Source organism: Xenopus laevis, chromosome 4L (assembly GCF_017654675.1).
Source record: "Xenopus laevis strain J_2021 chromosome 4L, Xenopus_laevis_v10.1, whole genome shotgun sequence".
In the NCBI taxonomy this organism is placed as follows: Eukaryota; Metazoa; Chordata; class Amphibia; order Anura; family Pipidae; genus Xenopus; species Xenopus laevis.
Genome location: NC_054377.1, coordinates 53,873,389 through 53,934,112, shown reverse-complemented (window position 1 = coordinate 53,934,112; position 60,724 = coordinate 53,873,389). Strand labels below are relative to the sequence as shown.

At 38.5% G+C, this 60,724-nt stretch overlaps 3 protein-coding genes across 7 annotated transcripts; all 3 read right to left on the bottom strand.

Moving 5' to 3' along the window:
• Positions 1-11,725: 11,725 nt before the first annotated feature.
• atxn1l.L (ataxin 1-like L homeolog) lies at positions 11,726-18,363 on the bottom strand. Of its 3 annotated transcripts, none has more exons than XM_018257900.2 (2): positions 18,229-18,363; positions 11,726-15,028 (listed from the first exon to the last, which is right to left on the bottom strand). In XM_018257900.2, exon 2 carries the CDS (start codon positions 14,912-14,914, stop codon positions 12,821-12,823), a length of 2,094 nt encoding a protein of 697 aa, XP_018113389.1. In that variant the 5' UTR covers positions 14,915-15,028; positions 18,229-18,363; the 3' UTR covers positions 11,726-12,820. The 3 variants fall into 3 exon arrangements, with proteins under 3 accessions (XP_018113389.1, XP_018113393.1, XP_018113390.1); XM_018257904.2 differs by lacking the exon at positions 18,229-18,363 and adding an exon at positions 18,141-18,159; XM_018257901.2 differs by lacking the exon at positions 18,229-18,363 and adding an exon at positions 17,942-18,130.
• Positions 18,364-22,140: 3,777 nt separating this feature from the next.
• On the bottom strand, positions 22,141-34,236 carry alg13l.L (ALG13, UDP-N-acetylglucosaminyltransferase subunit-like L homeolog). Of its 2 annotated transcripts, NM_001091408.1 has the most exon segments (4): positions 22,141-22,352; positions 30,046-30,184; positions 32,142-32,304; positions 34,125-34,236. In NM_001091408.1, coding segments are annotated over 4 exon segments (498 nt in total). In that variant the 5' UTR covers positions 34,209-34,236; the 3' UTR covers positions 22,141-22,240.
• A 5,632-nt stretch (positions 34,237-39,868) lies between these two features.
• On the bottom strand, positions 39,869-53,851 carry chst5.L (carbohydrate (N-acetylglucosamine 6-O) sulfotransferase 5 L homeolog). 2 transcript variants are annotated; one of them, XM_041590173.1, is made up of 2 exons: positions 53,664-53,851; positions 39,869-42,558 (listed from the first exon to the last, which is right to left on the bottom strand). In XM_041590173.1, the coding sequence occupies exon 2, from the start codon at positions 42,547-42,549 to the stop codon at positions 41,380-41,382; it is 1,170 nt and encodes a 389-aa protein (XP_041446107.1). In that variant the 5' UTR covers positions 42,550-42,558; positions 53,664-53,851; the 3' UTR covers positions 39,869-41,379. The 2 variants fall into 2 exon arrangements, with proteins under 2 accessions (XP_041446107.1, XP_041446108.1); XM_041590174.1 differs by lacking the exon at positions 53,664-53,851 and adding an exon at positions 43,656-43,820.
• Positions 53,852-60,724: the final 6,873 nt, after the last annotated feature.

Genomic DNA, 60,724 nt, shown 5'->3' with positions numbered 1-60,724 from the left:
TTATTGACTTAGAATCTCTGCCTTACAGTGACATATATCTTATCTGTAGTCTGTTGCCTGAAGACTTTTGGATTAATCTGTCACATATGATTGCTCTTGGTAATTTCCAAGATTTATCATAGTCAATTTAATTTATAAATCCAAGGTAATGGTACAGATGATTCTCTGTGGCTTTACCCTTACACCTATTTATAAATGGTTGGAAACGTCCGAAAAAACAAAAGCCTAGATTTATTTACAAGTAATATTCACTTTACCTGTACTATGAAGGGAAGGTCACCTTTTGCTAAAGGAACCCTTTTCCCAGTATAATGGTTTAGCATAACTGTCTCATTTATATGCTATTAATTAAAGGAGAACTGTGTTGCAAAAATGTAATATAAACTCAATCTCATGGAAATAAGAAACTTTCTAAATTGAACCAATTAAACATTATGTACCCTATCTGAAAGTATCAAGATACTCTTCACTATCCTCCCTCTTAGCAAGCTGCTCTATTCATACAGGAGACAGTTGGATTTTGATTAGGTCAAATGCATTAGAATGTATTCTCTTTGCCAAACATTGTTAATTAGAGCTAAGGGACCTTTGAAATTGCCAACTCCGATACAGAGCTGCATGTTAAGAGACCGCTTGCACGGATCAACAACACAATTCTTGATTGATTATATTTAGATTCCTATTTCCTGAGATAAAGATTATAGTAGTTCCATGTTAAACTATGTGCTTACCTGATCTTGTTTTTGGGCTACCCCCTCTTGCTGACCCCCTTTTCCACACACACATTGGTAGCAAAGGGTAAGAATCAGAGCAACATGGCTTCCAGTTCGTCTGTGTATGTCCAATTTCTTCCTCAATCATTTGCATATTTAAAATAAGATGCAAATAAATAATGACAGCTGACACGTGCATAAGATCTTAAAGCTGAATTACCCTCAAAATTTCTCTCTACCTGCTGCCAGTTACTGCATTCACACTGAACTAAAGATCTAGTAAATAATACATGAACGTGGGGTAAGTTTCTTTTGAAAAATCTTACTTTGGAAAGTGGGACATTCGTTTAATTTAAAAATAATCCTTTTTTTTTTTTTTTTGCTGTTCGGCATCATAAACTTCTGCAGTTACACTAAACACATGGGGCCCATTTAACATGCTATGTAAAAAGTGGAGTGAAGCATTACCGATTGTGTTGCCCAGAGCAAACAATCAGTAATTCGATTTCAAGTTAGAAAACAAAAGCAAAGATCTGATTGGTTGCTATGAGCAACATCACCAGTAATGTTTTATGACACTTTTTACACATCATGATAAATAGACCCCATATGTGGATTTCTGACCACCTCAAAAATTATTTTCTAGGTGCAAGATAGCTTTGTCAGTTCACAAAAAAATAGATTCAGTTATCACTGACCCCTTACTAGTCATCAGTAAGATTGCATGAGCTTTCGAGCACAAGAAATCACACTTGATTTACTGAATTCACGATGGACTTTGGGGCTGATAAGCTTGTCAATCTTCATTTTTTTCTGAGGGTGTTTTTTTTTTAAAGTTTGTCAGTTTTAAGCTGCCGAACATTTCCCCATGCTGAAAAAACGAAGATTGACAAAATGATTGGGCCCGAAACTCAGCGTGAGTTGATTACCTCACAGGATTTCCTTAAAGATAAAAATATATACCGTATATACTCGAGTATAAGCCGTCCCGAGTATAAGCCGAGGTACCTAATTTTACCTCCAAAAACTGAGAAAGCTTATTGACTCGAGTATAAGCCGAGGGTGAGAAATGCAACAGCTTCTGGTAAGTTTCAATGAAAAAATTGAGGGTTTCTGCTCCCATTGGAGGTGCCGGCGTCTTGTTTTTGGATGCCGGCGACTATTCTTGGACGCCGGCGAATATTCTTGGAGACTATTCTTGGACGCCGGCGACTATTCTTAGACGCTGGCGACCGTTTTTGTGCTTGACCCGAGTATAAGCCGAGGGAGAGTTTTTCAGCATATTTTGGGGGCTGAAAAACTCGGCTTATACTCGAGTATATACGGTATATGTAATATATATTTGTATGCCTTAGCCATAGTTAAATGTTATGTAGAATAATGGAAATCCTCTATTTATTTGTATACAAGTGTATGCAATACATGATTATTAGCTTAATGTCATTGACATTAGCCTAAATCTTAATATCTTCAGGCAAAAGTTATTTTTACAGTTTTAGGTGTATTTATATATAAATATATATGTGTATTCGAAGCGCATACTGATATGAATGTGGTTACTAATGTCACTGATCTTAGCAACCTAAATATAGGCTTTAAAATATTTAGCTCAATCGTTTTCCTATTGCTTTTTTAGGCAGTACAAATCAGGGCCGGAACTAGGGGTAGGCAGAGTAGGCACTAGTGCCTAGGGCGCAAAGCTGGGGGGGCGCCAGGCACGTACCTGCTCTGTCGCCTACCTGGTGTCCGGTCCCGTCTCTCCCCGACGGTCGGTGTCATCTCTCGCGTAAATGCGCGCATGCGCGATGAATCCAATCCAAGAAGTACTGAGCCGGCGCCGTGGCCCGACAGGTTGCCTAGGGCGCCTGGCTGGGTTGGCCCTGCTCTGGTACAAATTACTATCTAGATGCATACGATCATTAGTCATAGTAACATGATAGCACTGACAAACTGGAGAACAATTTCAGATGCTTTAGGAATGCCACAATTACATTATACTTGTACTAAAACTGAATGCCACCTTTGGGCTCTGTATGACCTGGATCAGTTTTGTCAGGCAGGAGGTATGGGGGTCTAAAGTATCAAGGGATTGGTATAGCACTTTGTGTGGGGAGAATTTTGGCAATTAGTAAGATTATGCCATAACATTTAGAGGATTATTTATTAAAATCCGAATGTTAAAATCTCTATTTTTTTCACTAGAAAACTCAAATTTTTAGAGGAATAAAAACCTAAAATTTTTCGAGATTTCAATGCAGCAAAAAGCCAGAATACAAAGATCTGCCATCTCAGACCTGTCAAGGTCCTGTCTAACCTTATTCCACAGTTTCATGACAGAACACTTTTTTGTGAAACTTTTATTCTTTGCATTATTCTAAATCAGGGGTGTCCAAACTGCGGCCCGAGGGCCACATGCGGCCCAGGATGCATATGAGAATGTGGCCCATCTTGAAACTCTTGGTTCCCAAGGAAATAGGAGGAGGGGGGACTCTGCCCATTGCCCAGTTAGTAATAATAATATAATAATAAGTCTATTTAATATCCAGGTGTCCCATATTCCAGTGTATAGCTCCATCTGGTTATCCAACTGGCATTGTAGTTCTTTTCTGTGTATTTGCTTTACTTTTACAAATCAAACGTGTTTGTGTATTTCATGTGTGGCCCCAGACAATTTTATCTTTTTCCAATGTGGCCCGACGAGCTAAAAGTTTGGACACCCCTGTTCTAAATGTTTCACATCAAATACATAATGTGGTTATAACTACCACAAGTTCTGACTATATTTCACAGGTATGGGAGCCGTTATCCAGAAAGTTCCGAATTATGGAAAGGCAGTCTCCCATAGGGGTATATTTATCAAAGAGTAAAGTTAATAGTGAAGTTCCGCCACTAGAGTGAAATTCCGCCACTCTCCATTCATTTCTATGGGATTTTTATAGGCGTATTTATCAAAGGGTGAACTTTCACTTCACCCATTGATACGCCTTTCAAAATCCCATAGAAATGAATTGAGAGCTGCGGAATTTCACTCTAGTAGCGGAACTTCACTCTTTGATAAATTTACCCCATAGACTCTATTGTTAATTATCTCAATTTTGAGACATTATTTCCTTTTTCTCTGTAATAATAAAACAGTACCTTGAACTTGATCCAAACTAATTATTATTATTGGAAGCAAACCCAGCCTGTTAGATTTATTTAATGTTCACGTGATTTTCTAGTAGACATAAGTTATGAAGATCCAAATTACAGAAAGATCAATTATCCGGAAAGCCCCAGGTACCAAGCATTCTGGCTAACAGATCCCATACCTGTATATATAAATCATGTATTTGCATGCTTTTATAAGTTCTGCCTGCAACATTTACTAAGCATATCGATGTAGGGGCATCTTTAGCCATTTCTGTGATAATTCTCTGGAATAAGTACATTTTACATAATGGTAACTAAGCTAACATCCATTCCTGTTGGTAGCCAAATATATATATTTTTTATAGTCTTAAAGTGGACCTGTCACCCAGACACAAAAATCTGTATAATAAAAGTCCTTTTCAAATTAAACATGAAATCCAATTTCTATTTTTTATTAAAGCATTCATAGCTGTTGTAAGCTCATTTAAAAATCTCAGCTGTCAATCAAATATTGTTTGCCCCTCCTCTATGTCTAGGCATAGAGGCGGGGCAGATAATTACTTTCACTTTCCATTCAGCACTTCCTAGATGTCAGTGCTCTCCCCAAATTCCCCAGTTCTCTCTTTACCATTTAATTGTGTAACCAGTACATGGGGATGGACATCAGGTCCCCCATTCTGGTGCACAAACAAGATTCTGAGATGATACAAGACTTGCCTTAATAACAGTGTCCACAAAATGGCTCCTGCCTGCTTGTTAGAATTATGAATTCGCAGACCGAAGGAAACAAGATTCAAATAATTTATATTGTGTAATTAAAGTTAATTTCGCTTGACTAATGTGATAAAATAGGGGTTTGAAACATTTTTTCTAGTGACGGGTCCCCTTTAAGGCATGCTACTCGAAATAATGACCCCTTATGCAGAAAAATCCAAGTCCCAAGCATTTTGGATAAAAGAAACCATAACCAATATTCTTATGAAGTAAGCAGTGCACCAGACGGTAGTAAAGTGCAATGGTGATGAGGCCAAGTAGCAAAGAGTGATGTAATGTGGGATGGGAAATAATAATAACTTCCTGGCTAGTCCGGAAGGAGCTGTATTAATTATATGCTATGCAAAGCCATGTATAATCAAGACAAGTACATTTCCTCTTAATTTATGTTTGTGTGACAACTGTGTATCTAACTACATCATTACAAGAAATGTAAATGTGCAGACAATAAATTATTTTATTACAGTGTAACAACTCCTTGGCTTTTTGTGTTTGAGTTGTTTTCCTGCAGACAGATGATGGGGGTAATCCTCCTAATAGCCTTGTATTGCTATTAATTTATGTACCATTGTATCAATTCATACTCTCTCCTGTCAGAGTCCAGTGTACTACTTCTAGCAGAGAACCTTGCAGCCACAACTCTGTTTAAACGACAGCCACAGATCAAGAAAGTTGAATTAGCAAATATACACAGCAGAATATAGACGGCCTGTTGGAAACCGTCTATGAATAACACTTTCAACAATATTTCTATAGCACCAACATATTCTGCAGCAATTTACAGAGATTATACATCATCCACATTTACCCCATTGGAGCTTATGGTCTAAGGTCCCTATGACTTTTACACTCACTATGGCAATTTTTATCAGAACCAATTAAAGGAGAAGGAAAGGTGAGAATGAACAATGATTGGGTATTATTGCCATTATAAATAGATGATACTCACAGTGCAACCCTGCACTGTACTCTTTGTTTGGAACCTATCTGTAATTTTTCATAAAACATAGCAGTTACTTCATTTCTGTGGCCTAAGCTCCAGGCCCTGGACCGACTTGTGCATATTCCACCCCAATCACGGACAGATTTTTCCCGTTCTTTTTGCAATGATGTGCTGGTCACATCGGGGCAGATTCACTAACCAGCGAAAATTCGCCAGCGATAGCTTCGCACCCATTGCTACACTTTGCCCAAAATTCGCTCAGACAATGCTAATTTACTAAAATGCGAAGTTGTGCCCAGGGCGTCGAACACTGGCAAATTTTCGCTAGCGTTACTTCGGCATTTAAAGCGAAGATGCGCTAGCATTCAATTATGCCTAGTGCCACTTCGTTAGAGGTCTACGCTCAGGCTAGTTTGCATACGGCGGGGAATTGGAAAGTTTAAAGTGGACCCGTCACCCAGACATAAAATTCTGTATAATAAAAGTCCTTTTTAAATTAAATATGAAATCCAATTTCTTTTTTTTATTAAAGCATTCATAGCTGTTGTAAACGCATTTAAAAATATCAGCTGTCAATCAAATATTGTCTGCCCCTCCTCTATGCCAGTGGCATAGAGGCGGGGCAGACAATTACTTTCACTTTCCATTCAGCACTTTCTAGATGTCACTGCTCTCCCTGCATTCCCCCAGCTCTCTTAACGATTTAATTGTGTAACCAGGGCATGGGGATGGACATTGGTTCCCTGTCCCCTGGTGCACAAACAAGATTCTGAGATGATACAAGGCTTCTCTTAATAACAAGTTCCACAAAATGGCTCCTTCCTGGTTGCTATAATTATGAGTTCCCAGACTGATGGAAACAATATTCAAATAATTTATACAGTGTAATTAAAGTTCATTTTGCTTGACTAACATGATAAAATAGGATTTGGAATAATTTTGTTTGGGTGACGGGTCCCCTTTAATGGACGTATATGTTGCAGGAAGTACATTACATTACACAAGTCCAGGGAACCTTAATAAAATAGAGTTGTTATAATGCCCTACAAATGCAACCACTGTATAGTTTATGTTCCATATGTTAGGCAATGTATGGGGGAACCCGGTTACCCAAAAATAAATTTTAAGGACTTTTGCTGGCTATAACTCTGAAAAAAGGAAAAGACGCCAGCATTTTCTGGGACTAACGTCCATTTGCCAGAGCGAAAATTCACCTGGCGATACGAGTGCGAATGAGCGCCAGCATCCGTCTTTTTCGCTAGCGAAGTTACACCTGCACCCGTTACATCGGCGAAGTGCCTTTAGTAAATCTGCCCCATCATTGGTTTACAAGTCTTGTAGTGTGAGATGAAGCCTGTGCAAGAATAAGAACATACAAACTCTTTGCAGACAATGACACGACTAGAATAAAAACCAGTAAAAGCAGTAAAACCCGACACTACCTTACTAAAATTAATTGAGATGTAATTATATAAGTGCTTAGTGCTATTATAATCATATGCTTAGTTCTCAATCAATTTAGCACCAACATACAATTAATGGTATTTCAATCGATTGTGTTATATACAAATAATTAAAATGATTTAAGTGCTATAAATTAGGTGCTGAGACTTTCAATAAAATGTATGCACTTTAATCATTTTAATTATTTGTATATAACACAATCGATTGAAATACCATTAATTGTATGTTGGTGCTAAATTGATTGAGAACTAAGCATATGATTATAATAGCACTAAGCACTTATATAATTACATCTCAATTAATTTTAGTAAGGTAGTGTGGGGGTTTTACTGCTTTTTCTTGTTTTTAATATCCCTATTCTGGTTTATATACCTCTACACAGCCTGAAATTGGGTAATACAAGTGAGTGAACATTAATTACAAGTGAACTATATTTTTGTTTTAGAATAAAAACCAGGACAATAAATGACAGCATTTGTTCTAGTGTAAAAATTATTTAAAAAAAAAGAATGAAACCCTCTATGGATAGTTAATAACGGTAGATCATTAAATAACGCATCTGCTGCGTGGTGCATTTGCTAACATTATTACAGCCAGGGTAATTTATCACTGAGTTCTCCCCAGGAAATACAGTATATGCACTGGTAAATCACGTGAAATCACTGCTTCCTGAAAAATACAGGCAGGTTAATTGTATAATGACTGCAAAGTGCTGCCTAAATAACAGAATACTAGCACAGAATACTAACAGAGTATTAAGTTGGAGCTAAGAATTCCTGCAGCCACTAGGATAGGTGAGTGACATGGCAGAGAGATAGGCAGAGCTGTGTAATTTACAACAAAAACTGGTCAAAGCATCCTACTAAATGCGCCAGAGAAGAACATTTTAGTTCGCCATAGACGCACAGAATATTCTTTGTGCGATGAACGAGTGATCGTTTCAGTCTGACGCGCTACCGTTAACCATTCGGATTAAATAAAGTAGTAAAAAGAACAAAGGCTATATATTCAGAGATCTTATCTGTAGCCAAAAGAAATCGTTTAACCTGTCCCATCGAGTAAACGACCAATCAACATGGTACAAAAATTGTCGGGAGACTCCACACACCGTTTTAAAATCATATGAATCTTCATTTTGTACGACTTTGCATCTATGGCCAGCTTAAGTTAGTGTTTTTTTGCTCACACTGCTTTGCTTGTACTTCTTACTGTGTAACCAGGTTTGTTACTTGGCCTCCATGTTGCCTTTGGACTATATTGTAAGATACAATGTAATCATGTGCATATTTGTAAATGCTCTGAATTTATCTTTGCATCTGTGACCAGCTCATATCAGCTATAAAGTGCCATGGGCTAAGGATCCAGTTTCCTTTTCTGCCCACTAAAATGCAAACTGTTTACCCTTACTAAAACCTGAGGCCTGTGGACCAAAGGTGATACTCCAAGGTATTTTTACAGTCCCCTACCTGCCTGTACACTTCATGGTGCTGCAGATACATAGTGTACCATGGGCAGACTAATCAATACCAGCACTGCTCCACATCTGTAGAAAAAATAAATTGAAATCTACTTTTGATGAAACTGTATTTTCCATTTAAGACGTATTCTGTATCTGGCATGGGATCCTCTTTCAAGAAGTTTTTATAAATAGCTACATTTTAAAAAGCACATAAAGGAACATACATTTGAGAATGCTTTTATATTAAAACATCAGAATTGGGGGGGTTTAGTCCAGAGCTGTCTGCTTTTGGATACTACGTACCCTAAGAACTTGATAATCTCTGTTTTCTTTTAACCTCGCTACTGCCAGATGAATTTCGCTCATCATTTGTGTTACTTGCCACCAGATAACTGAACATTTTCTGCTCTTTCACTTTACAGACAGGGTATGGGGTCTCTACATGCCACATAGCTTTGTAACACTATGCATGTACTATTCAGAAGACTTCTGGCATTCATATTTATAATGTTTTATCCTTGTACCATAGAATATCTAGCAGATAGGAAGCCACAAAGTGCAAGCTTCAAGGTGATATTCAAAAAGCGAATAAAAGCAGCTATCTTTAACAAATATTTGTAGTTTGATCATTTGCAATAGAAAGAAATCTTCATTTCTTCACTCATTTTGAATCTGACTGTGAAGAAGTATTTGGCTTACTAGGATCAACTTACTGTCAGTGGCTCTTGTGATAAAAAAAAAGTGTGCTTTGGTTACTGGAGGTGAAGTGTTATCCTATATGTATATGTATATTCAGTAACATTGAAGGTTTCTATTTCTACTTAAAGCGGACCTGTCACCCAGACATAAAAAGCTGTCTAATAAAAGTATTTTTCAAATTAAACGTGAAATCTATATTCTTTTTTTTTATTAAAGCATTCATAGCTGTTGTAAACTCATTTAAAAATCCATAGGCATAGAGGCGGGGCAGACAAATCCATAGGCATAGAGGCGGGGCAGACAATTACTTTCACTTTCCCTTTAGCACTTACTAGATGTCTCTGCACTCCCCCTCTCTCTTTAATTATTAATTATGTAACCAGGGCATGGGAATGGAAATCAGGTCCCCATTCTGGTTCACAAACAAGATTTTGAGATGATGCAAGGCTTGTCTTAACTGTCTACAAAATGGCTCCTGCCTGCTTGCTATAATTATAAATTTCCAGTGATAAAATAGGATTTGGAATATTTTTAAAGGGTCCCCTTTAAAGGAGAAGGAAAGGCTGGAGACACTTGGGGGTGCCAAACGTTAGGCACCCCCAAGTGATTGTAGCGACTTACCAAAAACCCAGGGCCGGTGCTCCTATCGGGAGAAATCTGCACTGGCCCCGGGTTATAGGAGCGAGCACCATGGAGAGATCTACCTCCGTCTTCGCGCAGCTGCACATGCGCATTAGAACTAAAAGCCGAACTTTAACTTTAAAGTCGGCTTTTTCGTTCAAATGCGCATGCATCAGTCCGGGGAAATGCGCAGCTGCGCGAAGACGGAAGTAGATCTCTCCGTGGTGCTCGCTCCTATAACCCAGGGCCAGTGCAGATTTCTCCTGATAGGAGCACCGGCCCTGGGTTTTTCTGTAAGTCGCTACAATCACTTGGGGGTGCCTAAGGTTTCTCACCCCCAAGTGTCTCCAGCCTTTCCTTCTCCTTTAAGAATATATGGCAGATCAGATGCTGTGAATTGTTACTTTATAAGGGATTTCAAATTATATTTTTTCCAACTTTGGCATGAGCTTTTTTTTTGGTCTTGCAATCGGTATGTTGTAATGCTTTAAAAATTCAGTATTGTACTACTGTGTGTTTTTGGTCTATAAAAGTGAATAATCTCCTTAAAACAACATATTTTTGGTGACACAGGCTTTCCAAACGAGTTGTATTGTTGTGCATGTTGTATACAGCTTTTCAGTAGTCGTAACAACAGAAACAATCCAGGCAGATTTATAAAAAATAAAAATACCTTCTAAAATATTATCTTGTTGCTGGGGTCAGTGACACCAGAAACAGATTGCTTGTGAGGCAAGATTTTGAATGTTATGATGTTAATGTTACTAATGTCTTTTTTAATGCATGCTGATATCCATCAGGCCAATAGCAGCCCTTTCTCCACTGGCCCTTTGGCTGTATCCCCTAATGCCTCTAAACATAACCATTCTATATACAAGAATCGACACACACACCCAGCGAGAGCTTTGGTGTTTATATGCATTTTGGTACATAGCATATTTTCAAATGTGATTTAGCAGTAAAGCACATTTTTTTTTGTGTAGCAAAGCGACATAGTATAGGAAAAACAAGATTGCTCAGTGGCGTAAAACATACAGTACAAATTGATTTATTTAAAACAGTTACAAAAAAAAAAAAAGCACAACAAAATATAGATTAATGCTCTGTTAAAGATCAGGTAGCATAATAGGATAGAAGCACCTGCCTATACCTAAGGCTCCATAGGATGCATAATAGGTTACTAGTTAATATAGGATTTTATCATCTTTAATATATTAAACACAATGAGCTCCATATCCCTTCTTAACATATAGGACGGTCCACCCAAATGAAGGATTATTTGCACGCACACACACTCGGGAGCTCTCAGGCACTGTACCTTTCAACACTATGGTTTGTATGGTTTAGTAAAGTGCTCTGTTTATTGTATTTTCCTTGACTGTATTTCTCTGCAGCATTAGGGAGCAAACCCACATTTTCTAGCCTTTGGATGTAGCACTGATTTGTAAGATGCATGTAAGTGGATTATGAATTCTCTTACCAGTTTGGCTTTTCTATCATGACATAACCTGAAGCTATCAAAATCGAAAAATAAACACTTAGTATTCTGCTAGACAACTTAAAAACTGTGCATATATGTAGTGTCCTGAAACAGGTAGAAGACAAAAAAAATCTAAGATCAACATACATTATATAGCAAGACTAGGTAGGCAAAGGTATGTCTCATAATAAACCTTAAAGGAGAAGGAAAGGTTAAAACTAAGTAAGCCTTATCAAAAAGGTCCACCTACATATACCAGTAAACCCTCAAAGTAATGCTGCTCTGAGTCCTCTGTCAAAAGAAACACTGCATTTCTTTCCTTCTATTGTGTACACATGGGCTTCTGTATCAGACTTCCTGCCTTCAGCTTAAAGGTCCTTGCCCCAGGCGTGAGCATGCTCGTTTGCTCCTCTTCCCCCTAACTTCTCTACTGTAATCTGAGCACAGAGCTATAAGTGAGCAGGGAGAGACTCAGGCAGGAAGTGATGTCACACCACATTAATACAGCAGCTCCTATCCTAAACAAACAGAAAGTTTCTAGAGCTTTTTACTCAGGCATGGTAAAACATTTCACAGAATAGATATAGCATTCTAGATTGTACTATTGCAGCTAATCTATTGGCAATAAAATGCCTCTGTAGCTTTCCTTCTCCTTTAAAAACAGTAAAGATCTGCTCTTTGAGTCTGTTTGTTATAGCCGGCCACATATACACTGATTTGGCTTAGACTAAATGACCCAGCAATCAAAATCCAGGATTTTTTTATCAGTTTGTCAGCTCTGATATTGAAGTCAGCCAATAATCTTAATTGCCAGTGCATACGGTTGTCTGACCAGTCTGCTTGGAGCCCACGCATGTGATCGGATTATTGGTCCCAAAAGCCAAATGACTGTTAAATTGGCTCACAAAACTTTGGCAGCTAGATTAAACAACTAATTTGTTTTTTTTATGGCTAGTTTATGCTGGCAAGTGACTATCTGGGTGTCTATTTACTAGCAGGTGTAGCAGTTAGGCATATGTACAGGGCTAAAGTTAAAAGCCCAGCTTTACTGCAGATACCAGGAAAAGTAGGAATGAAAAAAGATGCAGTGATCATCATCACGGATGCAGTGTAAAAAAAAATACATAAAACATTATAAAAAGCTAATTATGCAGTGTCCACAGCCATGCATGTAAGTTTAAAAAGGAAGACCCTAAGATCTGAAACCAAACAGTACATTTTCTGTCCCAAAGACTTTGTCACATTGTAGCATCTGTCATTAAGGAGTAGGATATTCTGCCTGCCTTCAGCCTTGACTAATCCATTTCATATTAAGAAAATAATGACTACATTTCAAGATATCATAATGTGACTAACAAAGCAAAAAAATAAAATAAAAAACAATGTAGTACTAATAACAGGTAATGACTGTGCAGGGTGGGTTTTTAGGTAATACCCTACTGTGTTCCATAATTCTGCAGCAAGGCACCTGCCACAGCCTGATTATCCCTGTACTCTGTACTGTGCAAATCATTTGTCTGTTCAGAAGCATGCTGTTACTTCCCTGCATTTGAACGCCCCTCAATGGACAACTTCACCTCTTGGGGAATAAAAGAGTGGCGGGCAGATGAAGGCGGAGTATCTGCATTTTGCACATTATGTCTTTGGACGCCTGAACTGGACCAGCTGGACACAGCTGAGGAATGAGAACACAAGGTCTGGACATAGGAACTCTGACCTTTTTCCTTAAGCTGATTGTGCTTCTCGCCATCTATCTCAGGCAACTGACCCTCTCTAGAATATAACACTGCTTTCTCAGTGGTGTTTGGCATAGTCTGACTTGCAGAAGTACAGCTTACGGATGAGGCATCATTCTTAACTACACTCTGCAAACTGATTGATATACAAACATCCCCCACCTGAAGCCGATGGCAAGGAAGTGCAAAAAGTTGAGCTGTCTGCCTAGGGTTACAGGAAGACCAGCCTTGTCCATACACAAAGAAAGGGTGTTCAGGGGGGACATCAAGACACACTTTACTCTGCTGTTCCCCCACAATGAAATGAAGTGTCACAAAGCCTGGCCACTGGTTTTCTTGAATGTCCACAACTGTACTAGAATCTATTTTCAGGCCACCGCTCACTTCCGCACTCCGCAAAAAGTCTTGGGTTTGTAGGTCTTCTACCCTTTTCAATTCTCCAGTGGCCAGCTGAATAATGGCACCTTTCATGAAGTGTGACGGTAAAGCAGTGGAATGCGGGGGCTCTTTCGATGCAATGCTTGTATGTGGGGAGTTCCTATCTGAAGGAGTGTCACAGATATGGCTATCTTGTGCCCCCTGTAATTTTGATATTTGACGGGCAGTTGCTGGGAATGACTGCTGCATGGCACAGGTTTTCACTTTAGTAGGTTCCCCATTTGCTGTTAATGCTGCTTTCTCTGTGTATTTAACAGGCTGTTCGGTATACATACCAATCTGTCCTCTCTCGGAAGGGTTAGGCAGTTTTCCATGAACAGAATCTCTTTTTGGTTGCACCCGCTGCTGCTCAATTGCATTTTGTGAAAGATTTAATGGGCTTAACATGTCTTTTTTCTGAACAGACGGTGAACAGAAATCTTGTGAAGCCAGACCCCCAACAACCCTCTGAACTTCCAAATCTGTGTCTGGAGTGCTCCTGTGGGTTAGCAAAGAGGCCTCAGTCCTTTGTGTTGCAAGGCCTGTGTAAACATCACCATCCACCATATTTCCTTGCCCCTTTCCAAGCTGTTCTGCATTCTGGATGTAAAAGTCTACTACTTTACTGGCCCTATGGCCAGAGACATTATCAGGTATCCTCTGTGTCCCATTGGTAGAAGTGATTAGTATATCTTGGTCTTTATCAGCATGGGAAGGAGCACAAAGTTCTGTGTTAGGATGGCATGCCAGAAGCATTTCATTCACAGGATAGGCAACTGGCAGCTGAGAGGAATGCTGATAAAATACAGGAACTCTTCCCTTTGCAACATCCACCGGCACCACCCCCATAATGACTGAAGGGGACTGTGCATTAGTAAGTTTACTCATGGAATGGGGAGATTGAGCCTCTGGGGGTGGAGTCACGCCCTCAACAAGGACAGAATTATATGGCACATACTGAGGAACATGAGAAGCAGCTAAATTGGCAGGAGGCGATATCACAGCTCGAGAAAGAAAGCCTGGTGGAACTGTATATGGAACTGCATAGGGGGAACCAATGAATTGCACAGCAGAATGTGGAATTGGAGCATAATGAATAGATGGATAAGTTATACCTGGGTGCTGTATCAAAGGAGAAGCTACATTGAAGGATGATGGGATAGAGCTCATATTCATCACTGGGTGGAGACCAGGTGAAGAAAAGGAGGCAGTAGGCACAGCAACTTTGTAAAAAGTTGCATACTGATCCACAGTTACAGCTTCTGCTCCCTCCCCAGCACCTTCATAACTTATTCCATGTCCCTGGCCTGCTGCTACAAGCACACTCCTGGGCCATCCCAAAGCTTCACTGGTCGTGCTTTCATTAGCAGATGAGCTGGGTACCTTGTGCTCCTCCCCCACATTCACACTGTTTTGTGCCAGATCCCGTTTCTTTGGTGGAAGACATTCCTGGCTCCTCTCGTATGCAGGCTTCATATTGTCTCCTGCACGGCGGGGGATTTCTGTAGTTTATGAACTTCATCGATGCTTCACATGAATAATCTCTGATAACTCCATTTACATCCTGTGGATGTCTTGCAAATCTAAGAGCTAAACAAAAGGGAACACCGTTAAACATTAGTTACTTAGCTTAACTATTAATAGCACTGGCGTCAAGTATTTTTACCAGCCAGGCCGGTAAAATACCAGTCAGGTGGGTTACTACTAGACCTGCGCAAATGTTGTCCTTGTTACTATATAAAGGCCTATATTTTCTGTTTCCAAATATTTTCTATTTCAATTTATTTTGGGCCCAGTGTTTTTTTATGCCGAATAACTAATCTTATGCCTATGCTATTAATAGGGAAACGAGATTAAGAAAGCTTGTATTTTTTTCCAGAAAAGGTAGCAATCCTACCCAACAACTAACCAGCAATTAGCACTCATTTTTCTGTTACAGCATGAATAATGTAAGCAACATGAATGTGGTTGCTATGGGTTTCTAGACCTCAGTAAGAGACCATTATGACAAATTATAGTGACAGAAACAAGAGCAAACAACATTCAAAAAACAAACTATAGCATTGGAAAATGGGGCTATTTATAGGACATTATGAGTTACTGAAAATGCTATTTTACCTTTTATAATCTTCAGGGCTGATTGGTAATTATTCCCTAAGCATGCTGCTTAGAAACTTGTGCAGTCTGTCCTATGTACCAACGTGGACTAGTAATCAGTCCTTCAGCATAAGGGCTTTAAGATTCTTCACTTTTACATGAATAACAAGCAGGGTTTTTTTTTTTTAATGAGGTGATTTTTGTATCCTTCTGTTTCAAGTAACTGAAACCAGAGCCGGCTGGTAAATGCAAATATATTGTCTATATCTCTGTATGAAAAAGAATTCAAGCAAATATCATGTAGGATCATAATAAAATAGTATCTTGTCCCAAGTCAAATAGTAAAAACTCTAATAATCTGTACCAGTGAAGACAAGGGGAATGCCGACCGAAAACTCTTGAGATAGAGAAAAAATTGCTGCCAATTCCCCAGGCTAAAGGAAAGTGACAACTTTGATAAAGAACCACAAGAATCCTATTACCTATCTGTCTTATACTATTACCTGACTATCTGCTTTACAGGTCCATAACCTGGTGATTTATTTTTAAATGGGAACTGCCTTCAATATTTGAAGCACTACGTGAAATTTAATCTGTTGTTCAGAAATGTTATTTTAATAACTTCAATTTGTGACCCCTACACACACAATAAATTAGGCAAACACACTCCAGTTTGCACATCAACAGATCTGAGAAGGAGAACAACTGAAGTGTGCAAGAAAATTGGAAAGTACTGACAGAAACGGCTTCAAAATGCAATTAATAGCATTAACAATTAAAATGTGTTATAGCACTGATCTAGGCATATAAATAAATCTGCATATAGGATTCAGGCTGTCACAAGCAGCCTACCCACTTGATATACAGAGAATAATGATATAGTATGTTTGCAATGTTACAAGTCTGCTGGGCCAAGTAGAACACAAAGAAAAAGTTATTCTTGTAAGGAGACAGTACATACACACAAAACTCTCCACTCAAAAGGTGAGCCAATAAAGCACATATTGGTATATTTAAAACACACATTAGACAAACCCTGCTATAAATTATGAACATGATATGCAGCTTTTAAACAAGGATTTATTTACATGCTGTTTTTTTAAGGAACCAATAAAGTAAAGGTGATCATAGATGTTACAATTACGATCTTTAATGGAAAAGATTGTTTATTTCAATACACAAGTGTAGAGTTGAATTATCAGATATACAGGTAGAAACAATAGAATTTTACCTATATCTGATGATTGAGCACCAACAATGGCCAATGCTCGAGTGCCTTCAAAGGCGCCCTATCAAAATTTTCCAGCCAGCCCGATCGTCGAGCCGGCCGATATCCAAGCATCTGCCGATATTGGTCGTCTCGTCTCCCACCATACACGCACCAAATATCATACGAAAATTACGATATTATCGGTGTGTCTATGGCCACCTTAAGTTTACAAAGAGGATATAACTAAACATGTTTTTAAGGGCAACTCCCCCCTAAAACCATCATTAAAGGAGACATATAGAATAAATGAAAATACCCTAATTTTGTAGGCAGTTATGAGTAATATATGGTGTTGCTTTTAAATGGTGCTAAAAATGAATATTATCTTTAAAAATAGCCCCTTTATTGGAGCTCCCTGTAGATGTTCACTGGTCCAGGCCTGGACTGGCAATCTGTGAGTTCTGTCCAATGCCAGAGGGGGCTGCTGTAAATTGCCACAGACAGTCACTGTGGAGTGGGCTGGTGTGGGGGACTGGTTGGGCCTCTGTGTATTTGAAATGCCAGGTCCTATTTTGAGTCCCAGTCCAGAACTGCACTGATCCCTGTCTGTGTTTCAAATGAGGGGTGGGCATGTCCTAAGGTCCCTGCCAGAAGCACAGTAGAAGGGGGACAGCCAATCACATCCCTGCAGTCACACAAGCACAGACAGGCTTCAGTTCCCTATCAGGTCCTGCTAGCTGCTGATTGGTTCCTGTCCTACAGTACAGTGAGCTGAGAGCCACCGGCTCCCCTGCACAGCCTGGGAATTCAGGAAGCAGAAGAGAAGGGAGGGATTATTAGTGTTTTTGCAGATATATTCAATAAATCAGCCAGAAACACTACTTTTTTTAAGCACAATCCTTCTATATCTAAATGAGTATAATGCACTGGTACGTTCTTATTTTTTACACAAAATGTCTCCTTTAAAAAGGACATCATGGCAGAAAGATGGGGCAGTTCTTATGTTATTACTGTTTTAAAACGTCCACCTATATTCTACTCCAAACAAGGCTATCGAACACTTTGTACACACATGTTCCTAGTCCATTGACTCCTGTATAGACAATAAGCAGAACGTGCTACTTGTTGCCTGCTCTCGCTATGAGTTTATACTGTGTGTGTACAGAGTTGTATATGAAGAGCTCAGTAACCCTTACCTTAACAGACTGATGAGCCAGCCCAGTGAATTTTGCCCTAGACACACTACTAGAGGCAGGGCCGCCATCAAGGGGGTTGGAAGGGGGAACAGTCGCCCCGGGCTCTTACAGTGGCCCCGGCTTTGCTGCAATTACTTTGATTAGTAGGCTCCCTGCTGTCAGTGAGCTGTAGACTTAGTGAGGGCGCTTACTAATGTACCTGCGTGTTCATTCACCAACACAGCTTCCATACTGCCCAGCCCTCCCGAATACCCTAACACAGCCCGCAATCGCGGAAGACTACTTACACCTCCCGCAAAACTGTTAACTGGAGGGTCCTAGCCTTCTGTCTTACAGAAAATCCCGACACCGCAAGTCTCATCGCGCGAGACTGGCGGAGCGCAGTGACGCATCAGGTGGCCGTCTTGTGGGCGTGACGAGTGGCCGTAAATCAACGTTACGCAATCGAAAGCCGCTTGTAACGCAGTAGCTCTCACACAATGGTTTTGCTTTAGGAACACCTCTTACTCCTGATAATAAAGGAAATACTTGTTTGTATTGTTTTCTATTCCTTTGAAGTTATTTACATACTCTTATTCTTCCCTATTACATTTTTGCCAAGTAATACTGAAAATACTTGCCTAGCAGAAACCCTAGGTAACTTTCACAAATCCGAAGAGCTTCTGTATATCTAAACTGTAGCTAGAATAACAAGTACTATGTACTATGAGGAGGGATCCCTCCTGCAAAAAACACTGATGTACTGAGAGATGCTGCCTCTGTGTGGTAATTTGGGCATTCTGATGACCTCATCATTATCATCCATCATCTTGTTATTGGGAGTCTGGGAAATGCTGTTCTCTATCATCCATCTCACTTTCTATTATTGTCATCTATGCATCACTTTGTGTAATTGTGTCATCCTTGGTATAAGATACTGCTTACACTGGGAGGAACCATGTTTGTCTGGTTGAATAGACACTCTATTATCTATTTTTCTGTGCTGTATAACTGTGTACCTCGCACTCTGTTATTTCATGCCCAAACACAATGGTCACATGTTAACCAAAATGCAATAAGACTAGCTTCAGGAGGTGTTCAAGTATGGTCTGTACATTACTGTATATGCATAGCAGACTTATCTACTCCAAAGATGCAGAGTGTGCTAGTTTGTCTAACATTAAGTAATCTGAAGGGCAAGGCCAGACGTGGCGTTTTTACGTTGCGTTTTTATAAAAGCTTCATCGGGCATAAACTGCACTACCACTGAAACTAATGGAAAACGCACTATGGCAATTCTCACAGGGCGTTTGCAAGCCAAAATCCACCATGGGACTCCAGTATTGGCGTTTTTTAGCAGAAACACCAATACGTCAAGAAACTACCAAATCAATAGACACTAGGGGATCTGCTAGTTTGAAACCATACTTTACGTAAACATGCAGTGTATTTTAAATATGGCATCCAAATTCTCGTGAGATAAATGATGCCTATAAGTTTTTACGGCCGGTGATGTAATTATGTTGCGTATTGCCGATCATTCCTGCTCCATTTTGCATGTAAATAGTTTTTCTATTTCTAAATAGCTTTTCTATTTTCTATTTCCAGCCAGCAGAATTATGGGGAACGAGAACAATGAGAAGTGCATGTTGTGAAAAGAAACCTTCGTGCTGGAAAACGCATGTTGACGGTCGTGTGTGGCATCAGTGGTGTATTTACACCTGATGGAGCTTTTTTAAAAACACAATGTAAAAATGCCATGTCTGGCCTTGCCCTAAAATTAAGTTTAGACTTAATATTCGCATATCCCTATTATTGGGTACACTAATTTAACAAATCTTGTTTCTGAAACACATAGCTCTTAAAGGGCATGTAAAGGCAAAAAAATAAAATCCCATTTTTACTTTCTTTAATGAAAAAGAAACCTATCTCCAATATACTTTAATTAAAAAATGTGTATAGTTTTTATAAGAAACTTGACTGTATGCAGTGAAATTCTCCCTTCATTTACTGCTGTGGATAGGAATTGTCAGACGGTCCCCAACTGCTGAGCAGGGAAACAATCATACTTATGAACAGCAGGGGGAGCCCCATCTTTCTTCCCAGCCATGCAGAACTCAAGCAGCTTTGTTTATGACGATCCCTAAGCAGCCCAGACCACACTGAGCATGTGCAAGTCTTAGTCTTGCAAAGATGTTTAACAAAGTTACAAGATGGTGACCCCCTGTAGCCAACTTTGAAAGCATAAATTATTTGTTTGATTCGGCTTGTGGTGCAGTAAGTTCATGTTTATATTTAGTATACAAAATACAGCACTTCTAGCCTTATTCTATTTTAGACTTTACATGCCCTTTAAAGAGGAGCCGTCAACCTAAGAAATAATTCCTAATCCTATTTAATCATTATGGTTGTCAAGCAACATAAACTGTACTTACGCTATATCAATTATTTAAACTCTATTATAGACAGTGAAGAGGGCAATATATGATTGACAGCTAAGAATTTTAAATACATTTATAACAAGTATGAATGCAACAGAAAAAGAATTTGGTTTTCACGTTTCAGCTTTTTATGTCTGAGTGACAGGTCACCTTAGGGCTAAACTCCACAGGTGCTTTTGATCAGATTTTGTAGGTCAGATTTTATCTGATCAGGCCATGATACACCACTCAACAGTATAAGATTTTGTAGGATGTTACAAAATCTGACCCCCCACAGCTGTAATTTAAAGTCTGATCAGATAAATTTTAATGGAGTCTTTTGTTCAAGCATTTACATCCGACAGTCAATGTATTTCAAAGAGAAAAGTGTCTTTCCAACACCATCAGTTTTTATCTTGATGAAGACACGGTATGCAACATTCGCAGTCGTGTTGCATCAGATTGAAAATTTTCCATATAGTTTACGCATCAGATTTTTGTATCAGTCTCATTATATTTTGACCCATGTGACTACATCCAACTTATTGCATTTTGTCGTTTCGACACCATCTGGCAAAAACACTTGTGGTGTTTTACCCCTGTTCTAATATTGTTATGACCCGTTTACTTTGTTAATTTATTGTTTTGACGCAGAGTGCGGTGTACATAAATATTAATATATATGATTACTAAATCATATGAGAAAAGATCTAAAATATCTTACATCTGCATTAAACATAAACATTCCACCTCCAGTGATCAAATGTGAAATGATAAACTGCTTGGAAACCTTGTTTGTACTCAGTCCCTCAATAAAACCTTGGTTTAAAAAAAAAAGTGAAATGACATGGAGAAACCTAGAGGTACACACCAGGGCACAATGTGATAGCAAAAAGGAGTCACATACCCAACAGGGGAGAAAAAAAGAGGGGGACTAAATTGAAGGCACAAGATTAGTTATAAAGGGAAAGATAAAGATGCAAGTGACTAGGAGGGATAAAAATTGTGAAAATAATAGTTCACGAAGGATGGATGAAATCAGAAGTAGAAACAAGAAATAAGGGCTAATGAAAGTGTAAATAAAAAAACAGAACATGACAAAAATGTGAAAGAGAAAAAGTTAGTACAAATATAAGGAGAAAAGAAACATAAGTAAATTAATTAAAAATCACCATATACCAGTGAGCACCACGGTACGAGCCTCTTCCGTCTTCCTCTTTCCTTCGCGTGGCTGTGCATGAGCAGTAGAATTAAAAGCTGAACGTTAACTGCACATGCGTTTGCCCCGGGAAATTCAAAGAAAGAAGACGCTCTGTGGTGCTAACTGGTATAACCCCAGGCCAGTGCTCCTATCACCAGAAAACTGCACCGGGGTTTCAGGTAAGTCAATACAATCACTTGGGGGTGCCTAACATTTGGCACCCCCAAGTGCACAAAGCTTTTCTTTCTTCTTCAAACTCTCTTCTAACCCTCTAGTCTTTCATTTCATCCTCTGTTTTTTTTGTGTGGGGGGGGATAGTTACCCCCTGCAATCACTTTAAATGGAACTATGAAATGTTCTGGCAAAGTTCAGTTCAATTTCAGTCCTGCAACATTACAAAAATGAAAATACATAAAACAGCTGAGAGATAGCTTAGAACTAGGATGTCCAATTGGAGACCTGCAGCCCCCTGTCTGCCAATGACACTCTGTGGACTCCACAGACTTCTTTTCATGATGTCACCATTTTAGTACAAACGTGTCTCCAATTAAGTTACAGCCATGATAGAAGTTAGGATTAGAAAAATCATATAAAGCAGCTAGTTTGAAAAGTGTATTTTTTTATTGTTAAAATAAACAGTGCAGGACTTTCATTAATCACAATAATTCTTAAAACATCTATATATAATAATTATTTGTATTATTTAATTCCCACAATTTTATCTAAAAATGTAGCAAAATTTTCTGGCCTTCCGGGAGAAAAGCACTTCAAGGATGAAAGGTCCATTTTCTGAAGTGTGTTCCCAAGGGTGCTGTAAATTTAGGGAAAATAAAAATAAAATGTTACATAAGTTACATCATGTGAAATACTACACAACACAAGACAGTAATTGGGAGATTGATGTAGCTCTTTTTTTACAGCATATTTTTCTTTTCATTAAAACAGTAGCCACAGTATATGACTTATGATAAACTTAAATGTATAATCACTCTTTAACCCTTTCCCTGCCAGCCGTTTTGTCCTAGATGCGAACATCTACTGCCAAGCAGTTTTTAGATATTTTGCACTCTTTCACTTTAAGGGCCTTTCCTGGGGTGGTCTTTTAGTTAACCCAGGAAAACAATGTATTGTTTTTTTCAGGACAACCTGAACTTTCACAATATGCAAGAATTTTGGTGTAATTCTACTTCTCTAATAAAATATTGGATTCTAAGTGTCAAATAAAATGAAAAAAATCATGTTGCACGAAGAACAATCACATATATCAGAAACATCATTCATTTTATGTACGAGAACACAGCCGATTTAGAAAGGTCTATGTCTCCTGAACGCGACAATACCAAATATATATAGTTTTATGGAGATTTCTCACTTGTATAGCTCAAAATCTACAAGCAGTACACAACCAAATTTCCAAAGCAACACTTCCCAAACGGCATACTTTTGATTTCAAGGCCAAACATTCCGCTAACAGTAGGTTTACCCTAGAAAACTACCCATTACTAGAAAGAACAGATTCTGGTGAATCAAAAATGGGTAGAAATATCTTTGTACTCCAAACCACCAAGTTGCAATTGTTTCCTAAAGTTATAATGTTTTATAGAAATTGGTGAATTTTTTGAAAAATGACCTCAAAGCTTCCACTCTACAGCAACATATCTCCCACACATCATTAGGTATCAATGTAAAACACCCCAAATATAAAATCCTGGGTCCACTGAACAGTTTGATGCCCAATATGAATAGATGTACCCAAGCACGTGGCATAGGAGGCCCCAAAAGGAAGACCCCCCATTTGTTCTGTCATTTCAGATACTGCAAAATCAACACATTTACATCGTTTTGGGGGGCGGCAAAGGTAGAAAAAAGTATGTTCACCCCAGAAAACCATATATTTTCGGAAAGTACACATTCCCCTGAATCCAAATTGGGTATGCATGTCTTTCTACACCAAAGTACCAAGCGGCAAACCATTACTAAAGTTGGTGATTTTGGCGACATTTCCAAAAATCACTTAAAAATTTCTACCCTGCAGCATCGTATTACCCACATACTTTTAGGTATCAAGACAAATCACCCCAAATATGAAAGCCTAGGGTCCTCTGAACAGTTTGATGCCCAATATGTATAGGTGTACCCAAGCAAGTGGCATATAGAGGCCTGAAAAGGAAGACCCCATATGGTCTGTCATTTCAGATACTGCAAAATCAACACATTTACATCGTTTTGGGGGGCGGCAAAGGTAGAAAAAAGTAAGTTCACCCCAGAAAACCATATATTTTCGGAAAGTACACATTGCCACGAATCTAAATTGGGTATGCATGTCTTTGTACTACAAAGTACCAAGCCGCAAATCATTCCTAAATTTGGTGATTTTGGTGACATTTCCAAAAATCACTTAAAAATGTCTACCCTGCAGCATCGTATTTCCCACATACTTTTAGGTATCAAGAGAAATCACCCCAAATATGAAAGCCTAGGGTCCTCTGAACAGTTTGATGCCCAATATATATAGGTGTACCCAAGCACGTGGCATATAGGGGCCCCAAAAGGAAGACTCCCATATGGTCTGTCATTTGAGGTACTGCAAAATCAACACATTTACATCGTTTTGGGGGGGGGGCAAAAGTAGAAAACAGTAAGTTCACCCCAGAAAACCATATATTTTCGGAAAGTACACATTCCAACGAATCCAAATTGGGTATGCATGTCTTTCTACGCCAAAGTACCAAGCCGCAAATCATTCCTAAATTTGGTGATTTAGGTGACATTTCCAAAAATCACCTCAAAATATCTACCCTGCAGCATCGTATTACCCACATACTTTTAGGTATCAAGACAAATCACCCCAAATATGAAAGCCTAGGGTCCTCTGAACAGTTTGATGCCCAATATGTATAGGTGTACCGAAGCATGTGGCATATAGGGGCCCTAAAAGGAAGACCCCCATATAGTCTGACATTTCAGGTACTGCAAAATCAACACATTTACATTGTTTTGGGGGGGCAAAAGTAGAAAACAGTAAGTTCACCCCAGAAAACCATATATTTTCGGAAAGTACACATTCCCACGAATTCAAATTGGGTATGCATGTCTTTCTACGCCAAAGTACCAAGCCGCAAATCATTCCTAAATTTGGTGATTTAGGTGACATTTCCAAAAATCACCTCAAAATATCTACCCTGCAGCATCGTATTACCCACATACTTTTAGGTATCAAGACAAATCACCCCAAATATGAAAGCCTAGGGTCCTCTGAACAGTTTGATGCCCGATATGTATAGGTGTACCCAAGCACGTGGCATACAGGGGCCCCAAAAGGAAGACCCCCATATAGTCTGTCATTTCAGATACTGCAAAATCAACACATTTACATCGTTTTGGGGGGGGCAAAAGTAGAAAACAGTAAGTTCACCCCAGAAAACCATATATTTTCGGAAAGTACACATTCCAACGAATCCAAATTGGGTATGCATGTCTTTCTACGCCAAAGTACCAAGCCGCAAATCATTCCTAAATTTGGTGATTTAGGTGACATTTCCAAAAATCACCTCAAAATATCTACCCTGCAGCATCGTATTACCCACATACTTTTAGGTATCAAGACAAATCACCCCAAATATGAAAGCCTAGGGTCCTCTGAACAGTTTGATGCCCGATATGTATAGGTGTACCCAAGCACGTGGCATACAGGGGCCCCAAAAGGAAGACCCCATATAGTCTGTCATTTCAGGTACTGCAAAATCAACACATTTACATCGTTTGGGGGGGGGGCAAAAGTAGAAAACAGTAAGTTCACCCCAGAAAACCATATATTTTCGGAAAGTACACATTCCAACGAATCCAAATTGGGTATGCATGTCTTTCTACGCCAAAGTACCAAGCCGCAAATCATTCCTAAATTTGGTGATTTAGGTGACATTTCCAAAAATCACCTCAAAATATCTACCCTGCAGCATCGTATTACCCACATACTTTTAGGTATCAAGAGAAATCACCCCAAATATGAAAGCCTAGGGTCCTCTGAACAGTTTGATGCCCGATATGTATAGTTGTACCCAAGCACGTGGCATACAGGGGCCCCAAAAGGAAGACCCCATATAGTCTGTCATTTCAGGTACTGCAAAATCAACACATTTACATCGTTTTGGGGGGAGCAAAAGTAGAAAACAGTAAGTTCACCCCAGAAAACCATATATTTTCGGAAAGTACACATTCCAACGAATCCAAATTGGGTATGCATGTCTTTCTACGCCAAAGTACCAAGCCGCAAATCATTCCTAAATTTGGTGATTTAGGTGACATTTCCAAAAATCACCTCAAAATATCTACCCTGCAGCATCGTATTACCCACATACTTTTAGGTATCAAGAGAAATCACCCCAAATATGAAAGCCTAGGGTCCTCTGAACAGTTTGATGCCCGATATGTATAGGTGTACCCCAGCACGTGGCATACAGGGGCCCCAAAAGGAAGACCCCCATATAGTCTGTCATTTCAGGTACTGCAAAATCAACACATTTACATCGTTTTGGGGGGGGGGGGGGCAAAAGTAGAAAACAGTAAGTTCACCCCAGAAAACCATATATTTTCGGAAAGTACACATTCCAACGAATCCAAATTGGGTATGCATGTCTTTCTACGCCAAAGTACCAAGCCGCAAATCATTCCTAAATCTGGTGATTTTGGTGACATTTCCAAAAATGACCTCAAAATATCTACTCTGCAGCATCGTATTACCCACATACTTTTAGGTATCAAGAGAAATCACCCCAAATATGAAAGCCTAGGGTCCTCTGAACAGTTTGATGCCCGATATGCATAGGTGTACCCAAGCACGTGGCATATAGGGGCCCTAAAATGAAGACCCCTCCTTGTATGTTCTGTCATTTCAGGTACTGCAAAATCAACACATTTACATCGTTTTGGGGGGGGCAAAGGTAGAAAAAAGTAAGTTCACCCCAGAAAACCATATATTTTCGGAAAGTACACATTCCCACGAATCTAAATTGGGTATGCATGTCTTTCTACTACAAAGTACCAAGCCGCAAACCATTCCTAAATTTGGTGATTTTGGGGACATTTCCAAAAATGACTTCAAAATTTCGACCCTGCAGCATCGTATTACCCACATACTTTTAGGTATCAAGAGAAATCACCCCAAATATGAAAGCCTGGGGTCCTCTGAACAGTTTGATGCCCAATATGTATAGGTGTACCCAAGCACGTGGCGTATAGGGGCCGCAAAACGAAGACCCCCATATGGTCTGTCATTTCAGGTACTGCAAAATCAACACATTTACATTGTTTTGAGGGGGGCAAATGTAGAAAAAAGTAAGTTCACCCCAGAAAACCATATATTTTTGGAAAGTACACATTCCCACGAATTCAAATTGGGTATGCATGTCTTTCTACGCCAAAGTACCAAGCCGCAAATCATTCCTAAATTTGGTGATTTAGGTGACATTTCCAAAAATCACCTCAAAATATCTACCCTGAAGCATCGTATTACCCACATACTTTTAGGTATCAAGAGAAATCACCCCAAATATGAAAGCCTAGGGTGCTCTGAACAGTTTGATGCCCGATATGTATAGGTGTACCCAAGCACGTGGCATACAGGGGCCCCAAAAGGAAGACCCCCATATAGTTGTCATTTCAGGTACTGCAAAATCAACACATTTACATCGTTTTGGGGGGGGCAAAAGTAGAAAACAGTAAGTTCACCCCAGAAAACCATATATTTTCGGAAAGTACACATTCCAACGAATCCAAATTGGGTATGCATGTCTTTCTACGCCAAAGTACCAAGCCACAAATCATTCCTAAATTTGGTGATTTAGGTGACATTTCCAAAAATCACCTCAAAATATCTACCCTGCAGCATCGTATTACCCACATACTTTTAGGTATCAAGACAAATCACCCCAAATATGAAAGCCTAGGGTCCTCTGAACAGTTTGATGCCCAATATGTATAGATGTACCCAAGCACGTGGCATATAGGGGCCCCAAAAGGAAGACCCCCATATGGTCTGTCATTTCAGGTACTGCAAAATCAACACATATACATAGTTTTGGGGGGAGCAAAGGTAAAAAAAAGTGCATTCACCCCAGAAAACCATATATTTTCGGAAAGTACACATTCCCACGAATCCAAATTGGGTATGCATGTCCTTGTACTCCAAAGTACCAAGCCGCAAGCCTTTCCTAAATTTGGCGATAAAAGCAACAGTTTTTAAATTTTTGAAAATTGCCTAAAAATATTGCAATTGGCCGCATTTATCTCACCCAATTTCTTACATACAATTCTAAAACACCATAAATACTGATGCCAAGGGTCAATTGAACCGTTTGATGCCCAATATGCATTGATATACCAAGGCAGCTGGCATGTGCGGACCCAAAATGAAAATAGTGCATATGATTTTTCTCTGCTGCCGATTCGCCTTCTGTGAACATAGACCCTTGACTTCATATTATATGCCTCAAGACCCTCCTAACAGCAAAGACCCCCCCAAAACCATATATTTTTGGAAAGTACACATTCTGACGAATCCAAAAAAGATAAAGACGTCTTTCTACACCAAACTGCAAAGCTTTTCTAAACGCAGAGGTTTTTACATTTCTGAAAATCGCCTAAAATTGTTGCAGTTTGCCGCATTTATCACACACACTGTTTTACGTATAAAGAAAAATCACCCTAAATATGGACGTCAGAGGTCTACTAAATAGTTTGATGCCCAATATGCATAGATTTACCAAAGTATGTGGCGTGTACAGACCCCAAATGAAAAACATGCCTATGAATTTTCACGCTAGCCAACTAAGCTGCAGAAAAGAGAGCCCCAACTGTGCGTTATGTGCCATAAGACCCCAAAACTGTAAAAAGACCCCCAGAAACCCATATATTTTTGGAAAGCATATATTCTGGCGAATCAAACTAAGTAAAATAAATCTTTCTATACCAAAGCACCAAACAGCAAAACTATACTAGAGATACATAAGGAACAATAATGCATGGATAAAATTGCAATAAAACCACAAAAATAGCGTAAATCAATGAAATAACAAAATAATTGATCCGGCAGCGTAATTAGTGGCCGAAATCGATTATCCAATAGTCACGCTGTCAAAATAACATGCTTTTAGGCAAAACAAACAGTACAATGAATAAGTAAAAAAAAAAAAAAAAACCCTGTTTGTGAGTTTTTGTGTATACATATTTGTGCACTAATAAAAGTTGTCTGAGTGTGCAAATACATGTAATTAAGTGTAAATAAGTGTACAAAATCGACTAAGTGTGCTAAAATAAAAAAATAAAAAATAAAAAAACACAAATTTTTACTAAAATGTTCATGTAAGTGTATAAATGTACTGTAGGTATGTGTAAGTGCAGGTAAGTGTGTAAAAAAAAGTGCACTTACCGTTTTTGTAGCAGGAGGATCGCTGGAACCGAAGGACGACTCCTGGCAGCGTGTCTGCAGAGTTACTGCGCAGCAGGAAGTGACTGGGCGCGTGGTGCGACGAGGAGGAGGTAAGCCAGCAGCAGCAGCGCTTACATTGCGCTTCTGCTACTTTGAAGTCGGATCTGCGACAATCGCGTCGCAGATCCGACTTGACAGCCCCCCAGCCACGTTGCCCAGGGGGCTGTCTACCCTCCTGACTCTCTGCAGAGGCGGCAAAAGCCGCCGATGCAGAGAGAAGGGCTCAGCTGCAAAAGAACGTACGAGGTACGTTCTTGGCAGCCTGAGCCCTGAACCGCCAGCACGTACGCCGTACGTGCTTGGCGGTTAAAGGGTTAAAGGAGAAGGAAAATAATTTGCCACTTAGGGGTGCCAAATATTAGGCACCCCAAATGATTGTATTTACTTACCGGACACTCCGGACTGTGTTCCTATCAGGAGAAAATTGCACCAGCCCGGGGTTCTTCCAGCGGGCACCACAGAGCGATATTCTTCCTGCTTCTTCACTCTTCAAATATTCCAGGGCAGACACATGTGCAGTAGAATGAAATAGCCGGTTTTATTGTGAACGTTCGGCTTTCCACTCTACTGCGCATTCGCTGCTGCAAGCAGAAAGAAGGAGCAGGAAAAGGATTGCTCCGTGGTACTCATTGGTAGAACCCCAGGCAGGTGCAGTTTTCTGCTGATAGGAGCACTGGTCTAGGGTGTCAGGGTGTCAATCGCTTGGGGGTGCCTAACATTTGGCACCCCAAGTGGCAAATGACTTTCCTTCTCCTTTAATAAACATTAACAGCCCAAAGACAGAACAATGGATACAGTAACAGAATAAACATTTAAACCAGTTGTGGTAGAATAATCAAAAAAAATGTGTCAAAAGGTGAATGTTGCCTTTAATTTCACCCTAACAGGACATGTAAGCTGCAAAGGAGATGGTTTCTCTGTGTAAAGGATTTGCTGTCTGGCCCTGGAATGTATTCTATAACCTTTGAATACTGCACATTGGGTACATTCTGGCACTGGGTTACAATAAAGCACTTACCTGCATGTGCAATAAAAGAGGTGTCCATCTTTATAAAGCTGCTTTGCTAGTTCTATTTGGTGATTGGACATTAGTTGTTCATTGATAACAACTATAAGGGGTTTCCCCTCCCCAAGTGTTTCTAAACAGCTCCCAGCACCTGGGATCAAAATGAGAAAGTTATAGAACATTATGCTATGCAGTGCTGTCAAGGAAAGTTTTTTGAACTTGACAAATCTTTTTGAGATAAAATGTTGTCACTGACCTGGTGCACCATAATATTTTCTTGATGTCTGCCCAGTTTCCTATTTGTGACCTTAATGCCATAATGGAAGGATTTTTTTTTTTGGTTCAAAATAGGTTTATTGAACAGTTCAAACATGACAGAGTACTCAACAGTGCATTCACATTACAAGCCAATGCGCAGATTGGCATAATCCTTAAAGATAACAGTTCACCTTTATTACCGAACATTTCTCAGCAGTGTACATTATTGTTATTTATGCATATAACATTTCATCATCACTCATGCGTATCAATAATATTTTAGTTTAGTATTGAGTTAGTAGTCCCTACCTTACTTGGAGCGCTTTACCCTGGGTCATCCCTATTTGGGTCCTCCATGTCCGCATTATTAGCCATCCACCCCGACCATACCCTTGTGAAGTGCTGGAGTGTGCTTCTTCTCCTATATATATGCAGTTCTAACTTACATGCATCCTGCATTGCCCCCACCCATGCCTCAATACTTGGGGGGGTTTCTGATTTCCAATTTGCAGTTATGAGCCTTCTGGCATGGAATAGTGCTCTAGTTAACAGCTGTTTCTTATCTGTCAGCATGCTCTGATCTGTGGTCACCCCTAGTATGTATAGTACCGGGTCTGCATGTATCAATGTGTCTATGTCTTTGCTCGTATGACCCAAGACTTGTTCCCAGAACTGTTGCAGTGCTGAGCATTGCCAGAGAGTGTGTATGAGGGATCCAACCTCCGTCTTACATCTGTTGCACAAAGGGGATTGGTCTGGGAACATTCTGTGCAATTTGTCTTTAGTGTAGTAGGCCCTGTGTATTAGATAAAGCTGGAGGAGTTCATGCCTACAGTCCTTTGAGACCAACCTGGGGGATTTGAGTGCTAATTTCCATTGGGTGTCTGTCAAGTCCCCTACATCTCTTTCCCATAGGAGTCTGCTTTTTAAACTAGTGGAGTTCGCCTGAGTAGTAGTGATGAGCTTATATAAGGTTGAAATCTTACATTTCGATGGGCCTTGTTTAATTAGACTTATCACTGGGTCCTCTGCTATGTTTATGTGGGAGAGCCTGTGCACCTTCCCTAGGTATCCCTTTACTCTGTAGTAAGTTAACCATTGGTTAGCAGGAAGGTTGCTCTGTTTTCTAAGAGCTGCAAATGGTACCATTCCATCCCCTTCCCAGATGTCTCCAATAGTTAGAATTCCACATTCTGGCCAGCACTTAGGGGGAACCATTTTGGCTAATTTGCCTAGGGCTTTGTTACCCCAAAGGGGGGTGGCCAGGTCCATTGTCATGTATTTCATGATTTTTTTGGCAGCTGTGTAAGCAGATGTGGATGCTTGGTTTAGTGGGGACCTGTCAGGCTTCAAGGGAATATTTATTAGGCCTTGCCAAGCGGGTAGCTGCTTATTGCACCCCTGTTGCCAGCTTTTGTAGAGAGGAGTGCACGGACCATCTGGGGTTAGCGAGCAAACATGTGACAGTTGTGCAGCTAGATATAGGATGTGGAAGTCTGGGAGGGCGACTCCTCCATCTTGTCTAGGGCGTTTCAGAAGGGGAAGACCTAGTCTAGGTCTACCCTTGCCCCAGACATAATGGAAGGATTTACTTTCAAAATGATAAAGTTGCACCTTCAGCAGGTCAAAGAGCAATAACACAATTGGTGTTTTCTTTTTCTGCATATCTACACTTGGACAAGAAACACTAATCTGCATCCTTTCACTCATAACTCGACAGGGTGTTGTTTTAATTAAATTTGGTTAAGCATCTATGTTTTGTGCTTTACCTTTAATCTATCAGCAATATTCAAGAACTGCCGCTGGAAAAGATTTATTGTTGGATTCTAGAAAGACAAACCAAGAAATACCTGCATGACTTATTACCAGATCTGCACTCTTAATGTCTTCCTCAAGAGATTCTTTGTATCGAAAAAATTCCAGCAAGAAGTCAGATGTGCAAGATGGCGCTGGTTCTATGGTCCCCCTACCAATCTGAAGAACCAGTCTATTATAGCCAAGGCCATTGAGAATCTGGAGAGAAAGAAGGAAACAATAAACACCTTGTTTTAACCATCATAATAAAGGTTCATTTAAAGGTGAACTAATCCTTTAAAGGGGACCTGTCACCTTAGAAATAATAATTATATGCTGTTAGTCATGCAACACAAACTTTACTTACACTATTAAAAAAACATGTTTTTTTAGTCTTAGAATTCACAATCACAGCAAGCAGGCAGACACCATTTTGTGGACACTGTTATCAAGGCAAGCTTTGCATCACTCTTGATGCCCATGTCCATGGACTGGCTACACAGTTAGATGATGAGGAGGAAGGGGAATGTGAGGAGTGCAATGACATCATCACTCCAAAATCTTGTTTATGTGTCAGAATGGGGCACCTGATGCCCATGTCCATGTACTGGCTACACAATTGGATGGTGAGGAGGAAGGGGAATGTGAGGAGGGCAGTGGCATCTAGAAAGTAATTGCCTGCCCTGCCTAGGCATAGAGGAGGGACTGGCCAGATATGACAGACATTTTTAAATACCTTTACAACAGGTATGGATGTGTTAATAAGAAAAAAAGAATATGGGTTTCATCTTTAATTTGCAAAGGACTTATTATACAGCTTTTTATGTCTGGGTGACAGGTCCCATTTAAGTTATACTCACTGCTCAACCCAAGTGCACACCTTTTTAATTTATGTTACAGGCCATTTCTTAACTACCGACTCCCTGAACATGCACACATTGCTGCTGGCCCAACAACTTAAGAACAGCTCATCATACAAGAGAAAGTGGCAGGACAGAACAGAAGAGCCCAGGCAGCTAATTGAATGAGAACTGTTCAGAACATGCATCTGAACTAGTGGATTTATAATTATTATTTTCCCATACAGGTTTTGTTAATTTGGTTGAGAAGGTTTATTAGTGGAGTCCTTCAGTCGAACATTTTTCAGTGAATTCTAACCTGGACTCTGCAAGAAAGACTCATCCAGGTGATTGCAGAAAACAAAAGACAGACACAAAGCCATGTAAAAGACATCTCAGTCTGAAATGCTTATGGCAGAGACATTTTCACTGTAAAATGCCTTCTACTGAATTTTTCATTGATTATGCAGATTAACACTTTACATGTGACATTCCATGTGTCATTCCATGTGTTACTTAGGGTAAAAGGCATTTTCGGGGGATTTTTTGCACACAGGTAGTGCAGATTTTCTGTGGGCAACAAATATCCCCATGTGCCTTAGCCCTTGTGGATTTGTCCAGCCTCCTGTTGTCTGCACAGCAAAAATAATATATTTCACTATTTAGTTACAATAATCAGTTTTAAAGTTATGAACAACTGAATTGCGAGTCTGCAGCCCAGTTTCTGTAAGCATACAAAATGGATGGCAGATGGTCCTGCTATTTCTATTTCACTGACATCTAAACTGGTGTGCACTGCAGACTTCAGAGTAATAACCCAAAAAAAAGATTACGGACACCCGCTCACTAACATTTTTATTGCAAATAAAGTTGTTTTTATAATACAGCGCTGTGCAATATGGTGGCACTCTAAAAAAACATGTTATTAATAATAATAATAATAATTGCCCATCTATCCAATTTAGAGCAGAGACCGCATCATTTACATTAGCACAGTGATTGTCACTGCACACACACATTACAACTAATTACGTGCAGGAATAGAATGCACGGTATGACAGGCGATTGAATTAAACCCGGCTCTCCCAAATAACACGCCTGACTAACTGACTTAATTAAATCAGCCTTCCAAATACTTATATAAATGAATGCTCACAACAAGGCTATGCTTGTGAAACAGCAGTGCATGGCTCTCCTTACCGTGACAGTCTCTTCTGCAGACACACAGGAGATTAGATGATCAAAGCTTGTCGTCCCCACTGTAACAAACACAGTCTTCCCCATTCTCCCCTGCAGTGAAGTTTACACGGACTGTTCCCTGCTGCAGCTGGCTGAAGGACGTCATTTCCTCATGTAATGAAAGACGCTCTCTGATTGGTTGCTGACATCGTCACACTCTTCCCATTTCTAACTTTGCTTTTGATTGGTTGTGTGTGAATACAGCTTATTCTAGTTTAGGAAAGAACAAAGAGAGCACGATTTTCAACTGCTGGGAGACCAGTTGGATTAAGTCTATAATATAAGAAGAGAAAAACAGAGGCTTTGGCTGTCAGACAAAACATTTACTTTACGGTGTACCACTTGCACTTCTCCATATTTGTGCTTGATGTCCACTATTCCTTCCTGTCTCACTTTATGAATTGCTTGTAATGTGCCTCTTCAAACAAGTAACCCTGAAGTTACAGACATCCTCTAGGGCGGCAGTTTGTAGGGCCCCTGCAGTGATTAAAGGCACACTACACCAAAGTTCTTAAAAAAACTTGAAATAGTTTTATTCAAAGAATTGTCAAATCAACTCACCACCAGCATACAGTATATCTTTTTTACAGACTTACAGGTATTTTCCACAGTCTCCCTGGACTTGCGAAACCCATCCTCTTGGCCTTTCTTGCACCACCTACCGGCCAGGCAGTCTGCCGTACGTCATCCACCTCGCCCCGGTAGGAATTTCCGTGTGCCACCTCCCTCCTTCAGCCAGCAGGCCACCACAGCAGCGCCCCCTAGCTTTTCCGGGTAGCCACGGCTACTAAGCCTCTTACTCCTTGGTGGGGTGCCAGCTACCCTTTCTAACTTTGCCCTCACTGGCTATGGCACCTAGTGCCCCATTACAGTTCTACCTATCTAACCTTCCAATCCGACTGACCACTCCCTGGGTGGAACCATCCCTTTTATACCTTTTCTGTCCTGTCTCACTACTTCCCTCTAGTGGCAGGGGCAGGAACTACATTTTACATAACACCATTATATTACCCTTATATAACTAATGGGAACTCACTGCCTTGTAAATACACCTTTTTAACAACTTTTTAACATCAAAATTCACACATACACATATCATTCATTTTCTCACATTTACATCAGCTTTCACTGCATTTTCATACAACACCATTTTCATCCACCTTACAAGTTGTTCCCAAAAATAGCATGCAATCCATGCATCAACAAATAATTGGGTGTAGATATAATTTTGATCCTGAGTGTATGGGAAGTGATGCCAAAAAAATTTCCCAGGAGCAGCTATTTGCCCGTGGTAACTAGGGGACTGCTGCTAGGGTTGCCACCTGGCCTGTATTTTACTGGCCTGAATTTTATGGCCGGTTGATCCCAATGTTATTAATAGGGAAAAAAGATAAATATATAGGAACACTTGTATTTTTTTCCAGAAAAGGTGGCAACCCTAACTGCTGCACATCAGAATTAATTCATAATATGTAAACACATTATTATTTAACCAAGTATTAAGTTGGTATAGAGTCACAACTACAGCTCATAAAGTTTATTTATAGTTTTTCTGTAGTCAATTTCCTCCCTTTTTTTTTTTTACCTTTTACAAACCACTTAATTACATTTCGAGGCCCTTATACATACCTCCCAACTCTCCTGATTTCTGCGTCCTGATTTTGACAGCTCAGTACTCAGTCCCAGCTTGTTACTGAAATGTCCCGAGTTTCTCCTGCACTGATGCCAGAAAAAGATATGCTTTGTGTTATATGCAGGGCCATAACTAGGGGTAGGCAGAAGAGGCACGTGCCTAGGACACAAAGCCAGGGGGTCGCCAGGCACATACCTCTTCCGACGCCTTCCCCTAGTTCGGACCATTTTGTCCAGAAGCTGTGGTAGCCGTTCACGTGTTCACCGATTGTGTACTTTTGCTCATGCTGGAGCGGCGGGGACGATGTAGTCAATATTCGACCATCAGAGTAAAATCCTTCGACTTCGAATATCGAAGTCGAAGGATTTACCGCATTTCGTTCGATCAAAGGAAAAATTGTTCGATCGAACGATTAAATCCTTCTAATCGAAAGATTAGAAGGATTTTAATCCATCGATCGAACGATTTTCCTTCGATCAGAAATTACTTAGAAAGCATATGGGGAAGGTCCCCATAGTCTAACATTGGTGCTCAGTAGGTTTTAGCTGGCAAAGTAGGTAGTCAAAGTTTTTTTAAAAGAGACAGTAGAAGGTCGAAGTAGCCAATTCGACGGTCGAAGTTACCAAAAAAATACTTTGAAATTCAAAGTATTTTTCATTCTAATCCTTCACCCGAGCTAAGTAAATGTGCCCCTTATGTGTTATGAGTCTTATCTGGTCCCTTCCAGACCAAAAGAAATGACAATACGTCCACTAAACAACAGAAAAAATAGAGAAAATATATTGAGAAAATAACATGTTTTGTAGGACAATTCTCTTCTCCATGTAATACATGATGATGTTAGTATAGCTGGGTGCCATGTTGGTTAGTTAAACTGATTTTTAACAGGGAGCCCTGCAGATGTTTTCTATGCAGGTGTTGGTTAACTGCTTCTAGCCCTTCCTTGTTGGAGGATTAAGGTGTATATGTTCAGAGAAAATAGTAATCCTAGATCCATCCTACAGACTGCAGAAAAGGATGTAAATAGATTACCATGTGAGGTGTTATTAAATAAATCTTTTCTCACAACATATGATGCCCAGTCTTAAAGAGTAAGAAGGGTGATCAGAAAATACTTTCCAATACATATGAATGACCCAACCACATCAAGGGTTTTTAAGGAATATTACTTTTTTACTTATAAGAGAGGGAAGAATTTAAGTGATTTTTTTATTCGCACTGATTATGGTCTGCCTCTCTTGTCAGAACTATAGCAGCAAAATAAAGGGAGATACAGTTTTACATCCAACAGAGATAACAAATAAAAAACAAACAACTACAAGACGAGACTGGCTGCCCCCCCATCTTTGAAGGAGCCCCCCATGCTGCTCCCTACCCACTGCCCTTTTAGCACCCACACTCACCCGCTGCTGATAGAGATCTGCTTTCTCTATAGTTATGCCACTGGGTTGAATATATAAGGTATAACATACCTTGATGTATTTTAACTGATTTTCTTCACCGAATGGACTAATATAGGAACAACAAAAACAAGAACTATTTTTGTTACTACACTGCAAAACTGCTATGGATTTATTAAGCATGAATATTGGAATGTATTGGCTTATATATACTTTTAAGCAAGCCTGGACTGGCAAACTGTGGGTTCTGGCAAATGCCAGAGGGGCTGCTATAAGATGCCATAGAAAGTGGGCTGTTTGGGCCTTTCTGTAGTAGGAATGCCAGGGCCTATTTTGAATCCCAGTCAGTCCTGCTTTTAAGTGTATTAGTGAAAAATGTGAAATGATTGGAAAATTTTCTCTTTACACCTATTCCAAGGGGCCACCAGTAGGGGTCACTGTTTGTTTTCCTATAAATATTGTACAGTTTCACTGGTTCACTATCACTGAGGAAGGGGCATGTAGTCCTGAAATGTTTGATTGTGTGTGAAGCACCATGTAATAAAGTTAGGATCACCCCATTCGCTGCATCACAAAAGGTATTGGCTCTCCATTTGTTCACCAATTATAAAATGAAAGGGAAAAACATAGAGACCCTATACTCAGCTTGTCCTGGAGGCAAGGGGAAAGAAACAGAATGAACCCCCCCTGAAATGTGCCCTCCTAAATTTTGACTATTTATTACAGTTTACAGGGGCATCAGGTAACTAGATATCACCCCTCCCACAGGAATCTAGGGGGCATGACCTAGCAGGACACAGCTTGAGTTTATGACCTCCTGTTGGTAGGAACTCTACAAAGAATATAATAAAAATTCAAAAATATATTCCCAGTCAATTCTCAAAGTTAAAAAATCACTTTTTATTTATCATAAATATTAAAAAGTAGGCATACAGACCAATTGATGCTCCGCCTTACGCATTTCGCACCCACAGGTACTTATTCATAGGCCTATGAATAAGTGCCTGTGGGTGTAAAACGCGTAAGGCGGAGCATCAATTGGTCTGTATGCCTACTTTTTAATACTTATGATAAATAAAAAGTGATTTTTTAACTTTGAGAATTGACTGGGAATATATTTTTGAATTTTTGATTTGAGTGCTCTTTGGAGTTGGGGGCTATATTCCAGTATTTTGGCCCTTTTTGACAGGCCTGTATAGACTGCAGCAGTTGAGTAGTAAAGAATATAATAACCCTAACTCCTTACACGAACATAGTGGAGAATTTATTATTACATTCATAGGTTATGGCTCCTCCTACTGGTTCCATAGACCCTAAATATTAAAGGGATTGCTCACTATTAAATAACCTTTTAATATAATGTTGAGAGTGATATTCTGGGTTTCATTTTTTAATATTCATGGTTTATTAGTGATTTAGCTTTTTATTCAGCAGCTTTCCAATTTCCAATTTTAGCAATCTGGTTGCTAGCTTCCAAATTACCCTAGCAACCATGCATTCATTTGAAAGCTGGAAAGAGTCTGTAAAAGAAGGCAAATCATTCAAAAACTATAAAAACATTATGTTATATATCACCGATAAGGGGTCCTGATGTGAACTCTAAGTCACCCCTCCATGGGCTTTCACTCCCCCATGGGCTTTCACTCCCCCATGGGCTCTTATTAGCCAGGGCTTAGAGCAGGGCACCGCAGGTTGTGATCCCTTTACACATGGCTGATTCCAGACCTTAGTGAACAGAGTCTCGTTAGGTTTCTGGTACTGGCAGAATGTTTTTACTTGATACCTTGGCCTGATTTATTAACTCTTACAGGCCTTTATCATGACATTGACTGTAAAATAATTGTTGGTTGGTTGCTATTGGCAACTGCACTTGTGCAATATATCACCTATGTTTGTAGATTATCTCTAAATAGCAAACTAAAATTGTAGGTATATTTACTAATATAGTTGTATCAGAGCCAGGGCCGCTCCTGCCATAAGGCAAGTTGAGAACAGTGAGTGAGCGGCCAGTTATAAGGGGCGCCAAAAAGCAGCTTCCTGTAACTTTAAGAGCTGAATTTCTGGTTTCCGGCTGTGTATTACAGCTAGCTGTCTTCCAAAATAACCAAGAGAGGAATAGTGAAGAGTAACTTAATTATTTCCAAAACAATACAGAACTTGGAATTGATTGAGTTTAAACATTATCTCCATCCTATGAAGTACATTTTCAGTTTTATAGTTTCCCTTTCAAGAAACAACATATATCAATATAAAAGTATCCTGTATTATGTAAAATGAATTACAAGGCAGCAGCAATTTGGATAAAACCACAAATTGTTTATATAATTGCTTTTTTTTCATCACTTTATTTGTTAATAAAAAAGGAGACGGAGATCAAATAAAACCAAAATTACAAAATATGTAATGAGCGAAAAGTTAGAAATCGAGTAAATATCAAAATAAAGAAAAAGAACGCATGTGTAGAAAACACGGGGCCACCATTGGGAATCATGGGGCCTCATGCTACAAAAATGACAGAGACCTCTACCCAGGGGGTCTTAGTTATTTACTCCTGTCACCTAAGCCCCTGGAAGGAGGATCTTGCCAACAAGAAGAATAGGACCCCAGACCCAGCCTAGCTATGCCCCCCAGCTCAAATCACAAATCACACTTTTCATGGCCTCTGACTGCAGTACACCCTGTTATTACACTTTTTGTATCCCAGCATTTTTAACAATATAAACACCTATGTATAATTGTGTAAAAACATAAATACATATAAAAGCATTTTTTATAGCAAATAAATAAAACAGAACTTCTCTATAAAGAGTTAAGACAAAAATGAAAATATATACATTGTATTTCCCTTATTTGATGATTTTGCTTTTAAATAAAATTACACCCTATGGCTATTTATAGGTATTAGAGAAGTATTTGAAACATTGAAAATATTTGAAAAATGATGTTGTGGGGGTTTTTTTTCTTACTATTTTGTAAAAGCAACAGTGGTAAAAATATTGAAGCAATTTTTGTCCAGGTCTCTGTTTCTGTTAACATATTAATCACTTTAAAAGCATGATTGTATATTTTAGTCGGGTACAATGTAATGATGGAACTATTACTTGATTTGACCCAAACAGCCCCTCTAAAAACCGGGCTGATGGCAAACCAATATAAGAATGCAATAGGGCAAAGTTATGTGGATTTCCTGCCTTCTTCTGAATTTCATCCCTTGGAATTATGACCACAGTTTATGTGCTACTGACTGTCTAGCCTTTAAGATTGCTTAGATATTGCAGCGCCTATCTTGCTTGAAAAACCCCAGTGCTCCATACCCTGTGGATTTGGGACTGTGCATACTTTCTTATACATGGACTGGATTATCCTGTGTGGAGCTATTTGTGTTGCTGCTTCCCGGGAGCTGCTTATGGGCAGTACAACCTGCATTCATTGTTTCTACCAGGTAAAGATTATACAAGGGGGACTATGTTGAAAAGTATCATAGCATCAAATTACAACATTGTATGAATATCTCTACATAATCTGTTAAAAATTTAACCCTTTTTTTTAATTTGTATATTTGTATATAATTTAACAGGCCACTAGGTGGCAGCGGTACAGTAATTTTGCAATTCATTCTAAAATGAGCGGTAGGTTTTGTATAAATAACTTAATTTAGAATATATATATACATCATATGGTTAATTGGTGGTGTATACCAATGTATACCATTACACTAATTTTATCCCTGCACCAGTCTTTGTTTCATAACTCATTTGTGGGTTTTACAAACAGTGGCAACTACTGGCTTACAATTTCAACCAAATGATTCATATTTTCAATTATCCTTTGTTTACACCATAGATTGTGATAAACTTTATGGCAGCTGCAATTTACAGACAAATATGTTTTTAGTTTAGGTAAACATGTTCACTATTCATTTACGTTACTATAAATTAGATAAAAGAAGACATTCTGTGACTGCATCCTTCATTAGTACCCTGAGTTATAAAGAACAATCTGAATTTGTGTTGCTAGAGCCAGTTTTGTGGAGAACATGGATATTTACTATTGGCCTCCAATTATTAATACTCAACCCAGAGAGTGATGCTTTTATAATATACTTTTTGTTGTTGTTTGTTACTGTAAAAATGACAGATATAGCACATTTTCTTCTATGGTTAAAACCTATGTATATGTATTGCTAGGTTAAAGGAGCATTGGTACCAGTGCTAAGTTTAGGAGAAGGTAATACAATATTGAATAATAAGTTTTTCTGTTCTGTCTCCGTCTTCAAAATCCTATAGCCAAAAAGATTCAAAGCTTCTTTACAAAGGTTTTGAATTCTGTAGACAGTTTTGAATAGCAGGTTATCCCTCCATGCTCTGGAAACATTGCGAGCATCTCTAGAGTTGATTGAAAAACTCATACCTTTGCCTTTACCATGTGTTATATTGTGCACCCAAGTCTTAAGTTTAGGGGTGAAGTTAAGATCTGCAAACTGGTACATCTGCCTTGCATTTTCAATGGGATCATTAGTAATATCTTCATAACGGACCATGTGGTAACGGCTGCGCAACCTACTGAAGTTGGAAGTCACGACAGTTCTATACATCTCTACTTGGCTCTCACAGATTTGTTTTATCATCTCATAATCTGCATCCGAATTTTTTGATTTTCTGTCTCCTAAAACAATCTTGGTGTCTAAGGAGAGGGCACTCGTGGTTTTTTGTCTTGAATTAAACACCCCACGTGGATCTCGGACTAAGTGAAGAATTTTGAAGTTTAGCGATGGGTCACGAAGCAGAGGGTAAAGAACTTTCAAGTCAAAGAATCTCACTTCCTTAAGCACAACATGACTGTAGCTTTTACATGCTTGTTCTGTTATATTAAATGGATGTTTGGGACATAACAATTTACAGTGATTCTGTGGAATGATATCACTTCTTTTGAATAAATTGCATACTGGAGGGGAACACAAAGCTCTGCTAGTCTCCCACTGAAAAAAACTTGATGTGAATTTTTCTGGTGGCATGTACGGCTCAAACACAGACATGTCACAGAGAAAAACTGATCGGACCAGATCCCTGGCTGCCATATGCAATAATTTGACGCTGTTTTGATGCATTTTAGACCACACGTGCCAGACTGGCTCCATCAGATAAAATACATCAGGGTGTTGGCTGAACAGTTGTCCAGTAAAAGAGGATCCTGATCTCCATGTTGATAAGATGATCATATGAGTCCTCTGATATTTTTTCACAGGAGGGGAAGGGCTCTCATAGAATTTAAAAATTAAACAGATGAAAGCTAAAGTCTGAGCCATTACAATCAAGATAGAGAATTTGCCAGTGCTGATTCTTGATATTTTCATTGGGAAAACCTGGGTGTAATATAAATAAATCTGTATTAGTAATTACCAATGCATATGTACAAAGGATATGATTTCTTTATAAATTTATATACAAATATGGAAATAAATAAATACATTTTATGTTCCTATATTCTCACCTTTTGTTTTATAAAAAGAATTAAAAGGAAACAAAAACCTTCCAACAAACACCACCAAAGTATGCTACCCAAACTTAATTACAGATGCTGGAAAAGGAGAAGGATGCTGGAAAAGTTGAAGGAATAGCATTTTACACTTGGGGGTGCCAAAAGTTAGGTACCCCCAAGTGATTACTTTTGCTTACCTGACACCCCGGGCCATCGCTCCTATCAGCAGAAAACTGCACAGGCCCGGGGTTCTTCTAGCAACCACCATGGAGAGATCCTCTTCCTGCTTCTTCGGGTTTTCTTGCACATGCGCAGTAGAGCGGAAAGCCGGACTTTTTGAAAAAGCCAGCTATTTTGTTCTACTGCACATACGTCTGCCCCGGAAAATGAGAAAACTGATGAAGCAGGAAGAGGATCTCTCCTTGGTGCTCGCTAGAAAAACCCCAGGCCGGTGTGGTTTTCTGCTGATCGGAGCACCGGCCCGGGGTGTCAGGTAAGTAAAAATAGTCACTTGGGGGTGCCTAACTTTTGGCACCCCAATTGTAAAATGCTATTCCTTCTCTTTTAAATCCTCCCTAACAGATCTGCTTCAGTCTACTTACTGGCATTAAACTCAATTTCTTTAGCACCAAAAACCCAAACTAAACTGTGTTAGGCTAATCTGCTGCCTCCATACCCAGTTTGTGAGTGCAATGACAGTCATGTGATCACCCTGTTAGCATGCACACATTTTCACTCCAGTATTTTCAAACAGTGAGCCTACACATTTGGAATGTAACCAATGATGCATTTTTTGACTTTTCATAGAAAGCAAAGATAAAACACAAAAGAAAGAAAATGAACAAAAACATACAAATATATCACCCTATTTAGTAAGGGTCTAAACTGAATGTCATTTTGTCATCTGAAATCGAAAGTGTAAATAACTGACAAAATGTCACGTTTTCATACAAAACAATTAAGAGTTTTAACCCATTAAACCTTTTTGTGTCTGTAATTTCCCTGCTGGTGGGTATAAAGGTTGGGTTGAGGGGTTCTTTATAGTTGTGCTCGGTACTGCTTTGTCCTTCTTGCCTCGCACAGTTGCGTCTTTTGAAGTGTTCTGTCAGTGGAGGATTTTCTACAGAGTGGCAGCAGGAACGCTGAAATAACTAAGCATTGTGAGTAATAAATAAAGGTGCCTTTGCAGTAATACTTCTTTTTTTTAAGGTTTCGTTCTTCTTTAATGACAAAATATGCGCTGTCATGGAAAAAAACTTGCACACAAGAATATCCTTCCATTAATTCTCCCAGTGACTTTTCATGATGTGTTCCTGGAAATATTTGCATTTTTTCCTCTGATCGTGAAACACACCAGTTGATTTTTGATAAATCTGCCCTGAATGAAAATGTGCAAAAGTACACTGGAAGTAAGTTCCAGTAGCCAGTGTTCAACCCTACAGCAACACAGGCTAAAGGCTAACAGGGAACTACTTTTGTATAAACAAACATAGATTATAATCTTAACTAAATCCCATAAGGGCCAAAGTATATAACTGGTGGATCCATAACTTTTTTTCCTACACAATAATTCACAGTGTCCTCCACTCCTAAGTGGGGGATGCCTGTCCAAAAATGATATGAATTAAAATGGCCCTTATCAACAAAACATTGTGGCTAGAGTTGCTCTTTCTGATGGTGAAAAGATGTTGTTATACATGTGTCTTTGCCTCCAATGCAGTCCACCACATAAAGGAGTCCACAGGAACACAAAGTAATTTATAGCTCAATATTGTTTCATATACAGTATATAAAGCCTCAATGAAAAATACATTGTTTTAGTAGTATGTGCCGCTGGCACTGCCTCTTTATATACTAAAGTCCTCCCTCTCATGTGATGTCATCACATGAGATGTCTTCTCTGGGGCGGCACAGGTCTATTAAAGTAACCCAGAAGTCACGGGTCGCGGGTGGAGGGAGGGCGGGATAGGATTGGGTGCACATCACTAACCCACACACATGTTAGGTTACACCAGCCAATGAATGGAGCTGTGTCTTTTATTTGCACACGTCTTCCTATTACATTTAGATTCTACATTTGGTTCCTGTCGGTTGATCAGTGAGTGAGACACAGAGCATTACAAAATGGTGGCTCAAGGTAAAAAATGTAAAAGGTCAAAATTTACTGACATTTAAATGCTAATTTTGTCAAATTGGCTTATATAATATAAATTATCTGTTGGTTAATTATTAATTCTAAAGGTATAGTTCCTTTAACATAGCAACACAGATACAATACACAAAGGCATACATCACTCAGCATCTAGTTCCCCACAATATTTGCAACCCCTGTACTTTACCCTCACAATCTGTCCTAACAAACTGACTAACTATGGTTCGTTTGGACTATATATACTTTTGAGTGATGTGTCTTTTTTGTTTTTTATTTATTTATTTATACATATATCAAGTGATGGAAAAAATGCTGGCTGCCACTACTTCCTATTTTCTATGGGAAAAAAACCACAGCAGATTAGTTAGTAACAGGTAGACCTCCACCTCATTTACAGCGGTCAAAATATGTCATGGTCCTAAATGAGAAATACAGCACGTTTGCTTATATAAATGTATTTTAAGGCATAGTACTGCTCTGCTACTTCCCATGTCCCACAGTAATATGATAAATTAAATACAGCCCCAAACAGTTTTGCTTAACTTCTGGGTTCCGGCAGTGAAGCCTTTTATTGTATGGTCTTCCCATGCAAGGTGTTCCTACCTGGACTACAAGGTACTGGTTTCTTGTACTCCCAAGCAGAGTACTGGTCTTAGTGCTCTTAGTCCTGGACATAGATGATGATTAGATCCTTGATGGAGGAACCCAGAAAAATACCTTTCGGCAGAAAGGGGTGGAGTTGGTGTATCCAATTTGTGATAGAGCTTCTGGTTATGGAAATTCCTGTGCTATAAATGTAACTAACTGATATAAGTAAAATAAAGTATAGGATTTATTTCTCCATTAAATTCATTCACAAAACCATCTCACATCTCATTAGAGAAAAATAATCTAAAAAAATCTAAATAATGATTTAGTTCAGACTTAGGCTTCTTTAGACTAGCACTGTTCTAATTCTGGCAAAAGGTGTAACTGTATAAATGTTGCTTATTGATCCGTGTTGCTATAAATCATGTTTAAGGACAATAAACAATGGAAACTTGAATTTACAACAGGACATCAGTGTTTGAGCTGCTGGCAGCAGCACCTAGGGCTCATTACTGATTAATATTATTCACCACACCTTACAAATTATATTACTTCAATAACAATGGCACTCTCTTTATTAGCATAGTTTCTACAGGAAGTAGACAATTATGATCATATGAAATAGGTGATGTTCTCGAAACTGAATTCGGATTTGATAATATGGGAAATTCCTGTAATTCCCTACTGCTTTGTTTGAAATAACAATGAATGTCTTGAATCAATATTTCTACATTTAATGTTAATACAGTATTGACATCTTGTTTCAATTTTGATCACATACTTTCAGACTTTTTGGGTTCAAGCCCCGCTACAGATACATGACAGATAAATGTTGCTACGATAGTACCTTAGCTTTAGTATATAGTACAGAAGGTAAACCGTCACCAAATTTGTCCTTTAGCTGGGCCCTTTCATCCACTGCTTTGGCACCCCAAAGGAGTGACAGTACTAATATTCAGATCAGTGTAGAGAGTAAAAATGAAAGGCCTTGCGATGGCACACATGCAGTGGCTCTTTCTAAGATCACATCTAATCAATGTAACCTGGGGGCAAGGTGACCTGGCTACAGTACAGTGGAAGTACATATTACACCAGCTTATTTAGAACAAATTAAGACATTAATAGTTTTGGCAATGCTATTTTTGTTTTTAAAAACGATGGCTTCATATTTTAAAAATAGAAAATATAATTCTATGCGGGTTTGCAATATGCATTAGATAGTCTTATTGGTTTTTAAAGTAGGGTCGCCACCTTTAGTGTAGGAGAATACCGGACAGGTATGCTGGGGAGCAGATCGGTTATGTAGAAGGGTGGGCAAGGAGCAGGACAGTGATGGGTGAATCGGTGACATTTATGGGCAGACTTTGGGGCTGGTTCATGTAGATCTGTAGGAAAAAGATAAGTATGAGCAGATATGGGGGTAGATCCAGGACAGAACAAGAAATATTACACATTTACTACGTATATTGCCAGAAAATTTGTAATACCCACCGTAACCCTGGTTGCTATTTTACCAGCTAGGCCGGTAAATTACTGGCTGGGTGGCAAACTGGCAACCTTATATTAAGGCTTTTTTTTAAATGTAGTAGCCATTAATTATTTATACTTTTCTATTCTCTGTGTCTACACCTTGAAATAAGCAGAAGGCAGCTCTCCTGTTAATCATCTGGCATTTGCTACATTTTATGAAGCTCTACTCCAGCAATCCAAATTGCTACTTGGATTTTGCAGTTCAATACCAATCACAGGAAAGTCAAAAGATTGCATGCTAACCTGGACTTTGACTACAGGTTTTGAAAAGGTGATCTGATCATTCTAAACCTGAAATAGATTAAAAGAAGAACCATAAACCATGAACCACATTCACAGCCCTAGTTAGCGGAGTTTTCTGTCCAACCTGAAGAAGCCAATGGGGGAAATGCTGCATTGTGGGTAAAACATGGCAAAATCGCACTTTGCACACTGTACTATTCACTTTCAATTGCTCATTTATGAGCCCTTACGGCTCAGAAATAAAGTTAGTAAGGAAAAGAGCACCAACAAGCTTGTATAAACATATTAGCTACATGCTAACGCAGCTATGTATTTCAGATACAGGATCTTTTATCCATGGGGTTTTTCAGAAAAGGGTTTTTTTTCTTCTGTAATTTGGATCACCATACCTTAAGGTTACAAAAAAAAAAACATTTAAACACTAAACAAACCCAATAGGACTGTTTTGCCACAATTTGGTTTCATGGATCTTAATAACCATCAAGTACAAAGTACTTTTAATTATTAAAGAGAAAAAGTTAAAAAAAAATAGAATTTTTAGTAGCACACACATTATACCTAGAGATATATTTTTACTGTATCATAATTACAAATTATCTGCTACTTGGCACAAAACATTTTACAGACCCAGTTTTACACCACTCTAGTATTGTAAAGCAAATAAACATTTATATGTTAACATGTTCTAAAGGCTCGGTTACGATCTATAGTTACAAGTGATACTGACACTTGCTGCTTATAAATTGTGAAAAGAAATAGGGAGCACTCACTGACCCTTCAAAGGAAAACCTGTTGTGCTGCTATGTGAACCGCTCCCGATGCATGTAGGTTCCAGACAAGATTCTTAGGCACGGAGCACCAATGGAGTTAAAAACATTGCTTTTTTGGATCATCTTTAAAATATTAAACAGAGCGCACAACAGCAAACACGCTTGACGCGTTTTGTGGAAAAGGCCAGTTTCTCAAAAGCTATACCATGTGAACATTTAAAAGGTAGACACCACACCCCTCTAAAAACATTAACCCTTTCAAGGCTAACACACATCTCTCATGTTACATATGTGTAAAACATAAGATAGGGGCTTGTGCCACTGCATTGGTTATAAATGTTTATATTACATATTTCATATATACTACAATAAATAAGATATAAAAATATATATAATTAATCATATAATTTAATTGTAATAAATTGAAAATCATGGACCAAAAGCAAGAGGTGGAAAAAACTGAACCATATCATTCAATGAAACATAAAAGGATCAATATACCATAGAAGAATCCATCACATATTCAAAAATTCATTAGAGAAAATCAGTAAATCAGTAAGAGAATATTTAATTTGATTTTAATTGCAATTTGTTTTCAAAATGAGAAAATGTCTCAAAGGAAACATGTTAGCTCCCGTTCGAGGTTGAGTCCTCCATAAGTATCTACCGTTTTGAGTTGATATATCCAGTATGCCTCCGTCCTAGAGAGGCTCTTATCTCTATCACCCCGTCGCACATTATGTTTTAAACTGTCAATTATCTGAAACATTATTCTAGACACTCCATCGTGTTGTTCAATTATGTGTTTATCAATAGCAGATTTAGGGGTATATTTATCAAAGAGTGAAGTTAGAGATCACTAGTGATGGGCGAATTTGTGGCAAATTTGCGCGATTCGCCGCCAGCGAATAAATTCGCGATACGCCCGCGAAAATTTGCCTGAAAAAATTCACCAGTGTCAAAAAAATTTTTCGCCCATAACTAGAGTTTACCACAGTCTGCTAGAGTTAAATTCTGCCACTCTCCATTCATTTCTATGGGATTTTGAAAGGTGTATTTATCAAAGGATGAACATTCACTTTCATCTATTGGTAAATACTCTTTTAAAAATCCCATAGAAACGAATGGAGAGTGGCGGAATTTCACTCTAGAGGACTGTGGCGATCTCTAACTTCAATCTTTGATAAATATACGCCCTAGAGTCTCCCCTTTCAACTGCCGACAAATGTTCTAAAAACCTAACGCCAGGTAGATGACTCACTTAGAAAAGCAGTTGAAATATTGTTTTATAGTGTAGCTTTTACCCGTATATGTACTAATAAAATTGATAGAGACATTAAGTGTACACGCCTTACACCTGTTCCGGCCACATTTGTATGTGCTTTTATATCTCAGCCAAGCTGAGTCTGTCGTAGACTCTGTGGATTTATAAAGACTAGGAGATAGCCAAGAAGCTAAAGATTTCCCTTTTCGAAAAACAAAGGAGGGGGAATGGTCCAAAATATCCTTCAAAAGCGGATCTTGCAGAAGGATACCCCAGTGTCTACCAATGCTACGTTGTATATAATAAGCATAGTGACTGTTTGTCTCCATCCCAGATTCCAATATAATCATCGATATATCTATAGAAGCGGATAATGTGTTGCAGTACGTGGTGTCTCTCCCACCACCTCATGAAGAGGTTGGCATAAGTGGGAGCAAAGGAAGCCCCCATGGCTGCACCACGTCTTTTGAGAACGCACCATCAAAATAGAAAAAATTAGAACGTAACAAAAATGTAATAGATTTAAGTATAATATTGCTTTGAATGTTGGGGAAATGCCTCTCATTGGTTAACTAGTACTCAATGGCTTGTAACCCAAAGTTATGTTTAATAGAGGAATACAGAGCGGTGACATCCATTGAAAACCATCTACAGGAAGGCTTCCAGGAAACACCCTCAAATTTATTAATACACATTGTTGTGTCTCTTAAGAAAGTGGGAAGTCTTTCCACTAGCGGAATCAAAACCCTATCGACATATTTTGAGAGACCCTCATTTAGCAATCCAATGCTAGCTATGATTGGTCGACCCTTCACATTTACCAAGGATTTGTGAACCTTGGGTAGGGCATGAAAAATGGAGATCACTGGATTGGGGCAGTTTAAAAATTCACATTCAGATATACTTAAACGATCCAGTTTCGTATCTATGAGCTCTTTGAGTTGTTTACTGAACTTGTCTATGGGATCCGACTGTAATTTAACATGTGCCAGCGTCTCCAAGTTGTCTCATCACTTGCTGCTCATAAACAAGTTAATGATAGACTATACCCTATATGTAATAAAAGGTACAAAGTTTGCCCAGAAATAGTAACCGATATGACGTTTGCTTTTAAACAGGCAACCAGTAAATACTAACTACTGATTGCTTGCTTAAAAATGTATAGCAAACATAGAGCCTGATTCATAACCCCATTAAACAATTTATTTTCATCCCAGTTGTATACTTGTTATACAAGCCATACAAGTGCTGCATATTGGCACCCATAGGAAATTAAAGTGTTCCATAGCTCAAAGCAATTTAACACATTCAGACTACTTGACTCATCTGTCAGCCTAGATTCATTTGTTAACATATTCTTAACTACTGTGAAAAGTTTCCTAACAGTCAGGGAAGTAAATTATATCAACCTCCTGGGAATCTTCCTGGATTCCATAGTTCAACCCTTTCATAATAACCAAAATTGTGCTCATAAAATGTTTGGGGACACACTGCATTTTAATTATTGTAATTAAAGCTGATCATTTACAATATGAATGAACTAAAAAAATATTTTCTTTGAATTCTTGATTCAAACAGTTTATTATAGTAGTTGGATATTGAGAAGCGACCAACAGGGAGTTTGCATTTTAAACAAGTGCAGACTTCACATTTCAATACAATATTGTTATGGATGTTGAGAGGTAGATATTGCAGAAAAATTAGTTGGTAGAAACAAAAAGTGTTGGATACACTTTAAATACTTTTGCAAATGTTGAGCAAAGGGTTGGACAAAAAAAAATTGATGGCCAGTGGAATAAACCTCTTCATAACTTAACAATATTATCAACATTTATAGTTAGAGATTGTGAGTGGTATCACATCTTTTACTCTTCTATAAACAGCGTCACATTGCATTGCTTAGCTACATGTCCTAGCTGCTGCTATGAAAAAAAGGATAAGCTGTAATGCTTCTTTCCATTGATTTTTGTCCAATACACTGCTCACCATTCATAAGAGAAAAGGGAACTTTCCTCTGGCCATGTTTTTATTTTCTTCAAGGAGACCCATGACCCATTTAATGGGGTGGTTCACCTTTCAGTTAACTTTTAGTAACTAACTATTCTAAGTATCTTTCAACTGGACGTCATAATTCATTTTTAATATTTTTTTAATTATTTGCCTTTTTTATTCTGACTCTTTCTAGCCTTCAAAGGGGCTCACTGTCCCCATCTAAAAACAACTAATCTGTAAAGCTATAAATGTACTGTTATTGCTACTTTTATTACTCATCTTTTTATTCTGGTTCTCTCCCATTCACATTCTGGTATCTTGTTCGAATCAGGGTATGGTTTCTAGGTTCATTTTGATTCTAGCAACCAGATTGCTTGAATAGCAATTTGGAGAGGTGTTGAATAAAAAGCTAAATAATGCGAAACCCACAAATAATAAAAAATGAAAACTAATTGCAAATTGCAAAATAACACTCTCTACATTATACTAAAATTTAACTCAAAGGTGAACAACCCCTTTATCACATAGTGACAAGCCAGGTGTGAGTCTTAACCAAGGGGACAACAGATGCTGAACCCATAGTGAAGGCTTTGAAGAAATAACTTTTGCGTTAATGTCAGGGATGGACTGAATCCACTATCTTTTTATGAAGGATTCAGCTAAATCCCGAAATTAATGTGAACCATAATTTGCATATGCAATTTATGAAAAAGAAAGGTTAAAAAGAACTATGCACTCAGTGTGCAGAACAAAAATCACAATGTCTGTTTTCATGTGACAAAAAACAAGTGATGATTAGGATTCAGTGCTTGGATTTTCCTGCTGAAAAAGGCCAAATCCTGGTCAAAGCCCAAACCAAATCCTGGATTCTGTGCATTCCTAATTGATGTGCGGTAGAATGGAGCACATGTTAGATTTACATGTGCTCCAAAAAATTCACATGCATCCAGAGAAAATAATGACAAAGTAAGAATCCACTGGGAAGGGAAATTCCTAGCCTCTTTATTTCCATTTGCACTTAGTGGGAGGTGTGGTGCCAGGAACCTGGGGCAGCAACCCTGAGCAGGGTGGAGAATAAGATGGGAGAAAGGACATCAGAAACAAGGTCCAGAGCTTTAATAGATAAAATCAGAAGCAAACAAGATCGTGAGTGAACTTCCCCAGTGCCAGATTAAAGGGCAGATGGGTAGCAGCCACATAAAGTACAGATCCTGTATACATAGCTGCACTGTGTACTTAGGAGGAGCATTAACAGATGACAGGCAGTTAAACCTATATTGATGATTTGTGCCACCACTAAAAGAGTTAGTTTGTTCAGAAACATAACTTGGAGTTTTGTTTATTTTTCTGCTAATGAGAAGCAGGACAGCGAACAAATAAGGAAACACTGTGTAGTACAACTATTTGCAGTTGTATTGATCTTATTTCCATCTGTATCTACATCTAAAAGAAGTTCATTTTTATTTTATGCTAGTGTATTTTATTCAATACAGTAAGTAAACTTTTATAGGCTTCAATCAATCAATCAATCAATCAATCAATCAATCAATAAATCATCTATCTCTCTATTTATCATCTATCTATCAATCTACCAACCTGTCAGCTATATCTATCTATCTATATATCATCTGTCTATCGATCTAACTATGTATCTGTCTGTCTATCTAATCTATCTATCTATCTATCTATCTATCTATCTATCTATCTATCTATCTATCTATCTATCTATCTATCTATCTATCTATCTATCTATCTACCAATCATCTATCTGTGGTATAAATATATAACTGCTAAACCTCCATTGACCATGATGTGTTAAAAAACTTTGAAACTCGACCATCGAATAGGCCAAATTCGATAGTCGAAATTTTCTTTTTGAATTTTTTTGGCCGTTTTCGGACGAATTTAAATCATTCGATCGATCGTAGAAATTGTTCGAAGTGTCGAAGTCAAACTTTTTTAAAGAGACAGTACTTTGATTTTCGAATGGTCGAATATTCAAAGTATTTTTAATTCGAATCGAAGTTGAAGTCGAATTTTGCCTATTCGATGGTCGAAGTACCCAAAAATTACTTCGAAATTCAAAGTTTTTTAATTCGAAAATTCACTTTGAATTCACTTCGACCCTTAGTAAATGTGCCCCTTGGTGTCAGTATATCTTTACCAACCTAAAACAAGTACAGTACATGCTGCTGGACTTCAGATTTCATTTAGAGACAGTGAATTTTCTAGTTATGTTTCACTCAACAGTTAGAGGGGCATTTTAATGTGCATGATTAACCTATGTTGGATACCTTATGTTGGATTCAGGAAAACATTCTTAACTCTTAACTAGAGTTAAGCAGACTGGCAAACTTTTGGCATAGATGTAAAATGTCAGAGATAAGTTTTACATAAAGCAAATACAGAATTTGATGAGATTAATCCACTAGTTAAATAGTTATTCATACCTGTTTTGCTCCTTGTTACAATATTCACAGATACAAAGTTGGAGTTAATTTGCTTTCATTCGTCTCTCCAAATGTTTTTTCTTCTTTGTATTTAGATTTTCTTGCACTGTTGCTTCATGCCTCTGCTTCTCTGTCTTCGCTCACCTTATGTGTGTTGTCTCTCCTGTACCTGTACCTGTATCCCAAGTCCCACCCTCTCTATGGCACGTGTTTGCTTCTTCTACTTGTTCTGGTTTCCTGAATACCTTGAAAATTAAAATTAACTGAACCTTGATGACTAAAACTAGGAACAGTTGTGACAACAATGCAAACAGTATATGTTCTGTTGAATACAATATCCTGCTTCATGCAGAGTATTTGAGTGATTAGAGGCATATAAAGTATTTTTATTATTTTATATATTCATGGATTTTATATATATATATATATATATATATATATATATATATATATATATATATATATAATATAAAATAAATAGTATGTATTTTTTTAATTCTTAATATTATCATTAATCCTGTGCTGCCTCTTTCCTTCATTGTCACTGACTGTTAATGATCTATGGGTGTGTTTCTCCATAATATATACTGAAGCAGCTAAAAGAGTCAAAAGGCAGCACCAAATGAGGGTTAATTGTCTGGACCTCCCACTGGTAGGACAGGAGAATAGAATTAGGGGAACTGGCTCTCTCTGGATTAGAAAATTTATAAATACACCTCAGTACACCGTAATACATTACTATTGCCTCCAAGCCATCAATGATTCTAAAGAGCACAACAAAATAAAAAGACCACACCATTTCATGCAAATGATTTATTAGGGCAAGGCTATATGTGCTGCTGTTTTGGACTCTTTTCTTTACGTCCTACAGGCAGCACCAAATTTAGGATATGCAACCTAATGTGGGGGAGGGGAGGATACTGCCTCATTGAAGCTGATTCCAACACCAAACTGCCATAGACTATATCCTGCTTGGCTGTTAAATGAAGTCTGTAATGTCTGGCAAATGTGTGAATGTTGGACAAAGTGGCTGCTCTGCAAATCTCCGTTAAACCATTTTCCAGCCCAAGAAGCATACATTTATCTTGTGGAATGAACTGTTAAAGAGAAGGAGGATCCTTCTGATTCATAAGAGCCCGAAATAGCATTTTTTAACCCAAGAAGCTATTGTAGGTTTTGAAGCTCTACATCCCTTCCTTTTTCCCACAAAGAGGACAGGACAAATAAATGTTCTGATTTTCTAAAATCCTTAGTCTTATCAATGTACAGTAACAGACATCCATGTACATCCAAACAGATTTGACTAAGAATCCAATGAGAAAGAAGGTTAAACAATCTGAGAATTCAGCTTGTTTGTAGAAGAAACCATAGGATGGAAAAAGGCAGAGTTTTTAGGATAACTTTATCTGGAAAAATTGGAGTATATGGGGGTCCCACTGCCATTGCTAGCAGCTCACCCACACTTCTTGCCTAGGTAATAGCGATAAGAAAAAACATTTTCCAGGCCAAGTATTTGAAGTTGGTATCTTGTAAAGGCTCAAAGGGTTTCTCCCCAAGCGCTGATAAGTTAAGGTTTCTAAATCCAATGGAGCTAAAACCTCCTTGATCCTTGGCCTCATTCTTGAGACAGCTTTTAGAAACCTTTTAATCAGAGAATTATTTGAAAGGTTTACAGAAAGCATTGCTGAAAGGGCTGACATGTGAACCTTTAAGGTATTTGGCTTAAGGCCCTTAGCAAAGCCGTCATGCAGAAACTGTAGAATCTCAGGAACTGAACATTCCTTGGGACAGAGTTTCTTCTCCATGGCCTATTTTTGGAAAACCTTCTAGATGTTTAAGACTTTCTAGAGTTCAGGAGTGTATTGACTACATCCTCTGTAAGACCCATGGACACTCAACAAGTCCCTATCAAATTCCAGGCTGTCAGACATAACCTGTCTGGATTTGGGTGAAGCAGTTGACCTTGAAGAAGAAGATCTGGTCTTGTCGGCAGTTTCCAAAATGTCCCCTTGCTCAAGTGAATTAGGTCTGTAAGACATGCTCTCGTTGGCTACAATGGGGCAATTAGTATCACTACTACTCTGTCCTTTCTGATTTTCTGGATTCTGGATTTTCTCTTAGAATCATAGGCAGTTGAGGAAATATGTAACAAAGATGGAATTTCCATGGAATTGTCATTAAACTGAGAAAATTTGGATTGTCTTGGAGCACTCCATTATGGATGTCATTGCGCATTGATGCCATTGCGTTGTGCTTTCTTTACACACAATAATATGGTACAGTCCTGTTATTAAGGGAGCCCAGTTCGAATTCTGGTATCAGACGCTAGAGAACTTATTTGCTTTCCCTGTACTAATGGCACCAGCACTTAACACTGTCTAATCAGAAAATTCCACCTATAGAAATCAGCAGCAGAACATGCTATTTGTAGTGCAGATGACAGAAAAGCCGTCATAACTTGTCATTGGTGTTGGCAGTCAGCAGGAAGACAAATTTGTGAAATAATCCCCCATTGACAGAATTAAACAGCAGTTTAATTAAGTCAAATGCACCACATTATGGGCATGGGTACCAATGAAAGCAAAAATTGTACCTTATTATACAAGTATATTTCAATATGTCTGTACTGAAATACCAATATAGAATTAATTGTCTAATATATTCAAGAGGTTGTTCTCCTTCAAATTAACTTTTAGAATGATGTAGCGATTGATATTCCGAGACAATTTGCAACTGGATTGAAAGCTGGAAAGAGTCAGATAAAAGAGGCAAACTATTTAAAAAATATATATAAGTGATATAAAATGAAAAACAATTGAAATTTAGCTAAGAATTGGTCATTCTATAACATTCTAAAATTTAGTGTGATGGTGAACTGCCCCTTTAAAATAGTGGTTGGCCAGCTTACTTGTTGGTTTGTTACAGACAGGTGCCATGTGACTGCTGTTTTGTCCACCCAGTGCTACCTCCCTGCTTACTTGGAGTAATGGTCTGCCTGACAGACTTGCCTGTCTGAAGGTGAGTTTCTATAATTTATTCTTACTGTCCAATACACACACACATGACTTTCCCAAAAGCACTTACTTTTTAATTACTACCATCAAATATCTTTTATCACTGAGGACACTGGATCACTTAAATTTGATTTTCTTGATTTAAGTAATTTGAATGCATTTTTGTCTTGCATAACTTCCTACATCTTACATCAATACATCTTCCTGGAGTTTTTAATTCTACAGTGTTGTTGATTACATGTTTTGGCCAAATAAACACTTGAGTTGAGAAGGTCCAGGCTCAACCTTTTTTTCTTTTTTTCTTTCAGGTTGTCAGTTATTGGAACAAGTGTATTAGATAATATATATTTATAGGGCTAACATACACTTGACTTCCTTTAAGTGGCTAGACTTACTGATGCGTTTTTCTCCCAGTTTTATTTCAAGTCAAAGGCTTTTTCTGGTACCTGGTTCACTAAACTGTTCTAGTAAGGAGTTGTTTTCCACATTTTATACCATTGTCCCTCTGTTTATATAGTTGTTATAAAGTAAACCGTTAGTGTCATAAAGCTGAAAACGTTTTCTTTGCAATGGTTACACTTGGTTTAGATATATATATATATATATATATATATATATATATATATATACAGTCCTCAGAGGATCGAAACGTGTTGATGTCCCAATTTGTTGTGATGCAGTAAAGCATTATACTTGCTTCTAACAGTTTTTTGCTGTGAGTGCTTTCTTCTTCTACACTATATATATATTCCACCAGTGTGATCACCTGACTATAGCTGGGAAGGTTGGGAGCTACAACATGGAGCTGGCCACTGCTTCTGTATAAACTATAACAAGGGAAAGTTGTGCTCACCACTAATTTTGAAAAACATTAAGTGGGGGTGCCCACTGTTGGTGACCAATAAAAGGGCAACCATGTTTGGGAGTCTTAACCTTGAAAGCAGCAAGTAAGTTGCAGGTAAAACTTAGTCCCTGTGTAAAATGCATAATGAAGCAATAGAATTCTTATTGAATCAGATGAAAGTTGAGTGTAGGACTGGCAATATCACGGATGAATTTGACGTAGTTGGCCAGTGTGGTACTAACACCTTGTTTTTTGTAACAATTATTTTCAAAGGCAAACTGTGCACTGACAATCATTCTCCTTCTTTTTGTATACAAATAATGGCAGGTCTACTCCAGAATGTGGGTTGGGCCTAGCGCTGGCACAAGAATGCTTCTTGCAGAAGGCCAATGCCACAATGTGGTTTAGACGAATTGCTGTTATTAATACATTTTGTAATGGTAGCACAGCAAATCTGAAATTATTTGTAGTACAGACCCAGAACCTGGAACCTGGTGCCCCAGATGAGAGTAAGGGGTTCTCTTTGAAAGAGAGAGAGAGAGAGAGAGAGAGAGAGAGAGAGAGAGATTGATGTTGTGTTAAGATTACAGAAAAGCAGTAGGTGGTCTGCACAGGACAAATGCGGGAACTTTATGCAGAACATGAGGAGGAAGAACTGGTGGCTAACCTTCAAGATAACTTTTAGTATGTTATAGAATGGCCAATTCTAAGCAACTTTTCAGTTGGTCTTCATTATTTATTTTTTATTGTTTTTGAATAACATGCCTTCTTCTGCTGACTCTTTCCAGCTTTCAAATGGGGGTCACTGACCCATCTAAAAACAAATGCTCTGTAAAGTTACAATTTCATAGTAATTGCTACTTTTTATTACTCATCTTTCTATTTAGACCCTCCCCTATTTATATTCCAGTCTCTTATTCAAATCAGTGCATGGTTGCTAGGGTAATTTGTCCCCTAGCAACCATATTGCTGAAATTACAAACTGGAGAGCTGCTGAGTAAAAAGCTAAATAACTCAAAAACCATCAATAATACAAAATGAAAACCAATTACAAATTGTCTCAGAATATCACTCTCTACATCATACTTAAAGGCAATTTAAAGGTGAACCACACCTTTAAGTTGTTGTGCAACTGTCCCTAAGAATGGTAGATGAGTTTAGTCACCTCTGTATCCTGGAAAATACATTTGTCAAATTGAGGATGGGAATATTCCAAGCTTGGAAGTGTGATGTGAAATTAATCCCTGGGTAGAAGGATGTGCAGGCTGATTGACCCATGATGATGTAAATGCACAAGCAGTTGTTTGAGAGCTTAAAGTAGAACTAAATCTTAACAAGGAAGTAATCTAGGAATGCTGCACATTATATTTCAGGGTTCTGTGCCATCCACAGGCAGCCCATAGCCCTTTTGGTCATGGACAACTTTAGATGCATTTTTTCAGCAGCTTTCTAGCTTGAAAGTTCAGCAATCTGGTCGCTAGAGTGCAAACTACCCTAGCAACTATACATTTTTACATTTCTGATTTAAATAATGGGACCAAAATAGGAATATGAGAGGACATGAAAGAGGAGTAGAGTAGGAGTACAAATAGGAGTAATTAAAAGTATCAATAACAATAAATGTGTAGCCTTACAGTGCATTTGTTTTTTTAGATGGGGTCAGTGACCCCCATTTTATAGCTGGAAAGAGTCAGAAGAAGACGGCAAATAGTTAAAAAACTATAACAATAAATGGGTAGCCTTACAGGGCATTTGTTTCTTTTAGATGGGGTCAGTGACCCTGATTTGATAGCTGGAAAGAGTCAGAAGAAGGCAGCAAATAATTAAAAAAACAGAATCAAATAGAAATGAAATAGAAAAAATTACTTAGAATTAGCCATTCTATAACATACTGAAAATTAATTTAAAGGTGAACCACTCCTTTAATTTGGATTTTTTTTTTTTGGAGAACTCCATAGGTGGCAATATTGAGACATACCGAAAATAGCATCATGGGCAAACACCCAAAATAATGTCCAGCACCCTTGACCTTAATTTGCTAGATTTTAGTTTCCTTACAATAACTAGTAATCTAAAATTTAAAGGAGTCCGTCACTCCATATTTGTATAATACAAGCAAGCAGAATTGTAAACAACTTTCCAACACACATTAATCAAATGTTTTGATCAGTTTTAAAGTTATTTGTAAATGTGATTGCACGTAGGATTTACCTGTTTCTGTACTGTGATGAAACAATGTAGCAGAAGTCACTTCTCTTCCAGGTCTGTTCGGATGACTTCTGCTACATTGTTTCAGAAACTTGCTTAGAACCACATTTGTTATCATTATGCGAAAATAGTTCAGCCCAAGGCAATACTTCTTGACCCAGGGCCCCTGCCAGCCTGCCTGTATTCACACCTTCCCTCTCTTTATTTCTGGCACTCTGCTGTAACAAAACTTCTAGAAATCTTTTGACACAAAATATGGCATAATATGACTGTATCCATTTAATGGATTAGTTAAACTTCAGTTAATGTGACTTCAGAGATTGAACTTTGAATCCTATGAAACTAGATGCTTTATGTTTATTGGCGTTGCCCTAGTAAATCCTATTCTTTTCACACATTTTATGCACATATGTTATATATGCACATCTTTATCACTCAAGCATAACCTTTTTAAATGTACAATATAATTCAATAGATTGGCTAAAGTGACCTTCCTTTTATGCAGGACACATAAATACACCCACCCACGTATACACACACTATTGTTTATAAAGAATCACTGATGCCAAAACACCATAAAGCTATTAAGGGTTACATATTCACCAGTAATGGATGCGTGAGTATGACCCGTGATCCATTGTCATGGAAAATAAAACAAGAGAATATACTGGCTATTTCAAGTATTAGCTTTAATATTCATCATTCTGATTTTTTATTTTACTGCAATCTTTAGTCCTGCCAGTAACTGCAAGTTCCCATTCATTATCCATTAGTGCTTTGTAATAGACAAAATAGGGTCGAATACGTAGAATACATTTTTTTTGTATAATCATTTTTATTTATTTCCATTAAGCATATTGGGCAGGGGTACAGAAAAGAGAAAAGGGGGAGAGGTGGAGAGACAGTAATACATAGCACTTAATACCAGATTCCTTTCTTTTAAGTTTAAATTAGTATGCAGCACTTTCCAGAGAAACAGTATAACAGAGGAACTC

Coding starts and splice junctions, on each gene's coding strand:
- atxn1l.L (XM_018257900.2), bottom strand. CDS start 14,914: ATGAAGCCTGCATACGAGAGGAGCCAGGAATGTCTTCCACCAAAGAAA.
- alg13l.L (XM_018256621.2), bottom strand. CDS start 30,116: ATGTCCAATCACCAAATAGAACTAGCAAAGCAGCTTTATAAAGATGGA. Junction 22,353..30,045: donor CTCTTTTATTGCACATGCAG/GTAAGTGCTTTA, acceptor CTAAATTTACAG/CACCCTTGGGAACACACTTC.
- chst5.L (XM_041590173.1), bottom strand. CDS start 42,549: ATGAAAATATCAAGAATCAGCACTGGCAAATTCTCTATCTTGATTGTA.